The sequence below is a fragment of the Calliphora vicina genome, chromosome 3 (assembly GCF_958450345.1).
Source record: "Calliphora vicina chromosome 3, idCalVici1.1, whole genome shotgun sequence".
Taxonomy (NCBI): Eukaryota; Metazoa; Arthropoda; class Insecta; order Diptera; family Calliphoridae; genus Calliphora; species Calliphora vicina.
This window is the reverse complement of record NC_088782.1, coordinates 93,569,033-93,641,121: the sequence shown is the minus strand read 5'-3', so window position 1 is coordinate 93,641,121 and position 72,089 is coordinate 93,569,033. Positions and strand designations below refer to the sequence as shown.

General features: G+C 28.6%; 3 protein-coding genes across 18 annotated transcripts in view; 1 reads left to right on the top strand and 2 right to left on the bottom strand.

Moving 5' to 3' along the window:
• Positions 1-594, bottom strand: part of LOC135953585 (protein scylla-like) — a 3,879-nt gene extending 3,285 nt beyond the window's left edge. The window contains exon 1 of the mRNA XM_065503536.1: positions 1-594. This exon is cut by the window's left edge and continues 84 nt beyond it. The gene's annotated coding sequence lies outside the window, so the exon portion shown is untranslated.
• A 35,607-nt stretch (positions 595-36,201) lies between these two features.
• LOC135954394 (uncharacterized) lies at positions 36,202-65,632 on the bottom strand. 16 transcript variants are annotated; one of them, XR_010576254.1, is made up of 8 exons: positions 58,781-58,931; positions 58,404-58,533; positions 57,358-58,309; positions 48,894-49,447; positions 43,053-45,999; positions 42,831-42,984; positions 39,302-39,785; positions 36,202-37,734 (listed from the first exon to the last, which is right to left on the bottom strand). XR_010576254.1 is itself a non-coding variant. In XM_065504548.1 (7 exons), the coding sequence occupies exons 3-7, from the start codon at positions 57,803-57,805 to the stop codon at positions 37,665-37,667; spliced, it is 4,173 nt and encodes a 1,390-aa protein (XP_065360620.1). In that variant the 5' UTR covers positions 57,806-58,309; positions 58,404-58,533; positions 65,553-65,572; the 3' UTR covers positions 36,202-37,664. The 16 variants fall into 16 exon arrangements, 15 of the variants coding, with proteins under 15 accessions (XP_065360620.1, XP_065360618.1, XP_065360621.1 ...); XM_065504548.1 differs by lacking the exons at positions 39,302-39,785; positions 58,781-58,931 and adding an exon at positions 65,553-65,572; XM_065504546.1 differs by lacking the exons at positions 39,302-39,785; positions 58,781-58,931 and adding an exon at positions 58,974-59,246.
• Positions 65,633-68,419: 2,787 nt separating this feature from the next.
• Positions 68,420-71,552, top strand: LOC135954473 (angio-associated migratory cell protein). Its single transcript, XM_065504651.1, has 3 exons — positions 68,420-69,334; positions 70,900-71,098; positions 71,162-71,552. Exons 1-3 carry the CDS (start codon positions 68,485-68,487, stop codon positions 71,373-71,375), a joined length of 1,263 nt encoding a protein of 420 aa, XP_065360723.1. The 5' UTR covers positions 68,420-68,484; the 3' UTR covers positions 71,376-71,552.
• The last annotated feature ends 537 nt before the right edge of the window (positions 71,553-72,089 follow it).

Sequence of the window (72,089 nt, the reverse complement as noted above, 5' to 3'; positions counted from 1 at the left end):
TGTAGTTGTTTTTAGTTTGTTCAAACAAATGTGTTTGTTGTTGTTGAACGACTGTTTTCAAATTTTTATTTCCAGAAACTTCTAGTAGTTTCCAAATGTTTTTTGTTGTCACTTTTTTTTATAAAAAAAATAAAACAAATTATTGCCAAAACCTTAATTTGTTAGGATTTGAATTTGACAAAATAATATCACAATTTTGCTGTCTTTTTATTAAATTTTTTTATTTGCTTTAACTTGTGTGGTTTTCAAGTTATTGTTTTGTTAACGTTTTTAATTGATCACAGCACGTTTATTTCCTTTTACTTGCAAATTATTTATCACTTTTTAATGGCTTTTCTTTTCCTTACTTAAAAGGTCCGTTAACAAATTTCTTGCAGCATTTAAAAAATGGCAAATTTATTTAATATTTTTTTTTGTATAATTTTTCAAAACTAGAACTCTTCTTGTTGTGTTAATTTTTCAACGGCAGAAAAATACGTTAAATTTCTAAAACAGATGGCTGATTTTAAAATCAAAACACTTTCGTTTGAATTTCTTTCTAATTGTATCTGTATCTCAGCAATGTATCGAAGCTACTATAACAAACCGGCTACACAACAACGCTATTTATACGATTCATTTTCACTCAACACAATATGAGACGGTTTTTTCATCATACAATTCTCAGATACTTTTATGCTCATTTATTTCGTATACCTGCTTAAAGCAACCGAATTGAGTGAAGTTCTCGTTGGGTCGACTCTCTTGTCAGAGTATTTGGTGGTGGCAAAGAGTGGTTAAGAGAATGAGTTAAAGTGGTAAAAATATGAGATACATTTTATGGATGTATGTATGTGCATTTACAAGAAAGATTTTATGAGTAGCTACGTGAGTTAGTTTTCCCCCTTAGTTTTTAATTCCTGCTATGTATTCAACTCTATTCCGTATGTATTTCAGCATTAATTCAGGTAGCGAAATTAATTGCATGTATTGGTATATATTGGTGTGTATCCATGTTTGTAAGGATGTGAAGTTACGGGAGGAGTAGCAGTATACGGTCGAAAGTCAGTCAAAGTAACTTGATTTTTACTTATTTCTTTTGTTTTTGTTGTTGCCGTTTATTTTCCATCAGCTGATAGAACTACATACATACATATGTATGTACTCCGTTTTGTTATTGTGCTTCGTATTTACTTGATGGAGTTTTTGTTTTACCTCTAGTTTATTTTATTGTTCCCCCTGGAAACCTGTTTCATCCACATTTACTTACATACAGATGCATGGATGTATTACCTTTATTTTCCTTTGGACCCATTCTCCTCGATAGTTTTACATATGTATGTAGATACATATCTGCTTCCAATACGATTTGCACCTCTAGCCGGTTGTGCCTGATTTTTGTTGAGATCTTTTCATTAATGGTGTACGTGACTCTGTGTTCTACGGCTGAGGACGCATGTGGTCGGTCGGTCATAAAAACAACAACAGAACAGAACTGAACAAAACAAAACACAACTCAGCACAATAAAAATACGAAACAATAAAAAAGGGACACAACACAAAAAAAAATTAAAGACTCAACAGAGAAATTATTTAATTCAATACATAGGCACATACATTCATATTAGGGACTACTGGAAAGTTCTTTAAAAATATAAGAAAAACACATTCTGGTGAAATTCAAAAGAATGCAAGTTTTTCGCGGTCTAAATACATATGTATGTGTTGTATGTAGTCTGTTTCAAAAAAAAAAAAAAAAACAAAACTGACGAAACAAGGTTTGCTTAGATAAGTTTAAATTTAATATTTATTTTTTTTGCTTAGATACAGCACTACAATATTGACAAAATTTAGCTATTTATAGTAAAGTTTCCAAAAATTTGCTATATATAGTAGGGTTGTCTTTCGAATAAAAATAATTCAAATAATCGAGGAAAAAATATATTTTTTCAATTTAGTTAAAAACTTAATCGATTAATAAATGTCGATTAATCGTTTCATTTTCAAGTTATAATTAAAAAACGAATATTTTATAATTTTATTCCAAGATGGTTACATTGAAAATTTGAAAAGAACCGACTTTCTGCCATAATTTTTTAATCGATTTTGGATTAACACACCAATAACAAAACATTATTTACATATGGGCAATTCTATATCATCGTACGTAACATTTGTACGCCTATAGAGTGGAATAGATTTTGCAAAAATAAAAATATCTGAAAAATAATTTGGTATTTATGTTCCATTCAGAAGGTACTATATTTTAAAATAATACATACCGTACGTGACAGATTTTTCTCTTATAATAAAACAATATATATTCTGTAAATATATGTATACAAAAACTAAAAAAAATAATAGAAAAAATACACTATATGCCAATTGGGAGCTTAGTTTTAACTGCAATTTTAGCCTAAAACTGCCTAACAATTAAATTAAAAAATTAAATATAGCCAGTTTAAACTATTATTTTTTCCAATAAAATGTGTTAATAAGCTCTAAATACACATTTTAGTGTTTTCTCCTATTCAAATCATCTTGAAAACAAGTTTCAAGGGTTTTTGTTTTTCAGTCGTGGTAGCGATTCGCGTGGAATTGCCCATATTGCAAAATTTAACTTTTGACATTCTCGATTTAAATTGTTCGATTTTAGTAAAACTTGCTATAACATTCTGAAAAGGTTTTATTTAACCAGTAACGTTCAAATAACCGAGGAAATTTTTCAAATTAATAGATCACTCTAATAATAAAAAATTATGAATTTTTATTCGATTAAAATAAAACTCGAATAATTTACAACCCCAATATATAGTCAAGTTTTGACAAAATTTGATATTTTTAGTAAATTATCAGAATGTATGTTATTCATAAGTAGATTTTTTGCCAAGTGTTTGAAAATATTCTATTAACAATAAGGTTTCCCAGAAAATATCCATCAATTTGTCTGAAGCAGTCAATAAATATTGTCCTGATATGTAGCACTTGCCAGAAACAAACTTAATCTTTAATTTTAAAAGCACTTTTTAAATTACCCCCGTACTTTTGAAAGATGCACATTCATATGCACATACAATTCTACAAACACAAAGCACACATCCATACATTTTTCGATATGTATTAATTCGTGCAAAAAAAAAATTTGCAAAAATATTAAATGATGAAAAAACACGAAACACACTTACGAATCTCCTGTTGAAAATCACGTACAATTTTATTTATGTGATGATTCTTTTCTTTATTTTATTTTTTTTCCAGATTATTAAATTTAACATGTTCCCTAATCCGTAATCCTAAACGAATATAGGCACAACTTACTTTAACAAAACACAGAGCTAAATACATTGGGTAACATAGAGACGAGACGTAATTGTCAAAAACCTAAGTCTGTTGTCAAAAACCTATCTCTCGCAACAACAAAATACATGCTAGTCAATGTATTTTGTTGTTGTATCAAACATATTTTTTGTTGTAGTTTTGTTTGACAAATCGTAGTGTCTCGTCTCTATATATTACTACGTTTATACGTAGCCTATTCGCAAATAAAAATTATTTGCAATTAACTAACTCACTGTTTATATGTCACATTGGTTACGGAAAATTCTTGTTTTTATGTGATGCCGGATGGTAAAATTTAATTATTTGGTAGCTCTTTTATTGAATAAATTATGATACATTTTTTATTTTTTTAAATGTAAAAATTATAGAATCAAAAATTCTTGTCCGTCTTGCAATCCAATTAATTCCAAAACGCTATGAAATATTTAAAAAACGTCTTAATAAACTAAAAGCGTTAAAACATATGACAATGCTTAATATCTTATTTGCAAATAGTGTCGTTAATCAGGAATTGTTTTCGTGAGTTAGCTATTCGCAAATAAAAAAATAATTCACTGTTTATGCGGCATTTTTTTCTAATTGCAATATTGTTATTTGCGAATAAGCCGTTCGTATAAACGTAGTATATAATTCTCTATGGCTAAATATTTCATCATATTTGTCAAGTTCAAAAAAAATTGATATTGAATTGGAAGAAAAATAGTAAAATACGATTAAAAAAGATTTTAGAATTTCCAAAATAATAAGTATTCTTAAGTAGGGTCACACATGAGAAATATTTTACGAAAAAGACGTAAATAAAATATATTTGAATTATTTTATTTATTTCAAAAACTTATTTTACTTAGGATGATTCAAAACAAACACATTTAGTTTTATTTTATTTGATGCTGTTTGATCTAACAAAACACTTGTTAGAGTAAACACGTCAAAAAAAAGTTGTGCTAAAAAAGTGGTTACGCTACCTTTAGATTCATAAATACTTATTCGAATATCTAATATAACGATATCCCTTCTATTATTTATCTTATATCTTTTGAAATCACAAATATATAAATGTTCAAAATTGAAGTACATATCATTTGCTGCAACTACGTCATAATTCAAAGAAAGACGTTTCGTGAAAAACGGCTTTGAATGTTTTATGCCATTTTACTATTTCTTAAATGTTTCAACAGTTTCAACAAATCATGCCATTTCAGATTTCAGAATACGATTTAAATAGTAGATGTTAATATGTTTCTAATCTGTAATTTACCCAAATTTTTACTTGTCAAATATAGGAGAAAACTTGTATCCCCATTGCACTATGGTCTAGAAAATTATTCTGAGACGAAAGAGATTTTAAAATGTTATGACGTGTTCATTACTACAGGGAAATGAGAAAAAAATACATTAGAAATAACTAGAAAACGCTTGATGATATACAAAAATGATATTCAACTAAGATGTAAAAAATTTTATTTTGTATAAATTGTGTAATAATTTTTTTAAGCGCGTATTATTAGCTAGATTTTTTGTGACCTTTGATCTCCAATATTTTGCGTAACGTAAATTCGATTTATTTTAGCTTTTATTATCTCAATTAGAACAATATGAGGAAGGTCTAAGGATTTTTTTATATTTTTATTCCTGCACCTAAATGCACTACTTTTCATAGAAAATTGTGAAAGTTGTTATAGAAAAACTACCCTAACTTTTGAACCCATTGGAATCCAGTTTTGTAATTTTCGCATAGTAATTATAATTCCGTTGTCTATATAGTGTAATTTAAGAAAATAAAAAGGATATAAGACATTTTACAATGTTTGAGGTCGTTTTACAAGGATGTATTATTTTTATAAAATAAGTTTTTGTAAATATAAAATTGAATCCTTTCAAAAGACACTACGTACGTTAAAATCAAATGATGCGTTCCAAAAATGTCCGAGATTTCACGAAAATGTCCATATACGATTTAAGTAAAATCAGAAATGGTAAAAATCAAAACTAGATCGAAATAAAGTGAAAGTAACCATTATACATAATAATTTATTTTTTAGTAAAACAGCAGTAAATAAAATTGGTTAGAGAATACAATCTCAAGACCGAAACCAAATTTATTTATTTTTAAAAAAATAATAAACAAAAATTAACTGTTTTTCCTATAATAAGTTAGCGTCAAATTGGCGAATTTCATCATTTCAATCGGACCGTTTGTTTAGAAGATTTTGCTTCTGTCTCGAAAATACCAATTGTCTGACATTAGAGTGGTAGAAACTGAGATCTGGTGCATAAATACTAGAACGGAAGCAGACATTGATGTTCTCGAGACAAAAACATTGATATATCATACTTTAAGATCCGACTGTAAAAGGCAAAGATATAACGAAGAATTTAAAAATATAATTTTCATATTTTAATTTCGAAAATCTTACGTTATATTTTTTTTTAAATCAATAAAATTTACTTAGCTGTAACACATACTACTAGTGTTATATGAAAGTGTAGTTAGATATTATTAATTTAAGATGCATTTGAAATATAATTATGTCCTCTTATGACTGATTTGATTAAAAAATATTTTCAAAAAATGCATTTATGCACTTTTGGAAATGTTCTGCACCTTAAATTTATTTTTTTAATTATCTTTAAAAGTGTTAAATTGACTAAACTAGTTAAATTGACTAAAAATAAAAGAAGTCCTACTTTTATTTTTTTTTATATTTAACACCAACACTTTTAAACAATACCTAAATTTTTTAATTTTTTCTAAAATTAAAATCGAGGTTTTATAAAATTAAAAAAAAAAAAAATGGAAATGCCCATATAACTCTAACCCCCATTAACATGAAGTCTGGTTATGCCTTAACTAATAGTTATATTGTCGTTTAAAATTATTTTTGTATGAAAACTGTCAGTATAACTATTAGTTAAAACATAACCAGACTTCGTGTTACTGGGGGTAAGGAGTATATGTTTGTGATGTCTTATGGAATTCATTATATGTAATAAATGTGGTCAATTTCATTGAAAATGGAAATAACAAATCCCAAAATACCAATTTGTGATGATTAGATTTTAGTTTTCTTCAAATATTTGACAGTTTTGCAGGATTTATTCTTTCTGTACTCAAAATGTCTGACTATTACTGACTAAACCCTGTTAATCTGACTAGTACTGGAATAAATGTTTCTACGGTAAAGGGAAATTTCTATAAAATAAGCTTTGGAAAATAAACAGATTTTCGCAAATTTAATTGGCAGATCAACTAAGTAAAATTACGGAAACTTAGTATGTACGACTATTTAAAACTGCAAAATTTAACATGTTCTGTACACCTGGGTTTTTCCAAAAATAACGGAAATTCTTGAATAAGCCATTTATTTCAGTAGAGATTCCAAATATGTTTTTACAAAATCTTTAATCCATTCAATTGTCCACACAGTAGGTCATAAAACATGGCTTAGCAGGTAGTTTTGACATAATTCATTTAAGAGTCGTTACTTGACCATTATTTACTAATAATGACGAAATCAACAACAGTCGCACATGTTGTTTAGAAAACCTTTATGACACAAACTCTTAGTTTTAACGATCAGAAATTTTACTAATGACTCAATATTTAAATCTAATTAGAAAAAAATCAACCAATAATAGTCGTGTTATCTTTAATGTGTAATAATGCAGGTGGTAACACCAAATCTACCAATTACAAATAATGATGAAATAGATTCTTTCTTCTAGGTATAGGCTGTGATTATATGATAAGAAATATCTTTACGAACTAGTCTTATTTATATTATTTTCTGGTAGAATTTGTACATTTGCAATTACGAGTATACAAACATATTTTTTCCTGTCAATTTTTTCAATACTTTTACAATTACAAATACCGTGTTTTATTTACCTATAGGTTTAACATTGAGTATTAGAGGTCGCTAATGTATGAGAAACAATTAAAGTTATTTAATCAATCGTAATTCAGCTCTAGTTGGAAAAATAACTCCCGCGTCATAGTCATTATCGCTTAAATGTCATAAGACAGTCATTTTTCGCTGCCTTCGAGAAACGAAAAAGAACTCCCGCGTCATAGTCATTATCGCTTAAATGTCATCAGACAGCAATTTTTCGCTGCCTTCGAGATTCTTGTGTCTCACTCTCACATTGATTATCGTATGGCGTCACCTATGTTTATATCCTACACCATAGTGGGGAGGGTATAATGCGTTTGTGCAGATGCTTGTAACGCCCAAAAATATTGGTCAACACCCAAAGTATACCGATCGACTTAGAATCACTTTCTGAAAATCATATTCTCCTCAATTGTAAATAAGAATTCCCTGGGAGTTTTTTTCCAAAATCTCCCCAGGAATTTTTTCTCTTTTCACTTATTCTAAATGGGAAACTTTTCCCTGGAAAAAAGTAGGTATTACAAATGTCAAACAAGTGAGAATGTGATGACAAAATTTATATTTTTTGTGCTACAAAAGGAGTTGTAGCACAAAATGTAGAGAGTTATCCATCTTGAGCATAAAAGTTCTTCAAAAACATTTACAACTTCTGCCAGAACCTTACGTACCTTCGCTTGCAGTTTCCACAATTAAATGAGAAACTGCAAACGACTTACGTTTTGGCTGAATGTTAACACATCCAATAGATATTTGAAAGACCGGTTTATTTACTCTATAATATTTCTCAAACCTTCAGAATGAACAATTTTAATAAAAATGTTCATCGTGTACTTACAAAGTCTGTGGCAAATCAAGTGGGTTGCTGACATCCCGTAACTTTCTCCTTTATATCCTTTGTTTCTTCATATCTATCTGCTGTACTTCAGCGTTTTCTATTTCAGCAACATTAATCACAAACGCTATATATATCCATAGGGCGACAGCCAATTTTTTGTATAGAATACAAAGAGTGCCGGGTGGAATATTATGGCACTAGGACTAAAAGTTAAGTGCAGAAAATTTGGTTTTGGGACGCGCATCGAGGTCAAAGTTCAGATATATGCAAAATTTTACTATTTATATGAAATAAATAAGTGAAACTCGTAAATTTTCTGCATTGTTTTCCAGAAATAACTATGTAGATTTATTTATATTAATGAATATTTTTCAGTTTTTATAAAATTTTTGCTACTAACCATGACACGACAATATAAGGTACACTCAGTAGAAAATAAATTCTCAATTATTGTATCACGCTACTAACTAAATACTTTTTCAATTGAATGCAAAATAATCGAAATGTGTACGTACTTCTCGTTGTAATGAGATATAAAACAAAATTTGGTTAAAAAATGTTAATGTTATTACCAGGGAAACCGGAAATATGCTCTAAAAAAAGGGTTTTAGGCGCTTTAAATATGCAGTAAAAACTTTAAAATGTGCTCTTAAAATTTAAAAAAATATGCTCTTAAATAAACAAACTATTACATAATTTTTAACCAAAAAAAATTTACTTAAATTTTCAAATAAAAACCGTTGTCTATTGGATCTGAAAACATTTTTAAACATAGAAAATGTTCTTTCGACATCAACTGATGTTACAGGAGCAAATTTAAAAGACAATATTTCTTTAACACTTAGAACGGTTAAGTTTGAATTAGAACTAAAATTTGATATTTAGATGGAGCTATTATTAAAATAGTGCTTATTTTATATTAAAACAAGTAAGAGTGCTATATTCGGCTGTGCCGAATCTTATATACCCTTCACCTAATTATACTTCAAAATAAAAAATTTAAATATTTTTAGGTGAACAAAAATTTTTTTTCAGTTTTTTAATTTTTTGGATAAAAAAATTTTCGAATTGTTATTTTAAATTTAAAAAAAAAAATTTCTGTTTTTTAAATTTTTTTTTTGGTGAAAAGCCATCTATTTTTCAATTTTGAATTTTAAACAAAGGAATTAAAAACCTGTAACACAACAGCGAAAAATAAGTATGACAAAATTTGTTTTTGATAAACTCAAAATAAGCTATTAAACAGTAAAATATGCTCTAAAAACGCAAAATATGACATAAATATGCTCTTAAAACAAATATATGCAAAAATATGTATTTAAGGGTAAAATATGCAAAAATATGCACTAACAAATCGATGCCAAAATTCTTAAATAGTTCTGAAACGTGTAAATATCTTACCCATGTGCTCATTAGACTCACCAGAAAAAACATGCATTTGCATATTTTGGTTTCCCTGGTTATTACAAATTCCCCAGATCATTAACGTGTTCAGGCCACTTGAAATTTAGGAAAAACAAGTAAGAGTGCTATATTCGGCTGTGCCGAATCTTATATACCCTTCACCAAATTATACTTCAAAATTTTAAATATTTTTAGGTAAACAAAATTGAATTTTTTTTCCAGTTGTTTTTTTCCTTTTTTATAAGAACATTTTTTTCGATTGTTATTTTAAATTTTAAATTTTTTTTTTTGTTTTTTTAATTTTTTTTGAAAAAAAAAATTCGGGTTAATTTTTTTTCCGATTTTGACCCATTGTAGGTCCAACTTACTATGGTCTTATATACGTCGTTGCAAATGTCTTTGAAATAACTATCATTAGATATCCATATTGTCTATATTAATGTCTTAGTAATCCAGATATAGGATATAGGTCAAAAATCGAGGATGTCTTGGTTTTTTCCTCATATCTCAGCCATTTGTGGACCGATTTTGTCTGACAGAATTATTGAAGATTTGGATCTCGAAGATATCTGGGGTCTTCAGAAAATTGATTTCAACAGACAGACGGACATGGCTTAATCGACTCCGCTATCTATAAGGATCCAGAATATATATACTTTATAGGGACGGAAATGAAAAATGTAGAAATTACAAACCGAATGACACTCTTATATATACCCTTCTCACGAAGGTGAAGGGTATAAAAATTTACATATTTTGAGAAAAATTAAAATAAAAGCTAATTTTTATTTAAAATATATTCGTATTTACTTGTGTATGAGTTTTTGTTTTCGTAGGATAACGTTAACCTATTCGCAGGTATGGCCAAAAAAAACGGCTGTTTCGAATCTCCATTTTAAAATTTTTAAAAATTTTGTTAAACAAATTTCAGAATTTTGTCAATACCTGGTTATGCCTTAACTAATAGTTATACAGTCGGTTAAAATTATTTTTGTATGAAAACTGTCAGTATTACTATTAGTTAAAACATAACCAGACTTCGTGTTACTGGGGGTGACTTTTATACATTTTAATTAAAATGTATAAAAGTTTCTTAAGAAAAATCTATTCATAATATTATAGTCCATTGTAATTTTAAATATGGTCTGAAAGTTTTACTGAAATCGGAAAACGTTAACCTTTAAATCGTGAAGGTCAGGTCACATTTTTCAATATTTGGAATTTCGATTGAAAAGATAGGGAAATTTATATATTTTTACCCGATTTTAATGAAACTTGAGTAAAAAATAACAGCACATTTTTTAAAAAAAGTTCGAATTTACAAAAAAAAAATCAATAATTGTATGTCCTGAGTTACAAAATATTTATTTTGATAGATATCCCACTAAGCGACAAAATATGTCTTAAAGGAAAAGACCTAAGCTTTCTTTTGAGCAAAAGTAAAATTTTAAAAAAGGGCCCATATTGGAAAAAATTTTCGATTTTGCAAAAAAAATTAAAAAATTGTATGTCTTGCATTTCAAAATATTTATTTTGATAGATATCGCATCACACTAATCGACTAAAAACATCTTAAAGGAATGTACCTAAGCATTCTTTTGAGCAAAAAAAATGTTTATAAAAAAGGGCCCATGTTGGAAAAAAATTTAAAAATTTTATTTCTTGAGTTACAAAATATTTATTTTGATAGATATCGCACTCGCATCCCACTAAGGGTCCAAAAATATATTAAAGGAATGGAGCTAAGCTTTCTTTTGAGCAAAAAAAAATTTAAAAAAGGAGATATTTTAAAAAAAAGTTAGATTATGCAAAAAAAAAAATTAAAAATTCGATGTCTTGAGTTATATAATATTTATTTTGATAGATATCCCACTCGCATTCACTAAGCAACCAAAAGGGTGTTCAAGGAAAATATCTAAGCTTTATTTTAAGAAAAAAAGGGTCAAAAAAGTTTTTGATTTCGGGGAAAAAAATATTAAAATTTTTTATTCTTTTTAAATATTGTTTTTCGAAAGATTGAAGAAAGAGCTATCTAAACTATTTGGGACACATTTTGCTAAGAACATTAGGTAATAAGTTACATGCTTGGCCAAATTTTGACCCCCTCTAACAGAGAGATTTCTCGACCGATCTTGTTGAAAAATTGTGTCCGAATTACTATCCGATAGACATCGATTTCAAAAGTTGGTTCACTTGACATGAAATGCCCCATATATAAAAATATCAGAAAGTCAACCATATTATGAGCTGACATATGTAATGACCGCCGACAGCGCCACCTTTTCTTTTCTTAAATCTTCTCGTAGCAAATATGAACAAATTCGCAGAAAGAAATATTCATATAGAACAAACCACGATTTATTTTTATATACACACAGCCTCAAAAGTAGTTAAACACCAGTGAATTTTTGATTTTGAAATACAAAATAAATTATTTGTATACTCTGTAAATCAATGTTTCATATGGGTCGGTAATATTCTGTATATTTTTTTTTAAATCCTTGAGGTGAAAATTATTAAACTTCTTTAACAAAAATAATGTTTTTTTTTTCGAAATCATGTTCAACAGACCAAAAAACTGATCAAACAATAAAATTAATTTGTACCATTGACTTTTCTCTAATATATCGAAGTTATTTATTGCATAGATATGAAAATTTTTCATTTTGATAATGCCGCAATTTTGAAAAATATCATTAGAATGAATACAAAGTTGTATAGCCGAATATTTTTGGACAAAAAAAAACAAACAAAAAATTACAAAATTTGAGTTAATTGTATTTAAAATTAAATTTATATAATTATATCGCCCCCTTAATAAAACAATAGTATATAATTGTTTTTGCCATTTTGAAATAATTGAGTTTAAAATTTGTGTGAAAAATGTTGTCTAGAACAAAAGTAATATTTCAATTGATATTTTGACCCACTTTGTGGAAGTAGAATTTCACCAAATTTTGACCACATATAGAATTAGTTATGCAATAAAAAAATAATGGTGTATATGCTTATACACTATTGTTTTCTTGAGGGGACGATATATAAATTTACAGTATGTTTTTTATGACACAAATGAAATTCTTCACAAAAGAATGTTCTATAGAAGAAAGAAAAAAATCATTTGTAGGTATAATAAAGATCCCTTTTCATCCAATAATTTGTTTGGTATATTTGGTTTGTTCCAGTACTGGTCAGATTTACTGGTCTTAGTCAGAATCAAAATACATACATATATTCAAATTTCTAGTACGGAAACAATTTACTGCAAAGCCTGCATATCTTTTAAGCAAATCTACTATTTCGTGAGTATTCACAGAGAAAATTTGTGTCAACCACATTCTGATTTAAATTAATAATAAGTTAATAAATACGTTTGGATCAACATTTTTCCTTTTTAAGTGAAGATTCTTCACTGAAGAAACAGATTATAAAGAAGGTATACAAATATATTTAGACAAATTTCAAGATATTGGCTTGTGGGACTTATATGGGAGATATGACCTATTATGTGTCGATTGTCATAAAATATTTTAACGTGATTTTTATGTACTTATATGGGAGCTGTTGCCAAATATTTACCGATATTCACAAAATTCAGTAGTATGATTTTAAAAATTACTGATCTGTGTACTATTTTGGTTCATTATATGGAACCTATGACCTATTATGGGCCTAAGTATTTGAGTGCTATTTTTGTACAATTTCATATAAACAACGCCATTAACAAGAGTGGACCTTATATGGGAGCTATGACCAACTATGGGCCTATCATCGTAACATTTGGTACATCGATTTTTGTATATATTGAAAAAATTTGTTTCGAATTTCAACCTGATAAATATATTTCTAAGACATTTATGAGGAGTTTAGTGATTTTCGAGAGTGGACCTTATATGGGAGCTATGGTTAAATATGGACCGATATTCACAGTAGTATGATACAAATTACTGATCTGTGTGTAATTTCATTTTGATATCGATTTGTTTTAAATATTTATTAAGGTTAATATCTTTTACGGAAATGGGCCTTATAGGGGAGCTATGACCAATTATCGGCCAATCTGCGTAACATTTGGTACCGAAATTTCTATGTATATGCTTATTATTTTTGTTGAACTTTAGCATGATAAAGCTATTTATAAGAGATTTATGAGTACTTAACTGATTTTCAGAAGTGGACCTTATATGGGAGCTATGGTCAAATATGGACCGATATTCACAAAATCCCGTAATATGATTTCTAAATATAAATTAGAGATTTGTATAAAATTTTGTTTTGATATTGATATTTTTCGGAATTGAACTTTATATGGGGGCTATGGTCAAATATGGGCCGATCTACAAAAAATTTGGTGTTGTGATTTTTTTAAGCATAAAACTTATTTTTCCTGAATTTTGTGTGGATACTGCAATTTGGTAGGCATTTACAGATCATAGAACTGTATTTCGGGAAGAAATTTGTATGGGGCTAGAAGAAATCATGGAACGTTTCCTATAATTTTTACCAGAGTTAGTCCTTTTAATATAAAAATAATTTGTGCAAAATTTGATGGTATTATCTGCAATATATTTGCACATATAACAAAAACAATTTTAAAATTATCATGTTTTTTTTTAGGTTGTCTCACATTTTGGTTCATAACTCTGGTTCCACTGAACCGATTTTGCTGATTTTCAATACCAAACTGCTTAGGAGAATAATAAACATTTTTCTTGCAAGTTTACCAATTTTGTTTGTCTATTTTGGACGTGAGCGTGTTTTACACAGACAGACAGACGGACATAGCTCAATCGACTTAGAATTTCATAAGGATCAATAATATATATACTTTGTTGGGTCTCAGATGAATATTTCTCAATGTTACACACGGAATGACAAACTTATATATACCCTCATTCACCACTTATGGTGGTGGAGGGTATAAAAATATTAGATACAATTTTTTTATTAAAAAGGCTTTGGTATTCAAAACTCTTAACCTATTTTTCTCAAAATACCAACATTTGTTATTAGTACTAGTGTGCAGCACCCCAAATGCAATATCGATTAATCTTAATAGGAAGTTAAAACAAGTCAATTTATCGAACATGTGCGGAGGTTACTGCAAGAATACAATCTTCGTTTTTGTTTAAGGTTTCCACAAACAATCAGACATCAATCAATAAACAAACCCTAAAATAAATAAAAATGTACCACAAGTAGTGATGGTTGGTTATAAATATAAATTATCCTTTTTCACAAACACATTCGTTAAAACCAAATACAAATAAAAACACATACAAACATATTAGGGTGGCCCTTACTCCCTTTGAACTCTTTCGAACTCTTTATTACAATCTAGAAAATTGTCTTGTTTTTTTTTGGAAAATTGGTTTAAAAAAGATTTTGAAAATGTAAAATTTTAGATACCAGGTTATAATGGGTAATAGGGTGGGTAGAAAAAAAGTAGACCCACTCAGCCCCTAGAATTAAAGATTAGGTGAAGACAATTTCACCTTTTGATTTTGTATATAAATACTGCGTTGTCTTCAACAAATCTTAGGGCTGTTAAAGACTTTTTTGTATGGGGACCGACCCACTCTAATGGGTAAACGATATACACAAACTATTTTGCATTAAATTTGTCCAACATTTAATTTTTAGATGTTCTTTTGGAAAATATAGCTACTTTTACCCGACAATCGAAACTTTAAATAAATATGCAAATTGCTAAATATGCGCTACCCTAATGTAGATACATGAATGTTTAAATATTTATGTTTATATGTATATATTTAGATGGATAATGGTTGGATGCATGGAACGTTTATAAACCGGCTTTACAAAAATCAATTCCCGACAGCAATTAAATACTTGTTTACTTCTAAGACCCAGATACAACTAACAACAATAACGAAAAGTTCTAGTAATACCTACAATAACCATTCTTGTTGCAAAGAAGACATCAAATAAACAAACAAACAGTTTCTTAAAAGAAAATACCCAGCAGTTCTGTATGATTTTACTTATGTATAATTAGGTTCACCACTGGTTACAGAACTAACTAAACACCGCTTTACAAAAGAACACGTAGTGACAATTGGCTCTCCAATATATTAGTTTTGGTGGTAAAAGAACTTTCTAAAGAGCACAACAAATAAAGCGATGTAGGTGACTACACCCTATATTACTTTGAGATACTGAAGTGATGACTGACTTCACACTAGATTATCTGACTTTTATCTGCACTGCTAAGATACCAAAAATATTTAAATTGAATTCAGCTCAGTAATTAGACATTAGTGAAAAAAACTGTCTAAAAGGGATACATTGACTACCTTAGAAGTCAATGCAGAAATGCTGGGTAGGTACCCTGCAGTTCATTGCACTAGTTCCGCCACGTCGAATTCGTTGGCCACTAAGAACTACTACTAGTGAATTTTCAACCCACTCGCAACGTTATTGACTGGTGAATTTAACACGGGGATGTCATTGCAAGTGGCCGATTGGCACACTCTGCATAACACTTCACTATTAAATTCAATAGTGAAAATACTCCAGCATTTGAGAAAAAAAGAAAAAAAAAATTTCTGAGAGCGTTTTCTAGTCAAATGCTCTAACCACTAAACCAGAGAACTCTTATTTGTACTGCTCTCTAATTGTTATTAAGAATAACTTGTGAGTCTACTCTCTATTTTTGCATTTTCTACATCATCACTGAGAATGAAAACACAAACGGCCACATTCAGCATTACATGTGGCCATCGAAGTGGTATATTTAAGATTTTATTTTTCTTGAATTTATTTTCAAAAACTAAAGACAAATATCTGACTATTGTTTATTACTGAATATGCTGGTGAAAAGTAGTGCAAATGATAACCATTTAACTACCACTTTAGCAGCCACATCGAACTAGTTAGTTGTACAAGTAGTAATATAGCTAGTGCAAGGTTTCCAATTGGCACTTTTCAAACTGCTGGGTAAATATAGAAACCATTGGAATTGTGTATGTGTGGATGTGTATCTGTGTGAAGCTGAGACAAAGAAAGAGAAAACCTCAAGTGCAGAGAGACCAGTGTTGCAACTGATTTTTTATTTTCATAATTATTTTCTCTTTAACTTAAAATCCCGCATCCAATTATTTTGTGTTTTTAATTGTTTCATTAACAAATTCCAATATATCTAAATTTAATGTGATATAAACAATTTCTATGGAACTGAAAACCTCGATTTTTTAAAAAGACACAATTTAATGTATTTTACTATTAAAACACCAGGTGTCGAATTACCTCATTCGTGATCGAATAAACTATCGAATCGAAAAATAATTTCGATATCGTAATTATAACAAAATGTACTAAATTTCATGCTCGATATCGAATGCCGTAATCTCAAATAAGAAAATTACGATAAATTTTACTCGATATAGAATGCGGTAATTCGGACCCAGTTTTGATCTAAAATTTTAATATAACTAAATATATAATATATTAATACCAACACTTCATATATTTTAATAGTAACATATCGTAAGTAGGCTTAAATTCAGACAAATATTTTACAGTTGTAACGTAGTAGATCCGGAATAAAATAGCATCAAGTACGAAGTCTAAAGCTAGACGTATAAACGGATGTCAGATCTGGCAATGTTGTCAGACGATTGTAAGGAAACCTTACAATTTCATTGTCAGACAATAAATTTATCTGCAAACAAAAATTGGCAGTTTACACGGTTGTTAGATTGTTATTTGGTTAAAATTACCAGATCCGTTGCCAGGCATTGCCAAAACTGTAAAATTATTTGAAACAAACAATTTGAAATTGTTCATCCGTGTCTTGGTCTGACTTTTTTCTTCTGAATTTTTCCAAAATTCAATTGAAAGAAGTGCGAATATTTGCATATTTTCTTTTGCAATCGTTCAAATGGTGCCATTGTCAGATTCATAAACTTCGCACATCTGACAATAAAAAGTGTCTGCCAATTATCTTACAATAATTTGACAATGCCAACGTAATGTGTCCACAAGATTGTAAGCAGTTTTTTGTATTATTGTCTTACAATGTACATACTGACAATTCATTTTCTGACAACGTTGTGTGTAAGTTCACACATTTTCTGACAATATTGTAAGATATGACAACCGTCTATACGTAGCTTAACAAATGAGAACTTAATCAAATTTAAATCAGGAATAGAGAATGACGTTAAAAAATGTATTAACTATTTTATCAGAATTTCGATTTTTAACATTAAATTAAAGAATAATTTCAATTGTTGAAAGCAATGAATGGACAATTGAAACATACTTAATAATACTTATGAAATAATCCAAGAATTTAGTATATTTTCAATGTAAAATTCGACCGACACTGATAGATTGATTTTTGGATAAAAACGTTTCTCAGTGGTAACACTGTTATTGTTGCACTTGTGTTTCCCTTTCCCAGCCTCCTATTTTCTGTCTATATTTTCACAATTCTCTTTGGATTTGTTTACAAAAACCACCGGCTGATTTTTTAACAGGTCAACCTTTCATTCTTTGGTTCTAAAAAGACAAAGCGTTAAGGAAGAAGACAGGGATATTTGAGAATCAGCTGTGTAATGTTATTTATCATATGAATCAAAATATTTATCATATGTGCGCAAATACATATGTATGTATATGCACATTAGAGTGTCCCAAAAATTTTTTTTTTAGAATTTTGGAACGCATACCCTCTATTTTATATATATATATATAAAACTCTAATTAAATATGAAATTTTGTCTTTCTATCATGATTTCAACCCGTGCCGACTTGCGATTTAGTTTTGAGGTGCTTTTTAGGGTTTTTAATTTCCCGACCTTTTTTGATTCCCGGCAATCGGGAAATTTTTTCTACATTCCCGTGTACCCGGCTATTCCCGAAATATATAATGATACTGTAAATCAGGAATATTATAGCCAAATTTCATATAAAAACTTAGTGTTATAATTATTAAATATCAGATCTTCGAATTAATTAATAAAATTTGAGCTTAATTCACTAAAATCTTAATCCGTAATTAAAAAATGTCAGCCTTTCATTCCATAAATCCCTTCCTAATATTTAATTTTTTAGATTCATTCCAAAGCCTTTGTTTAAACTGAATTAATTTTAATGTTAATTAATAACAGAATTTATTCAAACTTTGAATGATTAAATTTTTGTTAAATCAAATCATTTCCAAAATTAATTGAAAAAATTGTCTCAAACCTTTTTGTACTAGATTTTAATTGAAGAAAAATGTAATCATTTAATAAATTTTTGAAGCTATTTTGTTATGGATTTGAAGAAGAAATTTAAAGAAATTATAATGATTCAATAAGAAATAAATTCTATAAATAATGAATTCACTTTTTAAATTTTCATACGAAAACCCCCAAATAAATAAATAATATTATTGCCGAGATATAAGCAAAAAACTGTATAAAACTTTTCACTGTTTTTTGGTGAAAAAATAGAGTTCAGTTCTAACTTGTTTTCTATGTATTTTCGACTAAAAATCCCGGGAATCGGGTAGTGAAAAATTGGCAAAATTCCCGGGAAATTTGTACCGGGAATTCCCGGGATTAAAACCCTATTGCTTTTACAAGGGAAAAAATTAATTAAATTAAATTCCAAAAGTAATTATTTAATGGCAAAATTTTTACAAAAACTGAAAAAATAGCATTTTTTTTCCCCTTGTAAAAGCACCTCAAAACTAAATCGCAAGTCGGCACGGGTTGAAATCATGATAGAAAAACAAAATTTCATATTTAACTATAGTTTTATATATATATAAAAATAGAGGGTATGTGTTCCAAAATTCCAAAAAAAAATTTTTGGGACACTCTAATGCACATGTATGAATGTGAGCAAATAATCACTTGGGGTCTCAATTTTATATGCTTATGTATTTACCCAGTAAACACTTGTTTCAAGACACATCTGGAGTTGTAAATATAAGTTCTGATATTTTTACAAATAAAGTTTAAGTGTCTATAATTCTCATTCACTCTGTAGTTTTATTTGTATTATATCTTAAGCGTGTTTAAATAAATTTTCCACAAATCATGCGATAATAATATTTATAAAAAAAATTGACTTTTTTGAAAACTGATAAAACTATATGAAAGACTATAGAACTGCGCATATTTTGTATTACTCAGTTAAAAAAAACACGGATTTTGAGTTATGACGTTGTTGCAACAAATATTAATCTTTTACAAAGAAGTGAATAACACATGTGTATGTGAGTTTCCTCCAAGTACTATTAATCTCAAAAACCTTTTGAATTTCAGCAGTAATTCGTACATCATTTTACCGTGCAAATTTAATTAATTTTCTGAATTTCCGGAGTCAAAGATTTTCGATTACTTGTCAATAGCAACCACAGAACTCGTGTAGATTGTCGATATGAATTTAATCGAATTCGGCAAACAAAAATTGTCAGTGGGTAAATACTAGGGTATTCGATCGATTAACCGTTAATCGGTTAACCGATTAATTTTGGAGGTCAACTGTTCGAATAATTTAAAATTGCTTTGATTTCTCCAACATCTACAACATCAGCGAGAGAGGGTTTTCCAAGTCAAGTTTTATTAAATCTAAAGAAAAAAATCGTTTAAAAGGAAAACAAAATTAAATTATATTCTTTTTATAAAAGACTATTTCAGAAGATCTCACTAAAATCCTAAAAAAACTCAAATGTGTATACAAAAAGGATCTCAAATACCACATTTGCTATTATTTTTTGGTTGAATTGTTATGTTTTTGTACACAAAATTCGTGGTTGTATTAAAATTAAAATAGATATTATTCGGTTAATCGAATAATTTTAAATTAACCGATTATTAACCGAATAAATCTAAACCCCGATTAATTATTTGCTCGGTTAACCGATTAAACCAGAAACCCGATTAATTGAATACCCTAGTAAATAATTATATAAATGTGTGATGTATGTACATTAGGTATATAACTAATTTTGGCTAAATTTTTGGCATACCACCACGTGATGGCCAATGTTGTATAAATAATGAACATAATTTTTTTAGGTCATTTGGAATCAAAAACATCACGCACCAACACCAATTTCTAAAACAAACCAACATTTTTTTCTCTGAAAAATTATATAATTAATTTCATATTTTTTTTACAAGTGTGAGGCATACTTCCCTTATTTAAAAATTATCTTTTGAAGTATGTCCGCAGCTATTATTGAAATAAAATATAATGTTTTTCAAAATAATTGAAAATATTTAATGCAAAACTTTATTGCGTTTGGTGAGTGAACTTTTTTAACAACCGCGTAAAAATAATACAGTGGTTTTTTATATATTTTAATGCTCTATTCGACTATGCTATGCCAATTTGCATATTTGCAAAAAATTTTCAGCGTTTTTTAAGTTTCTCATTCTAAATAACAAGGTGTAAAAAAACTTGTCAAAAGGTCAAAGGGAATCCCGCAATTCCAAAAAATTGGAGCGAAAATCCCAAAAATGGTATTTTTTACAATTTTGTCTATAGGGTCCACATTTCCTTCGGGGCTGGGAAAATACATTAGGGATACATCAGGGTTTCCAAAACTGCTTTTCGTTTTCTGATCCCAGCTTTGGGATTTTAGAACATGTGGCCCAAAGTTGAAATTTTGATAAAAAATAGGTCAATTTCCAAAGGGCGTAGGGCCGACATGTTCGAAAAATAGGACATGTTTTTTATACCAAAATGTTCTAAGTAAAGAAACTTTATAGAAAAACATAAAATTGTTATATGTTCTTAAAGAAAGTTGTTTTTTAACCCTTTCAGACATTATATAGAATTAGTTGAGATAAAAAACTGAAAATTTCAGTGTAAGCTAATTTAAGGCTGCTAATTAAGAATATGAAGTCAAATTATAGGTAAATCATCACACATGCCTGCCAGATGAAGTCAAATATATTGGGCGAATTTTCTTAAATGACATGTATCTCATAAATAAAATTTAAAAAATTAATTTAATTAATTGCAATTAATACACAAATATCTAAACTAATACTCAATTAATACTTACATGCTTTTTTTAGAGCTTAAAATAATGTAATTATCATTTTAAAAAAGCACCGAATATTACTATGTCTAACACATTCTTATAGAACGCTGACGTACTTATGAAAATAACTTAATTTAACAAAAACCAATGAAAAATTAGATGTTTAAATCACATACATACATTTACATTTAATCTAGTAACCACTCTTTTGATAACGCTATTAACTATCAAAATCTATCCAATTGCGTCAACGCTACATGACTTTAAAAGGAAAATTCCAAATGTCCAATATATTGGACAAAATGTCTGAAAGGGTTAATAAAAAAATGATTTATGTCACCTTTTTGTCCAAAAAAACAGCAAAAATATACTATATTTTGAATTTTTAAATTGAAAATCTGTTATTTTTGGATTCGTAATTGATATTGCTCTGAAATCTTTTGTATGTTGTTGGTAATTTAGTTGTCTAACTAACCAAAAAAATTCGAGTCCATTCGGTCCAAAAGTGCGCCCTATATTTTTAAAAAAAGCGGACCAAGGTATGGCAAAATTTTAAAATTTCAATTTTGAAATGCTTATAACTAGGAAATTATAAGAGATAAATAGCACACGCAAGCATGTTTTTTCAAGATCTAGCCGAGCGCTTTCCAAAAATATAAAATTCGGATGGGAAACAAAAATCGGATGGGAAACAAAAAAATGGCACGTGTTTAAAAATTTTACATGTCGAAGGTATCCTACTTTGAGCCCCCATAGCGCCGCCCCTGGATTATTTGTAGGGCCCATTTTAATAACTTAAACTCGAATTCCGATCGGACCAGCCGTTTAGAAATGCCAGATTTATTTCCAAAAAATTTCGATTCTGCCCCACTGTGCATGGTAATAAACTTTTTGCGTATTTGTAAATGCGTCAATCATGCACTGTCTGACTTCAAATTAGCCACATTCACTGACAATGATATCAAACATTGGACAGATTCCCTTTATTGTATAATTCCCCAAAACCACTTTATTAAGCAAAGATTTGGAAACGTTGATAAAGCTTGATGTATATTACAATTTGTTATAAATAATTTAGAAATAGTGAATAATTAATTTACTAAAGAATTAGTTACTCAATTTAAAACCCGAATTAATGAACGACATAAAAAAGTTTATGTATATTGTATTTGAATTCAGGATCATGTCCAAATAGCTAAAAATTTTTAAAGCTTAGCTCCAAAAAGGGAAACTAAAGGATTTACAGTCAATTGTTTTGTAGATTGTTTGGGAGTTAATCTGATCGGAATATTTCTGTTGAAAATTTAATGATGGACTTTGTTTTCGAATGTTTTTTAACATTATCAATACTTGAATTGTTAACTTTGACGTTATTTTTTGTTTTTCTTTAACAATAAAATATTAAAAACCGACATCAAAACTTCATTCTTTACTTTTTTAAAAAAAATTTAAATTATTCGAATAATTCGATTAATTTTAAACGTGCGATCGAATTATTCGAACAAGTTAAAATCTCTTATTCGAATTATTCGTTTTATTCGAACAAGAGAAAAATCAAATAATTCGAATTCCCTACTAATTACTTACCCATATATTCCCAAATAAAATAATTATGAAATTTATTTTCAAAATAATAAACATTTACATAAAAAATCTTCGGAAGATTTTAAAATACAACTAAATTTAACTACAGTGAGTGTCACTCAAAATCGTGCAACATATTTTTTTTTTTTAAATATTATGAAATTATACAGGCAATAATAAAATTAAAAGTCATTTTATTAATTGGAACAAAAAATATGTATTTCAAACTTTCAGCTCGACTACCGTTACCACTAAAATATCTTTACCACTATAATGTTGTTAGCTAAATATTTGAAAATTCCGTTTGAGTGTTCGTTTGAGTGCTGATTTTTACTATTATTACTAGCTTTGCAAATTTTCAATGGAAAAAGTAAACAAAATTCGAGTACATATTTGCAAATTTTAAAATTTGTTTTTCATAAATCAGTTTATTGAAATATACAGAATTTTATGTTTTATTAACAATTTAAATCAGGCCAAAATTAAAATACCGTTACCGAAATAATCCAAATTAGCGTTAACATTACCTTTTAACCGTTTCAAATCGGCAGCCAACCTTGTTAAAAAGGTAAAAATAGTAAAGTATTACAAAATTTCCAAAAACGAGTAAAATTATTCTTTTATTTTCCAAGTCTTTTTATAAAAGACATATTGGTCGGACAAATTTTTAATGACACATAAATCATGTGCACTTTAATACACGCATGCATTTGTTTTATTTTCATAAAATTTTAAACACAGGTAGAAAAATTCTTGTAACTTGTATTTATTTATAAGGGACTTAATGAACAGGATGATGAAATACTCACTTAGTGATGATGAGATTTCTGTGTGTACATCTACTACCGCGTACTACAGCCCCATTTCTCACTCATTTTTGTATGATGAAATACTTGAATGTTTTACTGCATACTCTACATAGCAAGTAAATTGTTGTACATATTCTTAAAATTAGTTTTTTTTACGTTTTTGGAATTAAAACTTTAATTTATTTGAGCTATAGAAAAATATTCATAAAAATATAATTGAAATTGTATTTAAAATAATAATATATGTTTATATAAAAGTGGTATAAAAAATGTATAGTAATTCGGAAAGTCGGAAAATTGGAAAAATCGAAAATCTAGTTTTTGTATGAAATTTTGAAATTATTAATTACACTGTCATTGTCTTACATGCTAATAAACTTTTTGCATATTTATAAATGAGTCAATCATGCACAGTCTGACTTCAAATTAGCCACGTTCACTGACAATGATATCAAACTTTGGACAGATTTGTGTAATTCCCTAAGATCCTTGATTAAGCAAATATCCGGCAATGTTGATAGAGGTTGAGGGTACAATGCATTTTGTTATAAATAATTTAGAAAATTCTCATTTATGAACGACATAAAAAAGTTTTTAATACGTTTATATTGTACTTGAATTCAGGATCATGTCCAACTAGTCCAAAACGGAAACTATAGAGTTTGCTAATCAATTGTTTTGTAGATTGTTCGGGAGGGAATCTGTTCAGAATATTTCTGATTAAAATTTAATGATAGACTTTGTTTTCGAATGTTTTTTAACATTATTTATATGTACTTGAATTCTTATCTTTAACGTTATTTTTTGTTTTTCTTTAACAATAAAATATTAAAAAACCGACATCAATACTTCATCCATTACTTTTTAAAAAAATTTAAATTATTCGAATAATTCGATTAATTTTAAACGTGTCGTTGAATTATTCGTTTTATTCGAACAAGAGAAAAATCGAATTAGGAATAATTCGACGATATCAGAAAAATAGTTGAACATCTATTACCGAAGATATCGCACACCCAATTCAAAAGAGACACAACTCAAAATTTTAATTTTTCAGAAATCGAAAAAAATATACCACTTCAAACATAATGAATGACATATGTACTATTTTTTAGCAACAGTAAACAACAACAAAATACACTGATATTTTTTTTATAGATAAACAAGTTCATAGTTTAAGCATATAAACCCGAAAAATGAATTTTGAGTTGAGTCAGTTTTGAACTGGGTGTGCGATATTTGCGAAAACAAAATAAAGTCGTGGTAAAAAAAACTAAAATGTCAAAATCTAAACTTAAATATCTTCTTTAACTTCCCACTTGCTTTACAAATAAGTTTTATTCATAGAAAGCTGTCTATATTTATACAACTTACAAGCTGTACAAAGTTTTCCTTCCACATTGGACATTCTGCACAAGCGATTTAAGGGCATCTCACGTTTAAATTTTCTTAAGTAGCAGGTCTATGCGAATTATCCACAAACCACAGCGGACCTCAAAGCCAACATAACCCACAAACTTATTTTATTTAAATTTAAAGATAGGAAACGCTTAATGAAATAATAGTACTCCGTTGATCGCTTCAAAAATTTAAAGAATTAGCTTTATTTATGTTAAATAAACAATAAACTGGTTTATTTGGTGAATTGAGCAGAGATGTAAATGAATCATTCTTTTCTGATTTTAATTCGTTATGAATTAACAAAATTTTACATTAATTCATTTTACAACAAAAATGAATTGAATGAAATTTGAATCAATTCAAACGATAACTAAAATGAATTTCAATTAATTTCCAAATCAATTGAATTTGTAAAAATGAGTTGCAATTCGTTTCCAATTATTGAATTAATTCAAATGAATTAGAAAAAATAATTAGCAATTCAAGTGAATGAAATCAAAAATGAGTTGCAATCAATCAAATTCAAGATCTCTAGGGGGAATGAAAAATTTCTCCTACCAAAATGAAAATATTCAGCAAAAAAAATTGAAAAGCCTTGTCCTGGATTTGATGGTGTTTTTATTTTGAAATACGCTGAAATGTTTTGTCGTTCAGCATTTAATTTTCAAGAAGCCCAACCACCCAACTACAAACTTTTTGCTAATATTTATGTTACATTTTTCAAAAAAATAAAAATATCTTCCACAAATAATCAATGCTTGCTGTCTTTTACATAAAAAATGAGTTGAATAACAAAATGACAAAATTTAAATTTCAATCAATTTAAATGAGTTGAAAATGAATTGCTAATTCTTTATTCTAATTCATTTGAAATTATTCAAAATCAATTCAAATGAATTGCAATTCACTTTGACAAATTCATTTGAATTAGAAACGAATTCTACAAATTCATTTGAATTGAAACGAATTGCAATTAATTTTTACCAAATTCATTTTTTTGTGAGAATGATTCGCGAATTAATTAAAAAATTAATGATTCATTTACAGCTCTAGAATTGAGTTTATTTATATATCAAATTGTGTGGACAGAGAAGCTCGTGAAAATTTGAATGCAAAAATTTTAAGAATCAGTCAAAAATTTTACAAAATTTTCAACTTTAGTTCCAAAATTTCCAAAAAAAAAAAAGGTCTAATATATACATAAACAAGTAAGAAATTATGTTCGGTAAAGAGCGACCATATAATACCCTACACTAAGTAAATGAGCAAAAACATTTTTCTTTTAAAATATCAATAATTTATATTCGCAGAAGCCCTTAATCACTTCTGAAATCGTGATACATATACATATGTATACAATGTAATATTGAAGACTTGATACTTTGATTTTAAATTTAAAACAGAGAAATTCATACCAACGGATTTTACAGGTTGAATTACTACTTTTTGATCCTACAAAACGCTCTGGATGTGTTAAGAATAAAAAATCGCTTAAATTTCAAGAAAATTGTGTTTTACCTTTATATTTTGGAATGTTATTTATGTCTTTCAAAATAGAGAAACTAAAATAAAAAATGCAACGCTATGAAATGTGATTTTCAGCAGCACTGATTAGCAATTTTTTATAATTAATCAAAATCAGTGCTGTTGAAAATCACATTGCATAGCGTTGCATATTTTATGCTCGCTACCGTATAATATGTTTTCAATAATGTACATAAATAAGCCTTAAACTTTTGTATATCATTTGCTTCCAGTACTTTCTTTATTAATTTTCTACCCTTTTCTATTTTTAGGAGACCTATTTTGCTACCTGTTCTTGAAAAGCAAACGTTAATTGTTCATAAATCCTTTAACATACATTTTCGACCCTATTAAATCATAATTATATGCCGGCATTATTGAATGTTGTGGTTGGATGAACAGAAGACTGTGATCATTTTCACGAGAAAGTGTGTCTCTGTGTTGATTACGAAAAGTTAATTACTCGAGTAATTAGTCAAAAACTTTATTTTTTTCTTATTTTGTGATTTTGAATTCCTTAAAAGAAAATGAGTTCTACTATACAGAAGCTGTTACCGTAAATATTACTGCAAATAGCAATTATAAAACTATTTATCATTAAGAAAACATGTTAAATAAATTTATACTTCTTTTTTTATACCCATCACCAAAAATATGAGGGGGTATGCCTGTGTTACCACTTTATGTATAATTAACATTGTGTGTAATTTTTACTCGGATGTGTAGCCCATCAGCCGCGGATCCAGGGAGGCAAAAAAGAAGAATCCCCTCCAAACAGAAAGTTTTAATATAAAAAAGGAAAAAAAATAAAATCCGCACCTTGGTTACATGTATAATTTTAGATTTACTTATTAACCCTTTGTCGACCGACGGTACTTATAAGTACCATAACAATAATAAGCTTACAAAATGAAAACAAAGCATATTTTGACCCTTTTTGCCCAAAAATACTTTGAAGTACACTATCATCTTTGTAACAATATATTTTTTGTCTATTGGCAAACTCGCTTACCCAGAATAACGGTGAATTATTTCATGTTCTCATTGTGGTGTTAATTTATGTTGTAATGACAAAAAATACTGTTTCGTAAAATACCATACAATATACTGTTAATAGAAAATTTTATAAAAGTTACAAAACTAATCAATAATTAATAAAATGTAAACAAAAATCTATGAGTTTTTTTTATCTTTTGGCTGATGCTGACCCAACGGTACCAGATCCCTTTCGGATTCTTGCAGGTCCCTTTCGGTACCTTGCAGGTCCTCCACAAAATTAAAATTTTCTAAATAACTTCCTGAAGTCCTTATTTTCAATATTTCATCTCTTGTTCGAATAAAACGAATAATTCGAATAAGAGATTTTAACATGTTCGAATAATTCGATCATACGTTTAAAATTATTCGAATAATTAAATTTTTTTTAAAAAAGTAATGAATGAAGTTTTGATGTCGGTTTTTTAATATTTTATTGTTAAAGAAAAACAAAAAATAACGTTAAAGTTAACAATTCAAGTATTGATAATGTTAAAAAACACTCGAAAACAAAGTACATCATTAAATTTTCATCAGAAATATTCTGATCAGATTAACTCCCGAACAATCTACAAAACAATTGACTAGCAAACCCCCTTAGTTTCCGTTTTGGAGCTATGCTTTAAAAAATGTGAGCTAGTTGGACATGATCCTAAATTCAAGTACAATATAAACGTATTAGGAACTTTTTTATGTCGTTCATTAATTCTGGTTTAAAAAAGAGTAACTAATTCATTAGTAAATGAATTTTTCACTTTATCTAAATTATTTATAACAAATTATACTATACCCTCAAGTTCTATCAGGGTTCCGAATCTTTGCTTAATCAAGTTGTCTTAAGGAATTATACATATAATCTGTCCAAAGTTTGATATCATGTGTTTATCATTCGATTTATTAAAAATTTTGCAACACTTACGTACGCGGTTAATAATATCACTTATATACATATATTTTAAGATCATGGCCTTCATCTATTTCAATGTAATCATTATAAATGCCATCCTTAATATCACATTCGACGACCGTTTCAAAATCACATTCTCCATCACATTCAACTCCACTTTAATCTAAGTTATTGCGATTCTTCTAATATTTCGCCAGCTAAATAACAAATATTTTATTCCGTACCTTTTATTTTCATTAGTTCAAGTCCTAAGTTAAAAATTTTTAAAGATTTGTTTTTAGAATTGTAACTGCTTGCAGTAATATTTATATATTTGTAGAAGGAGCTATCGGAACACTCATCTACAGTGATAGAAAGTCCCTTTGTCTTTAGTTATTTGTCGAATTTCAGAAACATTAAAATTTTTGTGATTCTTTATTACTTCTTTAAATTTGGAATTATGAAAAATTTTAAGCAATTTAAATATATGTGAACATTTATTCGTTTAATTGGATTATTCTACATAAAATTTTTCGAATTATACGTTATTGAAAAATGGCCATTTTTAAATTGTTCGAATAATTATTCGTAAGAAATTATTCGATTAATCGAACGATCATTAGGCGAATGAATACCCTAATATCTATATTAACTGTCATAAGAAGTCTTACATTTAGGAGTCATATTGCTCGTATGACCAAAACTAATGTGCTGTTTTCCTATAGCATAAGAAACCATTACATTTTAGGTATAAACTTTGTTCAGCAAATTTATGTAAAATCTTCTGGGGGCTTCAGGATAAGCTTCCAGGACTAAAAATTTAATTTGGTATAACGGATAAACCAGGACACGTAGGACCTTAATATTAATATCAGTCAATATTGATATCAATACCAACCATACGATATACTTAAAACATCTATTAACACCTCCAGTTAAAACTTGTAGCGAAAGGGTTAATACAAAAAAAACATTTTATTCAATAAATAATAAGATATTTTAATAATATACACCTTAATATTCCATTTTTAATAGATATTAAATGTAGTATTTTTTTATTACGTTTGGCCTGCTGCTACTCTTAAACCAAAGCTTTGAAAAAAAATGTTCTGAACAAACTATATGTAGAAAAGTGTCATCTTTCCAATGACATATAATTTGTTTTGTAAAACGCATTTTCTCATTTATCGCCATAAGTCAGCATATAGCTGCCCCTATGTGCAATGTCCAATATATTTCATTTTTGCGTTCTTCAATGGGTGCGCATTAGACATGCCCTTAAAATATAGATTTGCTTTGGATGGGTCTTATTTTGTTCATTAGCAGCTAAAACTAACTACTGCAAAATTTAAGTACAATCGGATAACTAGAACACGTGCCGGAAATCGATTGAAAGTTGTAAAATTGTGTAAATAATTGTAATTGTGTAATAAATGGTAATTGTGTAAATAATGGATGTCTTAAAAAATTCCCTATTTTTAAACATTTGCAATAAAACCTAAGCTTCTGGAGAAAATTATTTTTCTAACAAGGTATAAAACAATAATTTGGAATGAAAAATAACAAATGTGTGTAAATTTTGAATCAATTTGTATATTATACCCCATACTCTATCAAACGCTTGAGAAACGTCGATAAAGAGGGCAGAACAATATTTTTTTCTTCAAACGCTTTTCTTACAGCATTTACAATTCTATGGGTTTGTCGATAGTACTGTGTTTTCTTCTAAATTCAAATTGATGATTCGGAACACAATTGTTTTCCACTAACATAGGGTACAACTTGTTCACGAGTATCTTCTCAAATAGCTTGGATATAATAGACAATAGAATCTACTTTTGTGTGATCTTTTCCCAGCTTAGGTGTCCAAAATAAAAATAATTATTTTTATTGCAATCCGGGGTAGCTTTCTTGGAGTTTAAATCAACAATAGCCTTTTCGATCTCTCGAATCTCAAAACTTAAGGGTAGAACAGTTGAAAACTCAATAGTTTCATTTGATGTGTTCGGGGTAAATACTTGCTTCAAATGATTAACAAACAGATTCCCTTTTTCAGTATAGTAAAAAATAAAATTTCCTTATTTTCAACAAATAAACAAATTTGGTTTCCGCTAGTGTATGATAAATTATAAATTTTCAATAATTGGTTTTTTGGTATTTTTATAATATTTGGGTTGAAATCTTCTAGAAACAATCACGTCAGCAAATTTTTTTTAGTAAATTGGTTCTAAATAAAAAAAAAAATAATTTCAATGTGTCATTTAAAATATTATCGTAAAAAAAACCGCATATAAAACGTAATTTTTAATTTTGTTTTTAACAAAACGTACTTTTTTTCTTTATTTTTTTAACAAAAGGTTCTTTTTCCGATATTAAAATGGTTTTATATTAAACATCCTTAACATTTAATGTGGTGACTTATGGCAGTAGATATATCTATTGATAAGTAAGAAACTTGTTACTTGTTACTGTTTTTTAAGGGGGCGAAATAAATAAATCTCATTTTCCCAAAAATTTGAAATGTGCGAAAAAGTACCTTTTGTTCTGCGGCTCCTCATATATATCAGATATGTCTCATAGTGGTTCATTATTATTTCGAAGACATACCCTGAAATTATACAATGAAATGATTATTAAGGGCCATTATTACAACTGGATAAAAGTTCGAAATAGTAAAAGTTAACTTTAAGGTACCTCTTCCTATTACTTAAAGTTAACTTTTCATATTTCGAACTTTTAGCCAGTTGTAATAATGGCCCTTAATAATCATTTCATTGTATAATTTCAGGGTATGTCTTCGAAATAATAATGAACCACTATGAGACATATCTGATATATATGAGGAGCCGCAGAACAAAAGGTACTTTTTCGCACATTTCAAATTTTTGGGAAAATGAGATTTATTTATTTCGCCCCCTTAAAAAACAGTAACAAGTAACACTATGAGACATATCTGATATATATGAGGAGTTGTAATAATGGCTCTAAAAGTGGGATTCATAAGATTATTGTTTTAATAAAACATGTTATGATAAATTTTCAGCTCAATGTATTTAGGTAGTTTTGGACATTTTTGGCTACTTTTTTAGATCAAAAATTTTAAGTAATAAAAAATTGGCGATTTCGAACATACAATTTGTCGATGAAAAAATTAAACAGAATTACTCTCTTTTCACTAAATATATGTCAAATCCATGAAAGGCACATTGGGAAGCTGTCAAACGTGTAATATCTCAAGATAAAGGTCTTATATACACTAAAGGTGATGATGAACTGACTGGTTATTGCGATGCAGATTGGGCAAGTGATATTGAAGAAAGGCGTTCAACAACAGGGTACCTATTTACTATTTACTCTTCAATCTGGTGCTATGTCTTGGTACACTAAGCGTCAGAAAACTGTAGCCTTATCCACAACTGAAGCGGAGTATTTGTCAATGGTAGTCGCTATACAAGAAGCAATATAGCTAAAAAGATTAGAAAATTAAATTTCTCCAAATCCTAACTCAAACGATGAATCTGCATTGTGATAATAAACCAATGCATATTCATCTAGAACTAAACACATTGAAAATTTATTCGTGAATGTTTTGAAAATAATGTAATTAATTAAAAATATTTGCTCACAAATAATATGTTAGCAGATTTGCTAACTAAATGTTTTCCTTTTCCAAAACTAAAGATACACATGGATAAGTTTGGCATTAAATAATATTGTTTATTATTCTGGGGGGTTATTATGTAATTCGATTCGAAACGAAACTCTTTCGAAATACAATGTAAAACGCATACAAATTCGAATGAATTTCTTTTCGAAACGAATTACATAATAACCCCCCTGTATTTTAAATTGTTTAATACAATTTTAATCAATTCATTTATACTTAAATAATTTTCAATAGTTACCCATGGCAGAACAAGCAAGGTACAATTATTAGAAAGTACATTCTCAATTATACATTCCCTATAACGTCAAACAAAAGAAAATTAGAAAAAAACAAAACGAGATGTCTAAGACAAAAATAAATTAATTAAACAAATTTTTGTGTATTTACTTTTTTTCGTGAAATATTCAATTGAAATTAAATTTTTTACAAATAAATATGTGTTAGTTTTAATATAACGTGCAAAACATTGCGAAAACAAAATAAAAAGTGATGAGAGTAAATGCGTCATTTGACGTTGTAGGGGTAAATATTGAAAACTCTCCCTAATAATTGTACCTGGTTGGTTCTACCATGTAGTTACCTATAGAGTCCATAAAGTACGAAAATACTCGATCACTTCGTTTTAGTCAAATAAGTTACAACTTCAAATCATCATAAATATGTTATTTAGAAACTAAATTTAAAATAGTTTATTTAATATTAGTAAAAATCGGTTACAAAATTACAGAGTTTCGATAATTTAAAGTCACGATGCTTTACAAATAAAGCAAAACATGTCATGTTTTTTTAAGAAAAAAGTCGAAGTTTTCTTTAAAGTTCTATAAAGTCCATAAGAAAATTTTCTTCTGCTTTAAAATCGCTATGGAAGACAAAATACCGAGAAAATAAAAATCTTTCATAATGGTTACAGAAGACTGAAAAAAATAAAAATCTTTCAAAATGGTTATCAACCTCCTCCATTTTCGAAATAACGGTGTACCTAGAAAACAAGAGCAAAGATCTTTTAATTTTAAAAAGTATTAACACACAGTATTGTCGTCTGTAATTCGCATTGAATACATGAGGTTGCGTTAAATACTTTTGTTTCAAATGCAACTGACAACTACGCAATGGTGAAACAAATGTAACATAATCAGTCCGTCAAGGTATTTATAGACGGCAATACTGAGTATTAATATTTGTTAAAAACTCAAGTATCATAATACAATTTCATCGTCTAACAAAATTTGTATAGATTTTCAAAAAATACAAATGATTTTTTTTTTGATTTAGGTCGGTATTCAAAATTTGTTTAAAACAATTCAAAAAATTTTTATATTCACATGTATCGGGTATGTATTAATAAATACAAAAAAGGCAAACAAAAATGTCAAGAAAATATAAAATAAAAATAAAGTTTGCAGAAAAATATCAATCAACAAAGAAATAAAATATGTGTAATAATATCGTGTAAACAATAAATGTTTTTTCGAAACGATTTCATTAAATACCGAAAGATTTCAATAATATTATAAATTTGAAAAGTGTTAATACTCAGTATTGTCGGCTATAAATACCTTAAATTGCTCTTTTGCGCTTTTATCAGGCCATGAGCTCTACATCATGAATACCGCTAATGTATTTTAACTTGCTATGCTTTATATGACTTTTGTTTAATACAATTTTAATCAATTCATTTATACTTAAATAATTTTCAATAGTTACCTATACAGCCCAATTATGAATAAAAATTCCGCGGGAGTTTTTTTCCCTTTTCTCATTTTTCCTATTCAAATTCAATGGGAAAAAACTCCCGGGGAACAAACTCCCGCGGAATTTTTTATTCATAATATGGCTGATAGAGTACATAAAGTACGAAAATACTCGATCACTTCGTTTTAGTAAAATAAGTTACAACTTCAAAACATCATAAATATGTTATTTAGAAACTAAGGGCCTGGCTCACTAAATGCGAACGAACATTTTCTTTATTTTATATTGAAAACAATAAAAATAAATCCACGATGCTTCCCAAATAAAGCAAAATACTGTCGTTTTTTTTAAAGAAAAAAGCAGAAGTTCTCTATCTCTATCTCGGATCATATCAAAATTATATACACCCCTATCGCGAATCAATATTTCACATGAAATATTTTACTTTTTTCGTTCATCAACTTTGTTCATGTGAAAAAATTCCCTTTGTTGTGAAATTTTTAAATGGAATTTTGTAAACAATAAACAGCTGTTATGAACAAAATCAACTATTGCGAATGCAAAGTTCATCGTGATATTCCCGATAGCAATTTTCCCTTCGAGGAAAATGGATATTTCATGGGAACAAAATTTCACATGTTATTGCCGATAGGGGTGATAAAGTCCAGAAGAAAATAATGGTTACAGAAGACCGAAAAAAATAAAAATCTTTCAAAATGGTTATCAACCTCTTCCATTTTCGAAATAACGGTGTATCTCGAAAACAAGAGCAAACCTATAAAACCGGCCAGCACCACTGGATTCAGCGTACTCGATTTAGTTAACCCGTCGGGTGGACCGCTTGACAGAAAAAAAGTGTCAAATTCGAGCACAGTGTAATTAATAAATAAAACAAGAAATTTATTTTTTTGCAAACCAAATCGATTTTATGATCTTTTAATTTTAAAAAGTATTAACACACAGTATTGTCGTCTGTAATTCGCATTGAATACATGAGGTTGTGTGAAATACTTTTGCTTCAAATGCAACTGACAACTACGTAATGGTGAAACAAATGTAACATAATCAGTCCGTTACACTGTGGTTCCAAATCAAAATCTAGGTGGACAAAATTATGAAAATCGGTATCTTCAGAATTTGGAAAAACTAAGTTTTTTCGGAAGCTGACAATCTGCTCTCCTCCAATACAAATGGGGTTTTCAATTGGACATTTCGTTTTCTCGACAAAAGCGCCAGAAGTTCAACAAATTTTGAATCATATTTTTTTTAATATTTTACTGCTTTACTTAATTAGATATGTATATCTCAATTGTTTTACCATATAGAAATTCATACTTCAAAACATAGATAAACATTGATATAGGCTTTTATTAAATGTATATCTTATATTTATGGGCCTCTCCATTTTCCTGTTATAGTCCTTTCAACTTGGGAATCAAATATACTGATATTTTTTTTCTAAGAAAGTTATATAGCTTGCAAAAAAAAATACCGTCGAAGCCCGTCCAATGACTATATACATCATTTAAAGAAACTTCTAGGGAATGTCTTTGTAAAAAAATTGTAGCCGCCAGCACCCGCCGAAATACTTTTTTTTTAATTTTTACGGAATGGAATTTTTAGAAATATTTCTTTATTTATTATTGATTTTTATATATCTAGACCCTACTGTAACTTGAAATATAGTAAATACATATCTTTTTAAAAATTTTGTTTCAGAAACACATGAAAACGTATTTTTTTAATTTTTTATTAACGATTTTTATATACATATATATCTAGACCCTACTGTAACTTGAAAAAAAGTTTATATTGATCTTTTAAAATTTTTTTTTTTGGAATCGGAGATACCAATTCTATATAAAAAGAGCGCCAAATAATTTTGTCCACCTATATTATGATTTGGAACCACAGTGCGTTAGCAACACTTGTTTATCATACATGTTCTACTCTGAATATACACACATGTATTTAACTGCACAGTTGAAGCATAAGTATTGTTATGTGTTTGGGCATTAACTTTTGTAACTGCACATCATAAAGACTTTTTTCAGTGCAAAATGCTCGCTGTCTATGCAATAAGCATGATACCAAAATATTACACTTTCAAAATTAAAACAATCTTACACACTGCGATATATTTAATTTCAAAAACAAGTTTTATTTTATTTTTTAATTAATAATGATATATTAGAATTTATTGTTCATAATTTGAAAACAACCAAATTTAATAATACTACGGCTAATAGTTTGAAAAAAAGCATTCTCTACAATTCGTTTCCTATATTATTCATGGATTTTTTTCAAATTTTAATATGTATCAATACCAAATTTCGGTTTGTTTTTCGACTACAATCGATATCAATGATCCCTTTTCAATCTCAGTCATTAATTAAATGATGTTTTAATTTAATTGTTCCAAATGAAACTAAAACAAATAAACAATTCATGTTTTTTTTTCTAAATTTTAACATATGTATACAATATTGTTCTTTCGTTTGTTTCATCAGGCAAACATTTACAAATATCTAACATATTTATGAAATTACATATATGATAATTTTAGTTTAATTTATTTTATTATATTTTTTTAATTTAATTTTTAGATATAATATGGAGTTAAGATAATTAATTTTTTTATTGTGTTTTTGAGTATTAGTACCAATTATATTTGATATTTAATATTAAATAGATTTTTATATTTCTTTAATATACACATACATATTTATAATGTAAAATAAAATAATAATTCTAAATTAAATTTAATTTCACAACATAGTTTCTGCTTTCATGTTTAACTTGCTTCGGCAATTTATAATTAATTAATCAATTAAACCATACAATGTTGTTTAATATACTACAACTAATATAATAATAATAATAATTTAATAAATTGTAATTAATTTTATTTGATTTATTACTAAACGTTTCAAATGTAAGTTAAAGCAAATATTTTTTATTTTGAATTGAACTGAAACCCTAAATATATGTATGTAGAGTTGTTCTTTTTAGCGGTTTTGTAGTATATTCATATAAATAAAATATATATGAAAACAACTTGTATTGGAAAATCAAATATAATTATATAAAATATAAGTAGTATATTCAATATTTGTTAGTACATTCTCATTCGAAAAAATAAAATAATCATACATCATACAGATACAAATATTAAATGGAGAAATGTATATAGAACTACTTAATCGCTTGCATTACATTATATTATTACTATTATTTAATTGATAATTATAATTAGTAGTAGTTGTAGTTGTTGGACAATTTCCATTAGTTATTTGAATACATATTTTTATTTTTTTATAACAATATATAAATGATAAAATAAAACCATACGATCGCACTCTTATGATTTCTTGGTATGTTTTATGTTTTTTTTTTTTTTGTTTGTTTGTTTGTTGTTTTTCTTAATTTGTTGATCAATAAATGTAAATTCTTAATTAATTTAATTAAAGTTCTTTGTTTGTTAAGGTAAGCTATATCACGTTGTTTGACTCTATACAAAATAAAAACAAATAAACATTTTTGTTTTGTAATTTTATCGTCTAGCTGAAATTTGTTAAGCGATAGATAATGTAGTAATTTGATTTAAACACAATCATCTTCGTCAAAATCTCCAGTCTCTTCAATTGACCATTGTTGTTCCAAAGATCGTTCGCTATTAATTTTATTGGGTTTTGAAGAAAGTAAGAAAAAATAAATAATTTATTTATTAATTTTTAATATCGAAAACAAAATTGAAGTTATAAATGGAAAATAATCATTCAAAACAAGGCACAAACAGAATTTTAAAAATGTAACAAGATAAAAATTCTTGATTTAACTGCATGTGTCGAATTCTTTGAATTCGAATTAAAATGGTTCGATTAATTAAGCTTGTCGTATATGTAGTGATGGTGTTATTTATAATTAATAGGTTAGTTAGTGTTTCAATGATGTATTATTTGAATTGCTATTATTAAATATTATTTTATATGTTTAATATTATATATATGTGAGTTTATTTTATCAGCTGTGTTAGTGTTGTGTATGACTTTGACCAACATTCCGATGACTTGCACCCTCTATTTTAACTTTGTTAATGTTATTAACTATTAATTCATTTTAACTTATATAAATATTTTCACAAATCTACACCTTTTTTATATTAAATACAATGACTTACAACTCTAATGATTAACTAAAATGTAGAAATTATTCTATTATTTCACATGCAAAGTTTGGACTTCTTCTGGAAATTGTTATATTTATATTTTAACAATTTTATATATAACTATACCCTTCACCAAAGTATACTTTAAGATAAAGATTTAAAACTATTTCTGTTGAACAAAAAAATATTTGTTTATTTTTACCCATTGTCGGTCCGAAATTCTATGGCGTTGTACACGTCTTTGGAAGTGTCTATCATTAGGTATCCATATCGTCTATGATAATAACTTAGAAAACCAGATATAGATCAAAAATCGATGTAGTCGTGGTTTTTTGCTTATATATACCAATAAAGATACAAAGTATAAACATATGCACTTTATGGGGTCCCAAATGAAAAATTTTGAAATTACCCCTTATATACCCATCAAGGTGAAGGTATAAAAATATTTATTTTTTTATGAAAATAATTTTTTTGGTGGAAACTAATTTTTATTGATCCTTCCTCAGCAATTAATGAACAATCCGAGTGTAAACGTTACTCGTTTTTAAAACGAATTCAAATGGTTTCAAAGTACAATTATTCGTTTTTGAAAATCGGTCGGTTTTGAAATCACTCGATTTACAGAATATATAAACTATTTTTCGTCCTCTCAGTTAAAACATCATGGTTACCATGGTTAGTTCTGTGATATTTGGCACAGAAAATATAAATATTTGTAATATATCCTATTTGTGAATTAAATTGAAAGAAACTTAAAAAAAGGTCCAAATGATGCAATATTGAAATACATAGTAATAATTCTACATTATTTTATAAACGTTAATAAAGCGTTAAATATAAACTTTAACATGATGTTGCAAATGATCTCATTTAATGAAATTTACAAATGTTCTAATTTAATTATGAAAATGAGAGTTATGTTGATTTCTAATTAAGTTTTGTTTTAACGAAAATACAACACACTTTGTTTAATTAATAATACTAGAAGTAGTAAGTAGTAACATTCAAATAAACATAAACAAATAAGAATAAATAAGAAATTAACAAAGAAAACGGCATTAATAATTACTTTTATTTGATATTCGTACGAGAGTAAACAGTGGGTGGATAATAGATAATAGATGGCGTCAAAATGAGAAATCATAATAATCGTAATTGCACTTCATTTACCATTTAAAATTTCGTTTAAATGGTATTGTGTTATTTGTTTTTAAATTTAATAATAAATACGGCTAATTAATAAAAAACACTAAAATCGAATGTTGCAATAATTATATTTAGTGTTACAATCACCGTTTTAAAAGCATTTTTCATTTCGTTTTATAATCATTTTGTTCGTTGTTGCAATTGTTGTTAGTATAGAGTGGAGTAGTGGTAGGTAGTAGTAGATTACATTAAATCTATGGAGGAAATACACACAACAAAGATGCGTATTTTTGATTCTATATTTAAATCGTTTAGTTTTATTCTTTGTATGTATATATATTTAAAGATCTGTTACAAGTAACCCTTCTAGTCATAATTGGCCACGACGGTATAGAGATCTTGATTGTCTATATAAAAAATAGTTGAAAATATAAAAAAAAACATATATAGAAATTGTGTAATGTAAATTGTAGTTGTAGTTGCTCAGTGTGTAGTTTTGTGTAGAAAAACAGATAAAAAATACAAAAAAAATTATAAATAAATTATTTAAATTTAAATAAAACAAATGAGATATATGTAATTAAAAAATAAAGTTTAAACGATAAAAAACACTATTATAAAACTACTTATTGCAAATGGATGTGGAAAATTCTGCCTTATTATAATTAATACATGTACAAATTAATTATTTATTTCGATCTAGCGAACAATAATGAAATATCTATGATTAAGTAGTGTGCTGCTAGTTTATTTGGAGGCTTGAATATATAGTAGGTATTTATTTGTAAGAGAAAAAGTCAAAACAAAAAAAAAATAATATAAAAATATAAGATATATAAAACATTTACCACGAAATAAAATTAATAACTTGTTTTCTTAATAATCATCGTTTCGCTCGCAATCTAATTTTAAGTATTGTCAATCTAGATACAATATAGATTTGATTAAATAAAGTATAAATATAAAAATAGTATTATTTTTTTAAACTGATATAAATGAATAGCAATTTATAAAAAATATCATCATATAATCTATTAATTTTTTAAAACAAATAGGTGCCCGTAAACCATCTTTAGAATTAAAAAGAGTCGGTTAGAAATATTTAAGTTATCACAAACTCCTCTATCCTTTTGGTATACATTAGACTTCGTAATGGAGTAATTTATTTTTAAATCCCAACTCCTTCTGAAACCACTGAAACAGCTGAATATACATATTTCAAATCTAGTTTTACATACAATTCTATAGGAAAATATATGGAAAATAAGCCTTAAATGTTGCAACATAAAGAATTACTGAAAAAAGAAAATTTTTCACCGAAAAAAAATGTTAACTTTTTTTAACACTCACAAGGAAAATAGTGTTATAATTTTTGATTTTCTGGCATTCGTTTTAAAGTTAAACGTGTTAATTTGTAGATTAATTACATATATTAAATTTATTTATATACTGACCATTTTCATAATCATAACATCTTAAAAAATATAATATTTTCGTACCATTTTCACCATATTTTTATAGTGTGTGGAAAAAAATTTCGAAATTTGTTGAAAAAAATGCATTTTTCGATTTCCCTAACGCATTATAAAAGTGAGAAATAAAGCTGGGGGTTAGCCCCAAATTCGATTCGAAAGGAAATCGTTTGGAATTAAAATGTATTTAGCACACAATTTCGAACATTATCGATTTCGGATTGAGTTACGCACTAACCGCCCTGTTTTTACTGTAAATAAAACTGTCGCTCAAATTCAATAGTTTCAGCTGCAAATATGCAGCATAAGGAGTTGATCAGTGATGCAAAACCCTTCTAAAAAGTTATAACATCACAAAATTATATTTAAATTAAGCCAAATATACATATATCTCAAATCACTTGAATAGGAAATGAAAGAAAATATTTCCAAGCAGAAATTATATAATTTATAACGTGTACCTACTTGTTTCGACTTAGTCGTTATCGTAACTTTAATGACGAAGTGTCATTAAAGTGACAACGGAAAATGACATTATGGGTATTAAATCTTTTAAAAATGGTAAAATTGGAATTCATATAACATAGTATTAACTACTTCCACAAACAGAATATTAGATTTGATATGACGCTTATAAATATATGATTACAAATCTTTTAGAAATGGAAATATGCTACCGCCATATTCATAAACAAATTTTAAATTTATAACAAAATGTCCATACATAATTTGTTTTATAAACGTAAAAAAAAGTTGTCGAAAGATTGAAGAAATAGCTATCTAAACTATTTGAAACAAATTTTGCTAAGAACAATAAGTAATAAGTTACATGGATGATAGAAAACACGTGTTTGTCCAAAATGTCAAATTTAGACCCCCTCTAACTCTGAGAGTTCTTGACCGATCTTGTTGAAAAATTGTGTCTAAATTACTATCGAATAGGAAGACATCGGTTTCAAAAGTTTGTCCACTTGACATGAAATCCACCATATTGATGACTTAATATAAAAAAGCGTAACTCGATTTTTTTGTTACTTTATAGGAGAAGGAAAAAACTTAATAAAATCCATACAATTTTTGACACAAAAGAACTTTTAATGCAATTTTTAATAAGAAAAAATTTTTTGTTTTTTGTTTTAATGAAGTTATTTAATTTTCATTGATATTTAAAAAAAAAACTTAGTTACGCTTTTTTATATTAAGCCATATCGATATGTATATTTAAGATTTAATAATTTTTTTTCATAAATGTCAAAATATAATATTTTTGTACCTACAGTTTTTAATTAGAGTTTTTCTATTTAAGAAACATATATTTGAGTAAAGTAAAAAAAATCTCAGGGTTAGTTATCACATGTTCTTTTGCAGTTCGTGTTTTCAGCATAGATGTGGTTAAATAAATACTAAATAACCCCAGTTAATTATTTATTAATTTCCTGTTCAATCAATGTTTATAAATTGGTTTCCATGTTAACGCTAATTTTTTCAATGTCTGGTTAAGGTTTTTCGTAGCACAGACATTGAGAAAATTTGGATAAAGGTGTTAGAAAATGTGTATTCTAAAGCAGAAACATAAGTCAAGCTTTAAATGCAAATAATTAATTTCAGTTGAATTTAAAATAGTATATATTCAATTTTGATTTTCTTTTCGTGTGCAAAATTGACAGACATTTTTAAATACATATTTTGCGAAAAGTTTGACTTATGTGTCTACTGTACTAACTACATTGTTTATATTATATTTAAGTATATTTTGTTTATAAACTAAATGTAGTAATTGTTTGCTAGATCGATATTTTAATATAAGTAGCTATTTCTATGTTTTTTGCCATTTTGCCAAATATTTTTCAAAAAATACTTAAATTTAAGTTTAACCCAAAACCATATTAAACAATTTTGAAAAATCCTTAACCTGAGATTTAAACAAGAATGGAATAAAACAAATGAACTGACTGATTATAAACAAAAAGAAGAACTTACCTCTCAGATGGCATTCCCACAACACCTAATTGCTGGGTCTGAACCACGCGTTTGGCTTCCTCTTTTTTGCGACGATCTTCAGCGGCCGCTTTCATGGGATCATATTTAGATCTTCGCTTCCACATGGCCATTTCAGCTTCCTTTTGTTTGTTTACTGTGACGTTAATATAAAATAAAGTGTTATGTTATATTGTATTTTCGAGTTGTTTCTATAATACTTACAGGAGGCATCTCTTCTTACAGCGGACGAAGTTCTACCACTACCACCACCACCCAATGAAGTACCACTAGTGGTCATAACAGATGTCGCTGAACGAACTGAACGATTACTGGTCCGCGAGGGATCTGTACGCGACAAACCCATTGACGAACTACTAGGACTACGTTTCATAATATCATTTGATGGTTGCTTAAGAGTACTTTTGGCATCGTTTTTACGTAAAAAGTGATTACCTTGGGCGGGTTTATATTTCGATATATCCAGATAACGGGGTTGGGCTCGTTGACTAGACGTGGAACGCTGTGTTGTCGTAGTGGATGGTACGTTGGCAGCTGTTTGCAAAAGTTGTTTTTTGGCTGAGGCCAGTGAGCTCGGCACTTGCTGAGCCAGACGGCTTAGACTAGTATCTCTTGGCATTGACTGGCGTTGTGATGTGACACTGGACCGGGTGGTTGCACTTTTAACGCTTCTCCTTGGCAATTCGGGAGTGTTAGGACATGCCATAACTCCACCAGCTGCAGCAGCAGCGGCCAAAGCTGCCGATGGCTTCGTTGGAGGAGCTGATTGTGGTTTGCCTGCCACCTTTTGTTTGCTGCGTTCAATTCGCATTAATAAAGCTTTGTTGTATCTAGTATTAGATAGAGGTACACTATTCTCAATTTCTGACTGCTCCTGATGGTCATTGTAGTATTCGGGCTCGACATTGTCCTCTGCACCACTCGAGTAGTACTCTTCACCCATGTCATCCTGATCATCTTCGTCATTGATATAATACTGTAAATTGTCATCGTAATCACTGTATGCATGGCCAAAATTATTACTACTCGCCGATTTCTTAATGGCTTGTCCCGTTTGTAATTGTTGTTGGCGTTGTGGCGCCACACTGAGGCCATAACTATGGCGAGCAGCTGGTGGCGTATAGAGATTTTGAAAGTTGGGTCGTGCGGCTCTTTGAGTGGCCGCGACACGAGCAGAAAATGAACTAGATCTCCTCAAGGGCGATGATTGGTCATCTAGAGCTGTGGGAGTAGTGGGTGATTGTACTTGTGGAGGTCCACCACCTTGTAAGACTCTTCTATGGGGTGAACCAGTGCCGGCTAGATTGCCGTCAAACGAATTTTTACGCATTCGCATTTGTCGCAACAAATATTCGCCACTAGTCAGCATTTGCAACTGCTGTTCGTTTATGCTGCTAGTCATTAAGTTCTGGGCAGCTTGACGTTGACGTTGGGCATTCAGACTATGCTGTGGACTACAGTCAGCACCTGTGCCCTCAGGAGAATATATGATATGTGAACGTGCTGAATGAGCGCGAGGTGAAGCTGAATGCGATGGAGATTTGAGGGAATTCTTACGAGAAAGACTTTGTTGCAGATTATTTATAGCTGCAGCGGTTTGTTGCAGGTAGTCTTCTTCATCGGCCGGCAACATATTCTGCAAAGAAGCTCTAGTACGACTTGCACTACGTGTTCTGCCCAGTGAATGAAGTGGCGAAGGTATCTTAGTAGGGCTCTTAGGCGGTTTTGAGTATGAAGTCGATGTAGTAAGAGATGGGTCACTGGCGTAATCACATTCTCCTGTTCCAGGCAAACGGAATCTCTCTGCTAATGAACGATTCAACTTGGCGTTGAACTGTTTACTGTGAGCGCTGTAAAGACTGTCATCAGTCAAGGACTCGTTTCCGGTATCGGCGCAAGTGTATGATCGAGTCATTAACATATCCTGATTGGCTTGCCGTATACCTACACTAACATGTCTGTCATTCGCTAGACTTCGAGCACGTGCATTGCGTGCCCATTCTTGTATCCAATCGTGCTTTGTTTGGGCCGTTTGCAACACTGTAACTTCACTTAACTTTGATGTAGGTTGTGGACCAGTTGGAGTTTCCGGCGGAGTTTCTATAAGGTTTCTAGTAGCTGCAAATTTTTGTGAAGCATCTTTTTGGTTTGTAAACACATTCAACCGATATTCGGCTTTTTGATGATCCGTGAAGCCACCAGCTAAGGATGCTGGAGTACCAGAGCTTTTCAATTTTGTTTCATTGCTTACATACTCCGAACTATCAATTTGAGATGTTGACAAACCACTATGCCGTGATAATTTGGGTCGAGCATCTAGTGTTCTTTGCTTGGCCAATACGCCACTTGTTGTAACACTTGTAAAGCAACCCAAATCCGGGTCAACTTCTTCGTCATCAACCGGTTGGTTGTGAGATGATTTTAAAACGTCCTGCTTTATATCCATTTGTTTTGTGGCGTTCATGTTGCGCAATACTCGAGATTTGATTTTCTCCAAATAGGCTCCTGCCGATTGGTGAGAACCCATTATTAAATCTGACGTCGAAGTGGTAGTTCTTTGTCTTGGCTCCAAAACTTCCGAATCGTGATAGTAATTAACTTCTAAGACGTTATTTGAACGTTTTGATTCCACAGAACCCTGTGGCCTAGGTGTCGGTGTTACAGCGTCCAATTGGTTTGGGCGACTTTTTGTTCTACGTGTATTTTCGACTATGGGTTGTCCATTTTTATCAATGTTCATGAGATCTTTTTCTTCTTCTGTGTAGTTATCACCATCTAGAGTGTAAGTGCCAGCTTCGCTCACATCGTCAGCATCAGCATTGAGATGTTTAAAGTCGGCCAATGGAGGTTGAGGGCACATAAAGTCCACTTGTTTTAAAGCCAATTGCATGGCTGTAGAACGAGGGGTAAATTGTGTACGATTTGCTACAAGATTTGATGCACCCTTTGGTACTTGAATGGGTGGTGGTTTGTTAGCGGTTTTTGTAGTTTTACGCACTCCAGATATTGTTGAATTAGTTGTTGTTGATGCTGTGGCCGATTGTGGACTTTGAAGATTGCTTTCATTTGTACTTGAACGTGGCGACCAACTGTGACGTTTTGAGGCATCACGCACACGTGAGGTGCTACGATCACGTACACGCAACTTTACCTGAAACGGTATTTCAAATAAAAATCAATCCATGTTTAGTATTTTTATTTTTTGTATATTAAAATTTGTCGCCAAAAAATTATTTACCATTTTAAAATATGCACTTGTTACGTATACAATACGAGTACAACATATTAGTCATCTAAACTTTAAGCTCCAATTTAGTTAGTTTATTATTCAACTTAATTGTAAATTAAATGGGATCAACTTATTTTTAGATCATCATAGCTATATTGTTTCAAAAAATAATGATCGTAATAAACTTGATTTTAAAGCAAACTGTGTATATTGTCGTTAAACTTATACTTTTGTAAAAAAAAAAAAAAACATTTATCTAGAATACTTAATTATTCAGTAATCTAGCATTTTTGTTTTATTATACATACATACTATCCCTGCAAAAACAAAGGAAATACTTCTATTTCATTGCATAACATGTAGCTTTACGTTTTTTTACCACTTTAGGCATTTATGATTCAAATTTTCTACAGCACAACTTACAAAGGTGTTAAAACACTTATAATACGTATCCAATAATTTAGATCTAGTTTTCTATAAAAGGATAATTTTCAAAGCTCGTTTATACAATAACGAATGATGCCAAAATTTGTAAAAAAAAACTATTTCCGAATTATACGCTTATCTCTTAACATAATTCGGAAATGACATATAATTATATTAAACAGTTTAAAAGTCAATTTAAATCAAAGTGTACATTTCTTAACAAAAATTAAAGTAGGTTGTATGAAAATGTGAATGTTTTTCTGTTCAATTTTTTAAATTCAACTAACATAGCTATTAAGGCTGTGGGGAACCGTAGGTATACATTTCTGACATCATTAAATATGAGTTGATACATTGTGATTACCGGACATCTACTTGCGGCAGTACCGAAACAGAAACACAAGAAAAAATAAAAAGCACTTCTTTTTCAGTACGCAAGTATCGCTATATGATAATTTCGTTTACAAATAGAAAAATTCACAATAGAGAAATCTTTCATCTAAAAAAATTTCAGAGCATATGCTACGTCATCCGGATAAAAGTTCCAAAAGTGCATTCTGCTTCCAAAAGTGAACCCTGCTTCTGTGATGGCATGGTGGGAAGTCGCATATGATGGGGTAACACAGCTCCATTTGTGCGAAAAAGTAGTAAAATCATCAGCAGTTGTGTACCAATCCGCCATTTTTGAGATAGTTGTAAATCCACTAACCAACATATTGTTTAAAAATTAACTATGGACCTTTTATCTGTATACTGACCAAGCATATAAGGAAAACACAATACAAACCTTGGTTAAAACACAATTTGACCAATTTTCTTTCTACTGATAATGGCCTTCTGATTGGTCTGTTTTGCAGAGCATGTTCTGCATTACTCGTCACCCAAATTTTAAGTCCGTAAATCATGCAGTTATCCGGCCATCACAATTTTCCAATGAATTTGGTGTGTACTACGCTTGGTTTTTTAGATCTCGGTCGTGCTCTACGGCAAACAGCGGACACTTTGAATATCCGTACTTTTCTTATATTCTCAAATATTCAATAAATAAAAATACAACAAAATATTTTAATGCACTTTCTTCGTTACGATTTTATCACTAAAAACCCGTGTACCAGAACTTATGAAAGTACTAGGCATAGAGAATAGACATAGAGCGGAAACTCTCCTGTCAAAGACCTAACTCAGTTGTCAGAAACCTAAGTGGTGAGAATGTATTAGTAGAAAAAACTATGTGAAAACAAAAACAACACTCGTATGTGTGATTATTTTGAGTAATTTTTTTGTTTGAGTTTTTTTCTAGTTTCCGCTCTATGTTCTCTATGGTACTAGGTATGTACGGTACCTAGTTGGTTAGAGATTTTGTTGTTGTTCAATTAGGAGTGTAAAGGCCTGAATTTTTCGTTTTTTAAATTTAAAAACTTTACATATAACGTGACGCTTTTATTATTTTGAAGTGGAACTGTTCGGAGCCTTTACTAACGATTTATCTATAACTTTTTATTTACACAGCTATGTATAATAAGTAGAAAAAAACGGGAAATTTTTTTATACTTTTTCTTCTTAAAGTTGAAATATTTAGATTTGTTATGATGCACAAATATTGCTAATCGAAAGATTCTATTTTATCCATAATTTTTGATCGGTTCAAGCAACAGATAGTCAGTTGGCAAAGAAGCATAACGAATAAACGAATTTTTGTTACTCAACTACAATTTTTCAGCCACAGCAGATCAATTTTATCATAAAGATTGAACTAAATTGATATTGTATGTTCTTAAAGGAATTATAATAGTGGTTTAGATTTATTTATGAACCACCTGATGAAATGTCACTTTTGAAGCTAACTACGCATGTTTTCCAGTTTTAACATAGTCGGTGTTCTTAAGTTTTTTAATAAAACAATAAAATTTATTGATTTTATTCCGATTAAAACTACGCAAAGTGGTATAGTAAAAAAGAAGGAAATAAATCTGTAACTGCTAAACCCTTAGTCAGATTTGAATGAAATTTGACATACACAAAGAAGAAGTGTTGTCGAGTTTATGTTTTGAATTTTGACAGCATTCCGATTTAAAAAAAAAAACACATGTATGCAAATTAATTAGGGAAAACTTAACATCTCGTAGAGATTTACCTTTTAAAAATCGCTTTCTTTAACATTTTTAAATTCAAATGCATAATTTTTATTGTTTTTAATACTAAGTTAAACCAAAAACTACAAAAAAAATTGTTTCTAATAAGAAAAAGGAAAAAGTCCGGGAAATTGGTAACCCTAATAACAAGTTATCTAGATTAATACATAATTTCTTTGTCAGAAGTTTTACTCTCAAATATTCGCATTAATATAAGTATAAATATTATGTATTTTATAATAATTTTACAATATATACCTTTTGTGTGGCAGAAGTTTCAGACTCCAATGAATTTGCATTGTTATCATTGTTGGCTAATGAATTACGAGCTGTTGATCTCGACGTCAATGGTGTTGACGATTGTGAACTTGTTAGACGTGTAGGAGTCTGTGCTTTCGTCGTCGACGACGATGATTCATTCTCATTTTCCAATTTTGACATTGAGGCACCGCGTCGATGGCGACTTTGGAAACGTTCCATCATACTTTTATATTTGGCGGCTTTGGCGGCAGCATCACATTCGGTATCATTGAAATTATCTATAGTAAAGGCGCACGATTGTTTCATAGAGTTTGTCATTGCAGTATTACCATTCGAAGATGTTGACTCATCACCATCACCATGATCGTATGAAAAGTGTGCCTCTTTTTCACTATTACTATTGTCTGCTGTGTTAGCTGGCGTTTTTGTTTTTACGTTTGTTGTAGTTGCTGCTTGGCGTGCTGATCCACTACTTAATTCTTCGTCATCGTTTTTGTTATCTCTACTGGTTGTTATTTCTTTATTAACGCTTTTACTACCAACAATCATTTCTGCAAAAGTAACAATAAAAACTCAAATATGAGTACAAAACAAAAAAGAGCAAACAAAATGTTATTATTAAATAAAAAGCTATTGTTAAAAATAATATTTATATTCCAACAATAACAATAACAAATACAGCTAAAACAAAACGTACAATTAAGATTTAACAATAAATTATAATTAAAGCCAACTTAAAGTTAACGGTTATTAGGTGAAAACGAAAGAAAAAAAAACAGAAAACAATAAAAAGAAGACTTTACAGTACGTCTGATATTTTAAAATGAATGTATGTTTAAATTACACATATGAATGTTATTTAAAACATTTGCAATAGAAAAATAATAAAACGCACATTCATACTAAGTATGTATAACAACAAGGTTATCCATTCAAATAATGTTCGTTCGAATAATCGTACAATTTCTTACAAATAATTATTCGAAGAATTCAAAAATCTCAATTTTAGATTGAATAAAACAAATAAACTAAAATATATTTACGTTAATGTTATATTTGTTTGTTGATATTTTCGATTTGATATATATTCTATTTAGTGAATCTACGAAAAATTATATTGCTTTTGAAATCCGACAAATAATTGTTCTTGAAGGAGTATATAATACAATGTGTGGCTCCTTTTGCAAAATATGTAAATGTTACATCAAAAACAAATCTTTGTTATTTAGTTAAACAAACACTGAAAGATTTTGAATTTAATTAAATAAATATTGTGAAATATTGGCAGAACGCTATTATAAATTAACTACGCTATATATATGACCGCTATACAATACTAGGTATATGTTAAAATAAATAATAGTAATCAAAATGTTAGCTGAGAAGAAAGTAATATTTAAATTAATGGGGAATGCGATGTTGAAAATTAAAGAACATTGTCTTAACATGTATATAAATGATGTTTTAAAAGGTAGCTTTAGACAATATCACTTTATGTGTGACTTGACGAGAGGAAAATTTAATCTTTCACTTTATTAAAAAAAAGTATTATTCGAATAATTCGATTAATTTTAAACATGTAATCGAATTATTCGAAAAAGTAAAAATCTCTTATTCGTTTTATTCGAAATTCGAAAAATTAATAATTTGGATACCCTAATAACAATGTAAGTATGTACTCGCATAATAAACAAAGTTATTATCGTACAATTTCTTTTAGTAATTTAATATAAATTATAATTTTATAAAATATAAAGTTTAATAATTGAATTTGGGGGTTCGTCTGTTGAAGCATTTCAAGATTTCTAAAAACGAATGTACATATGACAAAGAATTTCTTCAAAAACATAACGTAAAGCTGTAATAGTAATCAATTTAGATTTTAAAGCGATTTAATAATTTTCGTATTTGACACATTTTCTGAGAACTCAAATTTGAAATAAGCTTAATAATTGAAAATTATAATAATTTAATTATTTCATATATTATTTCATTGTACTCTAGATAAGAAATTGCGAAAAAATTAAAGCATTTTAATGAATAATTTTCATGATTTCTTAATCACTCGAGTAATGGAATTAATTCTAAACTCGAATAAATATGTCATTAATTAAGAGCTTAAAAATAAAATGTTCTTAACTCTGATTAATCTAAAATTAATTTACATATGTATATAACGCTCAGTTTACGCCATAAATACAGAAAACGAGTATGAAGTTTTAATCTTTGTACGCGTGGTAAGTATACATACACCTTCTTAAGTCGTAATATGAATATTTTATACAATATAAATGTACATACTGCATCATGTTGTATTATTCATTTATTCTCGAAAATCATTTAATCAGTTGTAATCAACAATGAAGTTAAAACTTAATATCTTACAACAATGGATGGAAATCATTGTAGGATAATCAAACATCTATTGGACTAGTTCGAATATTGTCAAATTTTAAAGATTTTTATTTATTTGTTAAAAATTAAATCTTTATGATACAATACATAAAAGAGGAAAATATTAAATTTTAATATAAATACAGCGATTGAAATTCGAATTTTAAGAAAATCTATGATACCGAAATTTCGATATTTCACAAATTGTTTAATTCCAAATAAATATAAATACAATTCATGGACAAGGTGAAAGTGGCCGACATACATTTTATGTTTAAAATAGAAAATAAAATAAAGAATAGTAGTTAATTATAATTTTAGAGCTAGCATTCATCTTCGATGTCCAATTATGATAATTAATGTTAGTGTAAATTATTAACAAGGTTTTTGCATTTATTTTTATCATTAACAGATTTATAATTCATTAGTGCGTAAATTTTCTAAATTTTACATTTAACATTTTAATGACAATTTAATACACCTGCGGCAATATGTTAAAACAGTTTACATAGTTTAGAGTTATTAACGATTTTTTTAAGCCTCATTTGTAAGTTGAATACATTTTTCAATGATTCTAAAATTATAAGTTCGACTTAAAAATGCGGAATTTTTTAAAATTTTTAGTTTTTATTTTGAAACATTTGTACAATATAAATTTATTCAAAGTATTGGCCATTGTTAGCTATGACTTTTTCCCATCTTTCTGTCCAAAAGAACTGTTCATCTTTTCAATGTGAAGCGTATCCCAGAGACAGCGTTCTGCATCGATCGAAACAAATAGTAGTCGGACGGGTGGCGGTCTGGTTGAGGCAAAACATCCCAACCACTTCATTCTAAATACTTTTTAACAGGTATTGCAACATATGACCGAGCGTTGTCATGATGGAATATTACGGTTTAATGTGATGTTGTGGTCAGATTTCCGCAGCTCATAATTGATAGGTGCTTTTGCTCCCACCAAATACAGAGAATTACCTTGGCGCCATGGATATTTGGCTTTGGTGTCGATTCTGCTGGTTGGCCAGGCTTACGATTCGGGATATCGTAATGGATTCACACATTATTTCGTATTGTACCCAATTTCCTTGCTTTTCAATGAATCCTGCTGCTCTTAAACGTTTTTAAATTGCTGCTTGAGTAGCTCCCAAAGATATTACAACAATCTTCAAGTAGTAATGCCTCCATGATACGCCATCTATTGTAAATTCCGCATTTTTAACCCTTTCGGGACTAAAGCAATTTTCCAACTTTTGTATTTTCTTAATTTCAATGCAATTTCTTATCTAAATAAGCCATAAACCATGGTTAAGAGTTCATTATAATATTTGATTAAAATCATAACGGTACATGTCAGCGTATTCATGCAGTTTGAAAATTAATTTCACAACATTGTTAAAATTTTATCAGTTTTGAGTTCAAGTTTTAAGTTTGGACCCCATGGACCCACCAGGTGCTCTGCCAGGGGATGCCAAAGTTGATCACCTCGGGTTGTCAAATTTTTAAAATGATTCTATTTCTTCGTTTGGATTCCGATTTAAAAAAAAATAACATATAGTTTACGAGATATTCGTATTTGAAAATTAAATTTTCAACATTTTTACCCACTTTGCTCCAGTTTTTTGATATCAGAGGGTCCAAATAATTCCCGACATTCTTCATTTTTATTTTCATTATTTTCGTATATCTGCAGAACCCACAATGAGGGAGTCTTCAAACTTTATACAAATCAATTTCTTATCACTACATGAAGTTTAACCAAAAAAGGAACGGATCGTTAATATTCCGCCGGAATATCACCCTTTTCATTTTACATCGTTTGGCTGAAAATGGACGGTATTGGATTAGTGGGCGTGGCACCTCCCATACAATGTAAATTGTTAATTTCGAATATCTGAAGAACTATAATCGTAAAAGTATTTAAACTTTGTACCAATTATTTTGTTATCACTATACGGAGTTTGGCTGAAAATGGTCGGGGTTGTATTAGTGGGTGTGGCAAGTATCATACAATATAAATAGTTATTTTCGAATATCTGGATAAATTTTTTATCACTGCATGAAAGTTAACCTAAAATGGGAGGGATCGCCTCCCATACAAAATAAATAGTTTTTTCTAAATATTTTGAGAGCTATAATTGCAAGATTCTTCAAACTTTCATAATTTTACGTAATTGACTGAAAATATTAGTGAACATGGAACCTTACATACAAAATAAATATATGTATATTATCAAATAACTGATAAACTGCATTATAGAAATCCGTAAAGCTCTGAAGTATTTATTTATTTACCATGGTACGTAGTTGGCTTTTTAATATCTGCTTGTGGTCCCATGAAACTGAAAATTTTTTGTATCCATACCATTAATTTTTTTAAAATTCTTTGCTTCCGAAAAATATAGCTCACGTCATATAAAGTGCGCTTTTCTATTTTGCTGAACTCGTTTATTGTGAAAATAGTTCACTACTTTGCTAAAACCTTTGAGAATAAATACAAAACCAATGTTTTTTTTGAAAGTGTCATTCTTAAAATATCTGTGTCATAACTATTAAAAGGGTTGTTTAAAAGATATTTTAGATTTATAACAATTGATTAAAATAACCCTGATGTTAGAACTAATCTCACTAAATGGTAATAAAAGATGGACAATTTATAGAACAAATACAGCAATTGTAAATAAAGATTCTTATAATACAACAAACAGTCTAAAAAACTCGAAACGATAACATCTAATAATTGTACATGTTATTTTCTACGTCGTTAATTAATGGGTTAAAACATAGTGAGCCGTATATGAAAACTATGGTCATATTAATGTGTATCAGTCATTTTACAAGTGGAATAATTATCGAATATTTTAGAATGTAAAGTGAATCTCCTGTAATGTTTCCCGTTGGAACACAAACCACTAAGGTGGTGTAGGGTATTATTACATACACAGGTGCATAGTATGTACTAACATAAATATATTGGGATGAAATCTTTTTTAATACATGAACAATTTCAAACAAAATTTCTATAAAACTTAATAAAAAAAACAAATTGTTAATATGTACATACATATTATTTCCACTTCCTGTCACTGTCACATTGAAAACAAAATTATTTTACCTTATATTTGCAATATAAATTGGGTCACAGTTGGTCAAAAACAAAATGAAACTAACAACATACTAAAAACAACATACCATACCAAACTTTATTTCAAACTATAAACAAATAAGCAAAAATTCATAAAATAACTAACATTAATATCATAAACTTATATGTATGTATGTACATATGCACATTGATGGTCATAACATATTGAATCAAAATTGTTTGAAGTTAAAACAAAAAGTAAGTACAACATATACTATATGTGTATATGCAAAATGTGTATATGTATAAAACTTGGAAAATATTTATTTTAGAAATTATATTGCTAGCACTTTAGTAACATTAACACAATATGTATGTATATGTTTGGTAATTTTAAAATGTTTTATTATTCTTACTCGATTTGAATTTTGAATTATTTTGTAAACATAATTTTACATTTCTTTAAAAACATTCATTCAAATTAAAGTTAGAATATTTATAAAATTATTCGCTAAATACATATCATAAGATTATTGTTTGTTATATACTAACCAGCTCGTACTAATCATACGGTTAAATTCCAACAATAACCCGTCCTATATAATTAAGGATATTCTTATTTATATAACAAAATGTATTAAATACACCACTTTTCTTTTATCTAAATTAATAAAAGAGAAGTACTCAATAATGTTTGAATATTATATTTGAGTTCAGTTTGAATAAAATTTATATCACCTGATGGCTAGAAACATTTTCAAATTTGTTCGAAGCTCAATTTCCAATTTTAGATTGCTTTGAACATTTTCACTGACACCAAAAGTGTAATGAATATAATGAATTCAATAAAAAAAAATAGTTTTTGCTTTCAAAGGAAACTTTTTGTAAAAATAAATCGTAAAAAAAAACGCAAATTGGTAGGTAGTATTAGACTTATATTGCAATGTTTGCAGAAGAAATGAATTAAATATCAATGTTAGTTAAAAAGTTACAAGAACTTGTACTTGGATATAAATGTAAATTTGTGAATGGCACTCGCAAAAACATAAATTTTAAAAATTTTAGAATATCGTGTTATATTCATTCATCAACAAGATATACCTTAAACTGTTGCAAATTACATCATATTTTAAATGATATTGTTAAATTTTTTACTAATGCACACGATCTGTTAAAAAATCTGAACAGTTTAAAAAACCAAAAAGTATTACCACAATTCTTTATCGGTTATAAAAATTTTAAAAGTGTAGTGATTCTAATTTATGTTGGATTTAATCTGTAATTTATAAACTGTGAGTACAGATATCAAATTAATGAAAAAACTCTTGCAAGTTTCAAAGAGTTATGATCATCTTAAACCTTATTAACCTATGATTTGCGACTTTTTTTCATCATTTACCAATATGTGTCCCTGATTTTTTCATTTCGAAACACAAAAGAAATACAAGCCATCTGTTTTAACGATCCTCTTCATATAATGATTATCATTTACTTGCATATTTCAAATATATTCTGATTATTATGAAAGTAATTCACTACTTTAAGTTAATTTTATAATTTTATTAAATTTATTAGTTTAATATTATTTTTATTGAAAGTCTGAAATAAATTATATTTTCAAAATAGAACGACTTGGTCTTTTTTAATAAATTACACACCTAATCGTAAGAATGATATATTTTGTTAGAGGTACATTGAGCGACAGTATACAGTGGTGCCCACCAATTTAAGACAAATACTTGAATTTTTTTCATCAACTGAATTTTAAGTGCGATAGAGCCAAAATAAAAGGACCTCTAAGGGTATGAGATTTATTATAATTGTTTCTAGTTTCTGAAAAATGTTTGGAAAATCGGTAAAAAATATATGGACAAAGATATGTGGAAATACGTTGACCCACCTCAGCGAACATCTGCTGTTAATAACATGATATGACCGAAACTAATGGAACTAAAAATACGAAATTTGGTCCGAATATTTTATAATAATAAAAATATAATGATAGAAATGTGAGAAAATATGTTTATTTAAAAAAAAATGTTTGGTCAAGTTGTAGAAAAATGTTATGTGTTCATGGTGAATATGTATGAATTGACACAGTCGAATAAAACACACTTGTGGGTTAAAACAGTCCTCATGCATACATATTTGTGGAAATATTTGAAAAAATAATTGACAATCACGTGGAATTTAGCAAACAATTTTTGTCTTAAATTCCTGGCCACCACCAAAAGTGACAACAGTAAAAATATAAAAGTGACATTTAAAAATGTACAATAGATATATCTGCATATGCTCATTCATGTATGTATGTTTATTTTTATAATGAAACCAATTCTGTAGAATTATGGTACCAATAACAACTTCGAATATTGTACGTCAGTTATTTGCTTGGTTAAACCTTATTAAGTAATAGAAACAAATTGTGGTACATTAAATATGAACATAATTTTAACAATCATGTTAAAATTATTAGCATATTAAGAAAATTTATGAAATATGTATGTGATTTTTAAAAAAATAACGCCAGGAAACCTATCAAAACCATATTGAAATCAGAATCAATCAAAAAGCGAAACTGCAAACTTTCGAATGCATAAAGTAATTAGTTAAATCTTTAAAAAAAAAAAATATTTCATATGAAATATAATATGTATTTGGTTGAGGCGTTGTCAAAACTGGTTTGAAATCGCTCTGCTAGAAAATCAAACACAACTGTCAAGTAAATGCAAATAAAAAATAAATAGTTTTAACTTTTTTTTAAAATATAAAGCAGTAAACACACAAAGCGGAGTATGACTATGTGGCATGCATAAGTAATTAACATTTAAAATAAACGATTGGGAAAAATAAGACAAAAACTCTACAAATTGGCAATATAAGTATAAAAAAAATTCGCTTTGTGATAAATTATGACAAAATAAGAAAAAACAACAATGAAATAACAATATAAAAACAACTTTGCATATAATTTATTATTTTTACCTTTTGGAATATTGCAAAGTGGTTTGGCAAGACAAAACTTAGCATTTGAGTCATCAACCGCAGCAGCTAAACCAAAGCTTGCAGTCTGCTCAGAACGGGGTGACAAACATGGCGGTGTATTATTAATATTATAATGATGATGTTCTTGCTGGACGGTAGTGGTTTTAGTATTTTCTCGACGAAGATGACCATCTTCATCAATGACATCATCAATTTTTTTAATATTCTCCGGAGTAGTATCCATTTTTTCTCGTTCACTTTCCGAAAACGAATCTGGATCATAGCCTGGTGTCGTAGGTGTATCCATTTTCTTCATACATGCATTATTTGCCAAATTATTGGCGGAAGATGCCAATTCCAGAGTTGGTGGTGACAGAGGTGTTGTTGCTGGTGTTAAGCCATCTTCAGTTGAGTTGGCATTATCTCTTAATGTGGCATATGATGTCATAATTATAAAATATTTATGTTTTGTTTTTATAATTCTGTATATGTATATGCGGAGACGTGTGAAGTTTTAAGGTGTCACAAATTTAAAACAACAAGAAGGGTTTGGCTATGTATGTAACAAATTCCGTTTGTGCGTTTGTTTTTATTTTTGTTGTTTTTGTATATCACTCTTTGTTCTCTACAGGTTTCGTTTCCTCAGGTTACTTTCTATTCATATTCACTTTTTTTATTTTATTTTCTGGTTGTTTAGTTTAAATTTATTAAATTAATTAGACAGCTTAAGGAGTAGGGGAGTTTTTATTTTTTTTATTCAAAATATGTATATGTTCGTATCGTGCTTGTAGGTAGGTCGTCTTAGCCAGTCTTATGGCTCAAAGATATATTGTTCTTTTCGTTGGTTTATAACAAATTTAATATTCATGCAACATCGTAGAGGATTATGAATTTGTTGCGTTGCATGCACCTTCATTGGTATGTGTGTTATAAACCATGAAAACAGGAAAAGCTGAAATCCATATATAAAACACAAGCGTTAAAAAAACACAAATATTCAATAAATGGGGTCAATGAATTTTTAAATTAAATATGTATAGTATTACATTTTAATTCATTATAAATTGCAGCATTCGTTAAATTCGTTTTCAGTATTACAATTAACAAAAAACTTGTGTATTTTCAAGGTTTTTTGATGAGTTTATTATTTAGCATGTAGCACAGCACATCACTTTGCTTTAAAAAAAAACAAAAAACAAACAATATTACGTATGTATATATTGTAGCCAAAATAGCCAAAAGCACAAAGCAACAAAAAAACAAGTTAACACCAGGCTGGCCCCTATTGAATGTATTCCAATATTTATCAGGCAGCAACCTCGAGTTTGTCTATGAAATATTTTTATTCTATTTTCTATTTTTCAAATTGGAATTACATTTTCTATTTAGATGTATTTTTTACAACACAAAAAATTATCAATACTTTTTTATATCACGACCAAGGGCAACAGCGAACGCACTCAAAACACTAACAACAAAATCTTCTTAATTTTTCTTTATTTTTATTTGGAATTTTCTTTTAATTTTTTTTTAAAATTTTTCTAGTTGTAATTAATGAATGCGAGTGATAATGAACTTAGTTCGTTTGACGTTCACAATATACTTTTTTTATTTGCTTTTTAATATTCTATTTATTTTCATTGGGTTCTTTTTTTTGTTTTATTTCTTATTACATATTTGATTCTATTATATTAACGTGTTTGTCCGCACCTTGCTTTGTCCGTATCTATGCGTCACTCACGATTGGTATAAGGCACTTGAGTGTGAATTGAATCAAATTGGAAATATATTTAGTGGTCGTTTTGTTGTACGGCCACTAACTTGTCTGTATTGGCCAAGTTTGTTTGTCATTGTAAAAAAATGCTAAAGAGCACAAAACTGAATAAAAAGAGAGCAAATAAATGACGCTCAGCGTTGTCAAACTAAAAATATCAAAAAGCACTATAATAAAGAAAATAATAACGTAAAATTAATAAGGAATTACATGTTTTTGAAATTGCAATTTCGGTAAACTATAGTTTTTTAATAAAATAATTACATTAAATGTAAACGAATAATTTACACTAGAAGTAGAGCCCTCCTCAGTAATTGAATTGAGGAGCACTATAATAAAGAAAATACATTTATATTGATTTACACTAGAAGATTCCTAATCGTCAATATACATAATTGAGAATCAAATTCCTTTTTCAGTTACGAATGAATATTATCATTTTCGGGAATTTTGTTTTTAGTATAGTATAAAAGTAAAAATCAATAGTTATGTTTATAAATAAAGTATAATACTTTGTTTTACATATAATATGTACCTATATACAATTTATTAAAAACATTACTTTTTTTCCTCAAAAAACAGTTTTTTGAAGTAAAATTAATTATTTAATTAATAACCGTCAAATTTAAAAAACCGGTTTCCGGTTAAACCGAAAAATTGTGTATTTGAAAAAACCGGTTTTGATTATTGTCTTTTAAAAAAACCGGTTGAACGGTTTCGGTTTTTGTCTGCAAAAAAACCGGTTAACCGGTTTATATTAAATTTTTATTTAATATGAAAAAGTCTCCTTAAATTTATTTTTATTTATGGACGGTAATAGAAAATGTGTTAAGAATTGTGTACTAAATCTTCGGAAATTTAGCATTTTTGAATTCTTAGGGCTCTATAAATCAATATTTTTAAAAATGGTATCAAAGTTTTTCATAAATATGTTTGAATGAACTTTAGAAAATATATTTCATTAAAACCGGTTAACCATCTTATAAAAACCGGTTTGTCAATAAACCGAAACCGGTGGAGTTTACAAAGATGAAAAAACCAGTTGACCGGTTTTCGGTTTTGGATACTCTAACTATGATAATGCAACTAAAATATTAAGGGGTTCGGAAATACATATAGCTTTTTCTCAATCACTTAGTTTGGTACTTTTTTATTTGCTAAAGTAGTGAATTTGATTTCAATGTTTTTTCTTTTTTAAATATACTGTTTCAAAAAATAAAAAATCGTTTTCAAAATCCCACTTTTTCATTTAGTTTACGTTCTAAGTTTATCGCCAGGCAGTAAAATATTTGTTTCTTAATTTAGTGTAAAAGCATACTGAAGTAGCTTTCCAAAACACGTAAGTAAATAAAAATAAAATATAAACAAATAAGAAAATAGCAGACAGTATTTTGCTTTAGTTGGGGAGCATCCTGACTTTAAACAAAGCAATTTTCCTCTAAAAACAATCGTTTGTTATTAAATCTCGACGTATGTAACGTTAAGTATTCATTGTATTTTAATTATATCCATAATGCTGTAAAAATAAGAAAATTGTTAAATCCATTTCCTGCATGTCAAAAACAGATTCGCATAAAACATGTTTGTGAAGCTAAAATCGCAATAGCTTTAATATAAGAAATACTGACCGCATTTATAAGCCTACCGCTTGTTACCCATGGAAAACGGAATAGTTTTCTTTAAAAATATGTAGATTTGTTACATTTAATAATTAATCGTTTGCATAATTCTTTATTGCTATTATAGCTTTTTAGAATTCCAGCTACTGCTTTGGGACACCACTATATCGTTTGGTGTTTTTTAAATTAATTTTTTTTTAAATTAAAGTAAATTTTAGAGATTTTTTGGTAATTATTAGAATTTTTTATTTTATATACATATCGATGGCTTAATATAGAAAGGTCGTATCTCAACTTTTAGATACTTTACAGGAGAAGGAAAAAACTCAATAATATCAGAAAGTGAAATTGAAAAAAAAACAATTAAAAATTTGTAATATATCAAAAAAATATTTTTATAAAAGTTGTTTGTTTTAATATAAACCAAAAAATATGCATTCAACTTTAAATGAGTTAGGAGTTTTTCTTTCAAACGATTTTTTAAATGAGTTAGGGCTTTATTATAATTACTGTAAATCTGTTATTCGTCAACATAGGAAACTGCATTTTTTAAGGACTATTTGAGTTTTGTCTACCAGAATATGTAAAAAACCGATTTTGTAAAAAAAAGGGCTACGACCTCTCTATATTAACCCATCAATCAATATGTAATTTGAAAGTAATTTTTTAATTTGGCTTAAGTTCATTTATTATAATTATGTACTCTATAATAATTCAAAGAATACCACTGAAAATTAATTTTAGACAATTGGCAAATTGGAATGCATTTTCATCTTAAAATCACGTTAAATTCCGCTATTCTGAAAAATGTTAATCCCGAATCACGGGATTGATGTACTTTATAATACGCAACGAGCCTTATAACTGGTTCTAAATTGCTTGAATTTAATCTTTTGTTAGCAAAATGAATAATTGAATCCAATTGATTTGAAACGCCAAAAAATTAGTTTTTCTCGAAAATAGGAGGTATTGACATACTTTGTTCACATTTTTATTCCCTATTATGTTGTAAATAAATCCCCATGTGATGATGAAAAAATTCTAAAATTTGTTTAACAAAATTTTTAAAAATTTGAAATTGGAGTTTTGAAACTACGAATAGGTTAACTGCATCCTATGAAGATAAAAACTCATATACAAGTAAATATGGATATATTTTAAGTAAGAATAAAATTTTGTTTTAATATTTCTCAACATATGTTAATTTTGTTCCTATATTTCATGTTCTAGTGGCCTGAGGCACGTTAATGGCTGGCGATTTTTTAACCAATTTTTGTCATTTATATCTCATTAGAATTACAATTACGTACACATTTCGATTCTTTTAAATTAAATTGCACAATTATTTACTTAATAGCAAAATTTTTAAAAAAAACTGCATATTTTCCCCCTTGTAAATGCACCTCAAAACTAAATCGAAAGTCGGCACGGGTTGCCCTTATTAGAACAATCTAAAGATTTTTTTGGTGGTATTTTAGGTCATTACGAAAGTTTTCGGGGATTACCCTTTCAACTTTTCAAAAAATTTAATTCTAAGGGACACTAATATATATATTTTTTGTTTTTTTATTTTAATTACTTTTTAAACTAAAAAAGGTACTTCATTAAATTTTCATAAAGACTGATAAAAAATATTCAATTGCAACAAATTTATTAAAGCAAATTAGAATACTTCCTAAAATAAAGGAAAAACGATTTATAAATTAATTACCCAAACTGTAATGGTTATTTTGTTTAAGAAAATCATGTACCTACTTGATGATACTTTAGTTCCAATTTTGGTTATTTTGTTTAAGAAAATCTGTACCTACTTGATGATACTTTAGTTCCAATTTTGGTTATAACTTGGTTATTTTTGATAGTAAAAGTTTAAAATGTTGTACACATATGTATTATGATGTAGTGAATCGTAATCAATAATAAAATCAATTTCGAATTGTTTGACGATACGTTGTTATGCATTTTAGGTGACGATATATCGTCCCCTTAATAAAACAATAGTGTATAATTTTGTTGCCATTTCGAAATAATTGACTGTCTGGCCAGTTCATCTGCTACCTCATTTCCCTGTATATCACAGTGCCCAGTTACCCAACACAATCTTATTGAGTAGTGTACCAATAACTCCACGAGAGCTTGACTGTCCACGTATGTATATAGTCACCGCACATATGTATCCGTCAGTGAAAACTGCGCACCCATCGAACAGTTGATCGGATCCAACCCAATCATCCCTACTGGTGAACTCTACTGGGGGTGATGCACCGAAGTTAAAGGTCGCGACCCTATAGTCAGAAATTCCAGATGAAGCGATGTCCTGACCGATAAGACCTGCCTCATACAGTATCCTAATGTGACCTGCCCGCAAAGGTTTTACTAAAGAGGACTCAAATAGCCTGAGTAAATTCCTTGCTGCCACACTCTCGACATAGTTGTCAATGGGTAGTAGCTTTAGGATTATATCCAAGGTCGCCTGCGGAGTGCTGGCAATGGCACCTGTTATGCCCAGATATGGACACATTTGAGCTTTGTTGACCTACAGCTAAGTTTCCTTTCACACTTTTAAGAATTGAAACGAACTTGCATTTAATTTCTCTTTCAAGTTGGTATTTAAATTTTCAATCAAGCTGATTACAGTTTTGTTTAACCATTTGTAGAAAATTGCCCTCAAGTTGCGTGCAGCCTATGTCACAGCTTTCAATTTTTGTAATTTTTGACAAACAGTATACATATGTAAAAGGCTATCAGAAAAACTTGATCGTATGGCTGCAGGGTTATACGATGAATTTTGGTTGCATGTCTTTTTTGATGCCAGTATTGATTTTTATTGTTTAATCGGTTAATCTTCTTTATTAAACTTCAAATTAAGAAAAATAATAAATCGTAACAAGTAAAGAGAAATCTGAAAAACACAAATCGAATCTATTTGTTTACACCCATGCTTCTCTATACCGTTCGCCAACAAACAAAAAGATACGTCCATGGAGTAATGATATACATTACGCCATGAATACATCGAAAAAAAAATCATCGTGTAAACGCAGTGAACTTAACTTCCAGTAATAAATTATCAGGTACGCTAATACAACTATTATAATCAGGGCAAGGATTTCTATGCAAATGCATGTTTGTAGTCAGTAACTCAAAATCATTTTGACAATCCGAATCGAAGAATTTGCAACAAAACGGCATCGATTTGTTGTTGCATATTTTGTTATAAATGCATATTTTGCATATTTTTCTTTTAAATGCATATATGTATTTAGCATAATTTTTCATTTTATTGCATATTTAATTTTCTTTTGGATATATTTTTATATCAGTGTACACTGTACATTAGAAAAAAAATCCACGTACACCCCTTTTTTGCCTAACGTAGGGGTCCCTTTTAACATTTTTCGTTATATCTTTGCCATTTATAGTCGGATCTTAAAGTATGAAATATCAATATTTTTGTCTCGGGAAGACCAATGTTTTGCTCTAAGGGCCAAAGAACTCAAGTAATACATTTTAGTATTTATCCACCAGATCTTTGTTCCTACCACCCTAATGTCAGAAAATTAATGCTAGCAAGAAATCATTAAACTTTTGCTTACGAAGTAATTCGATAACACCTGCAGTCTGCATTTACCGTCGGATGTATACATATGATGCAACGAAATCGTGTCTTTTTGTCAAAGATAATTCGACAATATTTTATATTGCTTCAAGGACGAAGTCTATTGAAAAGATACGAAGTATGATGTCTATTGAATTTGGTTAGAATCGGTCCATTATTTCTCCTAGCCCCCATATAAGTTATTAACGATTAGTGAAATTTATATTTTTCTTTTATTAATAAATACATATATTTCAAATAAAAAACTTGTTTTTATTGCATATTTTTGTAATTTTTAGTGCATATTTTCTATTTATAGTGCATATTATAAGCGCATATTTTTAATTTTTTAGTGCATGAAAATCCTTGATTATAATTAAATAAATTTTGGCGCATATTTAGCGAGTATTTTATAAATAGTTGGCATCACTTGAAGAGAATATTTTTTAAGAGAGAAAATGATATTGTCCCCTCTTTCAGCCATATAATTAAATAAAATCAATCAACCGTACTCTATCAATAATTAAACAAAAAAAATTGACCATAAAAAAGGGTTTAAATTAATTTTGTGGATTGTATTTTTTTGTTGATTTCAGAAACACAACTAAGCAAAGAATGACATTGGAGGACAGGTGTGCAAAAAAGTAGTTTTTATTGTTGGATTTTATTTTTTTACTGTTATTCACAAAAAAATTTAAATAAAATATCTAACCGTACTTTTCAATTAAATTTTATTAAGCATTTTATCTGTTCCCTGCTTAACTAGATGGGACAAAAGTATTTGTTTAATTTGTAGAAGCCATCAGCTGGTGCGTCAACAAGAAAATTTACAACCAAACCCCACCAGCTGCTCCAAAAAGTACATTTTGTAAAAATTATTTATTCTTCCACTTAAAAACAACAACAAAGAACCTAACTCACACACACACCCAAAATTATTGCAAAATTCACTCTGATGCGTATACAACAAAAAATTCACTTGCCAATTGGATTCTTTTTTCTCTCATCTCTTTTTTTGTGAAGGCATTTTTTGTCTACATATTTTCTGCACTTGATTTTTTAATTTTTTCACTTGCTCAATTTGGCAGAAAATATTAACAATTTCATTTATTCTTTATACATGCAATCTAAGCTTGTTATTTCCGTATTTTTATTTAATAATTTTTATACTTTTATTCATTAAATAAATTGAAGAAACACCCACCATAAATTTGCAACTATTTTTTTTTGTTTTGTGCCAAAGACTGACGTAGTGTTGTCGGTATTTTTTTAGTCCTCATCCCTAGTTAAGATTTTTGTATCCCCAGAAATCCTCAACATATTACTAAAGCCCTGTAGGCTTTGTAACAGAGCTATGACCAATTATTGAGCTATCCTCAATTTGGTAGTGTAATTTAGTTATTTATAAAAGTTATTCGAATTAATAATAAAATACGTCTTTGAGTAGCTTTTTAACATAATTTTCGCATATGATATACAAATCCTAAGCGAAAATGACTTTGATATTTATATACATATACAGAAAAAATGTACAAAGCGTAGATAGTGTTTAATATACACTAGAATTAATGAATTAAACACATTCAAGACATCAGGCTACCAACTTCAATCTGTCAAAAAGAAAATGCACACGTTTATATGGAGACTATTATTTTAACGCAGCTACACGGCCACACGACTACTCGTGCCGATGTAGCCGAATTATGCATTAAACACATTCAAGACAGCAGGCTACCAACTTCAATCTGTCAAAAATAAAATGCACACGTTTATATGGAGACGATTATTTTAACGACAGCACAGCTACACGGCCACACGACTACTCATGCCGATGTAGCCGAATTAGGCCAATTTCTATTTTTGTCAACTACAAAACAGAAATAGTGTTGCTAATATAATAAACAAATGTAAATCAAATTAGTGCTTAAAAAAATATATTTTTTTACTTAATTAAGAGAAGTTTCTGATAACCATATTGAAATAAATTAATAACAGGTACATAATTATTTATAACCATATATATATTTTTACTCAAAATAATTGTTTCAATCTTAATTACTTTGGAATTTTGTACGGTTATTTTTTATTAAAGTGGCACCACTGAATTATAAATCAGCTGTTTTCTTTGTAGCTGTCGTCTTTAAAATAATTCAGTAGCTGCCACACGACTACAACTGTAACCAGCAGAATTTGTGTTCGTGTAGCCTGCTGTCTTGAATATGTTTAATGCATTAGGCTAATTTCTATTTTTGTCAACTACAAAACAGAAATAGTGTTGCTAATATAATAAAGAAATGTAAATCAAATTAGTGCTTAAAAAAATATATTTTTTACTTAATTAAGAGAAGTTTCTGATAACCATATTGAAATAAATTAATAACAGGTACATAATTAATTATAACCATATATATATTTTTACTCAAAATAATTGTTTCAGTCTTAATTACTTTGGAATTTTGTAAGGTTATTTTTTATTAAAGTGGCACCACTGAATTATAAATCAGCTGTTTACTTTGTAGCTGTCGTCTTTAAAATAATTCAGTAGCTGCCACACGACTACAACTGTAACCAGTAGAATTTGTGTTCGTGTAGCCGTGTAGCTTTTGTCTTGAATGTGTTTAATGCATAAAACCCTTTCCGATACAAACATAAATATTCAGCAAAGTTGGTTTTAGTAACATCAGATATTAAAACCAATAAAATCAGCCCGATGGTCGTCTAATAAGAAAAATACGATACCTATTTACCGAAAATTCTCTAAAATATCTGAACTGGCAACATTGGACGGTCGACTGATTACCAGAGTTGTCAACTTTTTTATTTAATAAATATATTATGAAAAAAGCGCTTATTTTTTCCAAAAAGGACTAAAAATAAAACATCTTATCTGGCAACACTTGGTTGTTTGATTGGCGCAGAGTTGAACATTTTAGTACTTTTTAGTGTTGCCATATGGACAAATTCAGTGTCCAGTAAAAGCCCCTTCACACGATCACATATACGCGAATATATTTTGCGAAGAAATTGTTACACATTTTTTTTAAAATATAATGTTCAACATTAACTGTCAAATTTCCTTTTTTTCTTTTAAAATAGTATTTTTAATTTTCAAAACCATAAACGTCGTGTTCTTTTAAAATAGTATTTTTAATTTGCAAAACCATAAACGTCGTGTTAATTTTTGCCAAAAATTAAAATAAAAAGTATAAAAAACTACATAATTTTGATTCATTTTCTTCTGTTGGACAATGTTTGATCAAAACAGAAGAAAGCTTTGGGGCAATAGCCTCAAATTGAAGGTACCAAAAACTTTTGTCGGGCCCAGCACTAGTTCCAACTTATTTAAAATACTATCTGAAGACGAAGAAAATATTCCTCCTATAATTGTGGATTCTACCCACAGTTTTACGACTGTTATTGATATACATATATAAAGGAAAATTAGATACTTTGTAGAGATCGTTGCCGGATCTAAATTCTAAATCAAGGGGAACCAGCAGAAGAACTATTGTTTATAATTTTAATTTTCCTCAATTGCCAAGGCAGGAACCCCAAATAATACACGTGATGTCCGCGCTTATGGGAATTTGTATTCAGAGGTAGTTAAGAACAAAAGCAACGACTAAAATAATAATGATGACATTTCCAACGAAAACTTTTTTTTTTTTAGAAATATTTGTTGGATTTCAATTCTAAAAATCAATCAAAAAGAATTTTGAGGCAGTTTCATTGATTTCAAGCTAAATAAAGACCGAAATGAATTGAAAATTTTGGAAATTAAAATTAAGAAGGTAATAAAATTTCATTTACTGATATTCATGTAAATGTTTATGTTTTAAAACTGTCGCTGAAAAGGCAAATTCAATAGTGGATGTATTTGGGAATTCACACACAAAATTTTGAGTTGTGTCGTTATTCACCAAAGGTGAATAATAGCTATAGATTTACGTTTTCCATTAACTACAACTCTGTTTTTGGCACACCTTTAACGCCGTTCACTTTTAATGTGACTTTGATCAATAAAATAATAAACACGTGTTGACAGCTGTTGAAAGTTGTCGTTCCGCGTATAAACAAATTATTTCATTAAAAAGTGAAATAAGTCTCATAAAATAGTTGTAATATAATTTCTTAAAATGCGTGATAATACTCCACCGCGACCTGCTGACATTGAAGATGATTTTGAGGAGGTCTATGATGATAATGACGGACCACCACCCGAAGACGATGACGATTTGGAAATGGAAGAAATAACTTTAGAAGAACTGGAGTCTCGCTTAGAATCTGTTTACGATGTTTCCGACGATGAAGATCGGAAATCTCCCGTACAAGACAACTCCATTTTCACATTTCAACAACACACCGCACCAGTATTTGCTTGTGCTTTAAACCCCCAAAACAGTTTATGCGCCACTGGGGGAGAAGATGATAAAGTATATGTGTGGAACAGAAATAACGGCGAAGTTATACATGAAATTACCGAGCACAAAGACACGATCACGGAAGTACACTTTAATCATGATGGCACATACTTAGCAACTGGAGATTTGGCTGGCGAGATTCTGTTGCATAAACTGCAAGAATCTAGTAGCGGTGGTAATGCTGAGAAAGAAGATACCGTTGGTTTAACAATGCGCAAAGTGTGGGAATACTCAATGGGAGATATGTCTTGGATGCGTTGGCATAAAGGTGCCAATGTTTTAATAGCTGGCAGTGAAGATGGTGAAATATATGTATTCCGCTTGCCGGCAGGCGATTGTAAAATTTTACCTGGACAGGGGGTACGTTGCGAGTCCGGAGAAATTACCGGTGATGGCAAGAAGTTGTTTGCATCCTACAACAATGGTACATATAAGTTGTGGGACATAAAAACGGCAGCTGTTTTAATGGAAGTAGACGAACAACATCCAATGGTTCATCAAGAGGGATCGACTACAGTGGCATGCGACAAGGAATCTCCATTGTACATGTCTGGTGATGAAAATGGTATGTATGGGGTAACAAACATTTGTTGATTTTTGTATCACTATACCCACATTTTTATATAGTAAATATCTAGAAATATCTATTCGAATTATCAGATCGCGAATGCATTATTTAAAATTGTGTTCAATTTATCATTTACACACATCTAGATATAGGATTTACACAAGATTTTATTTAAATAGAAAATGTTTTTTCTTTAAATTGTTAATTCACTGAAAACTAAGGCTATATTTTTTGTGAATTATGATTTGGACTTGATTGTTAACATCGAAGGTACCATGAGAGGATTTGCGAATCACATGTTTTGTCTTGGGATATGGTTGGATAATAAGTTAAAGTTTGATAGACATATTAATCATTATTACTGCATAGCTTAGATTATATAGTGGTACTACTGCTATTAACATAAGACTATTGAAACTTTTTAATATGCTTGTTCGATAGCGGAATTGATCGATATCGGAATTGCCTTAGAATTTGGAATCATGTATTGTGTTTATAGATAGAAGATATTGGAAAATGTTCAGGAGAATAATATCTAACTATAGCACATATTTGTGTATCATTGCATAATATTGATGGATATTGTTTTTGATGATAAACATTATTGAAATTATAAAAGGTCTGTTCATTTACTTTCCCAGTAAATACTTGCAACGAGAGAATAAAATCAAAATTTACAAAATTACTCTCTTATATTCTCAAAAATAGTAAAAAGTAAATGAACGATTTTCTTATTTTATTCCTTTTAAAATGTATATATACTCACATTTTCTTCCATTTTTTTTTACATTCAGAAATTTCTAATTGTATTTCAGAAATTTCCAATTGTATTTCAGAATTTTCCAATTGTATTTCAGAAATTTCCATTTGTATTTCAGAATTTTTAATTTATACTTAAAACGTTTCTAATTGTATTTCAGAATTTTCCAATTGTATTTCAGAAATTTCCATTTGTATTTCAGAAAATTCTAATAGCAATACAAAAGAAAATTTCTGAAATACAAATAGAAATTTCTGAAATATAAATGGAAATTTCTGAAATATAATTGGAAAATTCTGAAATATAAATATAAAATTCTGAAATATAATTGGAAATTTCTGAAATATAATTGGAAAATTCTGAAATACAATTGGAAATTTCTGAAATACAATTAGAAATTTCTGAAATATAAATGGAAATTTCTGAAATATAATTGGAAAATTCTGAAATATAATTGGAATATTCTGAAATATAATTGGAAAATTCTGAAATATAAATGGAAATTTCTGAAATATAATTGGAAAATTCTGAAATATAAATGGAAAATTCTGAAATATAATTGGAAATTTCTGAAATTCAATTGGAATTTTCTGAAATATAATTAGAAATTTCTGAAATACAATTGGAAATGGTGTAGTAACAACTTTTAGTTATTGAACATAGCTAAAAACATATTTTATGTCTATAAAATACTTTTATTATAAATTGTAATTTTACTTTTTTGTATGTATTTAATTTAAATTTTTTGCCATTGAGTAAAAAATTATATAATTATTATTATTTTTATCCTGTAATTTCGTAGGTAAAATAATCTTTAGTACACCCAATGGTCCAGTTGGTATGGTTGAGGCAAATGGTGCCGTCGAATGTTTAGCATTTTCTCCTTCGGCCGATTTTAGAATGGCAGCCAGTGGTACATTGCACGGACAAGTTGCTATATGGGATCATTCCAAATTGAGTTTACGTACCGAATGTGAACGGGCCTATGATGGCATTACAAAGTAAGGAAAAAAATAAATAAGTCATTTAATAAATTAAAATATGTTTTTTTTATTTTCTTTTAGAATTCAATGGATTAGCGATTTTACTGTTCTAGTTTCAACATTGCAGGGCAATGTTATTGCTTATGATGCTCGTACTGGTCAACGAAAATTTACCTTAACGGGGCATTTGGCGGAAGTGTATTCATTTTCTTTTGATCCCAAGGAAAGTTTATTACTAACGGTATCCGAAGACAATTCAGCAAAAATATTTAAAGTTCCCGAGTTAAATGATTAACTAAAGAGAGAGCGAGATATCGTGAGAGACACAATTGAAATTGATGTAGTCATTGTCGCGTCGGTTAAGTTTAAGCTTTTAAGTGTTTATTATTATTTCTATTATTCTTTTGTATTTCATTAGCCAACTACATACGTGTGTAAATAGTTAAATTTCTATCCTACCTCCAAATATAAATTTTATCATTTATTTCAATATGAATATTAAATTATTGGTAAGTCTAATTTGTTAATAACACTCTGCTACAAAATGACACTTTTTGTCAGAACTTGAAAAGCGACCTAATGGGGGTTGTAGGCCTAGATGAGGACATACTAAAACCGTTTTCAAAGATTTTGAAACACCCTAAAAATTTTGAGATGTTTTGAAAAAACTGTTTTAGGGTAGGTCGTAGTACTTTAGTACATTTAACTCACACATTTTTAGACCGATTTAAAAATTATAAACAATTATGGATAGACAAAGAATTAGGCTTTCACAAAGAGTATATCAAGTAAGTTTTTATAAAAATTTTCGCTTTATTTTTTATTTTTTTGTTGTAATTTTTCATATTCTACAATAGTTAATTTAATTTTTTTCTATGAAAACCTATTCTTTTTTGCACAGTGTTTTAAAGACAACATTATATGTGAAAAAAATGAGATATTACTTGTTAAAATCGGTTTATATTTGTTTTATAATTTGAAAGTAAATTTTTAATTAGGCTTAAGTTCA

What these genes read in the sequence shown, in the direction of transcription:
- LOC135954394 (XM_065504550.1), bottom strand. Translation starts at nt 57,805, where the DNA reads ATGACATCATATGCCACATTAAGAGATAATGCCAACTCAACTGAAGAT. An exon ending in ACTTTGCAATATTCCAAAAG is followed by an intron (nt 49,448 to 57,357) that starts GTAAAAATAATA and finishes TTACTTTTGCAG; the next exon opens with AAATGATTGTTGGTAGTAAA. An exon ending in GTGGGAATGCCATCTGAGAG is followed by an intron (nt 37,735 to 42,830) that starts GTAAGTTCTTCT and finishes TAAAATTAATAG; the next exon opens with CGAACGATCTTTGGAACAAC.
- LOC135954473 (XM_065504651.1), top strand. Translation starts at nt 68,485, where the DNA reads ATGCGTGATAATACTCCACCGCGACCTGCTGACATTGAAGATGATTTT. An exon ending in CATGTCTGGTGATGAAAATG is followed by an intron (nt 69,335 to 70,899) that starts GTATGTATGGGG and finishes GTAATTTCGTAG; the next exon opens with GTAAAATAATCTTTAGTACA. An exon ending in GCCTATGATGGCATTACAAA is followed by an intron (nt 71,099 to 71,161) that starts GTAAGGAAAAAA and finishes ATTTTCTTTTAG; the next exon opens with AATTCAATGGATTAGCGATT.